We start from the raw sequence: 72,089 nt of genomic DNA, 5'->3' as shown, positions 1-72,089 counted from the left end.
GCCATATGTATGCAGAAAGAAAGCAAAATAATGATGAACTGGATAAAAAGGTACAGGCTCCTGAAATACTAACAACAGGCTTGCTCTGCAGCTCTTTTTTGTTTGTTTTGTTGCTTCCATGGCAAGACAACCACATAGGAAAGTCAAGAATGAAATGGATTTTGTCTTTGGAGCTGTGATATAAGTGGCGCTTAAGGACATTTTGCCTCAGATTTGTCCATTCCTCTTAGGTACTCTTCGTCTCTGTAAAACTATTATGAATCCAGTTCTATTCGTACTGACTTCTTTGCCTACCTGTGTCTTTTCTTGCCTTCAGAGAATCCTGCATGCAGTTTTTGGTACCTGTCCTCATTTTTTTTTTTTTTTTTTTTTACTTTGTGCTGGGGCTATCAAAAAAAAAAGACTGCCTGCCAAAATGTCACCTCTCATTTAGGGGTGCTGTTTATTTTATCTGGCTGTAGACTCTCTCCTTGTTCCCTGCCTTTCCCTAGCAAGTGAGAGAGGCAGCCCCTTCCTCTGAGCTGTATTTCACATGGGACAAATCTATCTCACACAAGCAGAAGGAAGGGATTTGTCTATGCTGTGTCTCTAATCCAGTCTAATTCAGAGCAGATGGCTCAGGGAGCTGTGCATGTGGCCACCTGCACTACCAGCCCGACTGTCCTCATGCCAGCGTTTGCTCCCATCAGCCTGGCAATCCCCACCCACCCATGCAACCCGAGGGGCAGGAGGCTCCCATGCTGCGTGCCCCTGCAGGAGTCCACAGAATCTTTTCACATGTCTGCCTCACTTAATTATTTATAATCTTCTGGAAGAAGGTAGTTAACCTTAAACCTCATTCTGTCCCTTAAAATCCGGTGACCTGGAGGGTGTGGAGGAGGGCTGCTATCCCGTTAGCGGCTTAGCGCGCAGGGGCTGGAGCCCCCAGGGACGCAGGGAGCTGCAGGTGCAGTGTGTGATGCTCAGCTGAGACACATCGAATTGGCAGTGAGAAGTTGCTATTTTCCCCTTGAACAGCTGGGTTAAGCACACCCTTGGAATAGCTGACAAAGTGTTTCCCTAGTAGGGCCTGAGAAGGGCTGCCTTCTCTAGTGGGTCTCATGGAATCTCCAGTTTAAATGTCCTGCAGCAGGCTGTCAACTCTGCCAGGTGTTGTAAAAGAAAAAGTCAACAAGCTTTATTTTGAAGGGAAAAAGGATGTGGTTTCCTTCTGAGCCAGTCTGACAAACAGGATGGAAGGTCTTAAGTTTTCAAAACTTGTGACCAAGGCTCACCGCAACCCAATCGCAAGATATTATGGTGTTAAAACAAAAAAATTTGGCATCTGAATTACATTCTGATCTTCAAATTTAGTCAAGAGGTTTTTTGCCATAGTCTGGAGGGCTAAAAACTTTTTTTCTTTTAATGGAAGCTGACAATCTGTCAAAATAATTTAAGTATATGACCTTTATGAAAGATACCAAATATAGCAGTGTCATGATAAAAATCACTGACTTTGGATCCATTCTTTGCCTTGAAGCACACAGAGTGACAGACCTCAGAATTTTCATCCCAGCAAGAGCAGTTGCAGATCCCATCATTATTTACCTAAATGAAACATATAACTCTTTTACCAAAATATTTTCAGCTAGAAATCAGCCTAATTAGTGGATGCAGACTGGATACTTATTCCGTCCCCATCAATCCAGTATCTGAATGGCTCATAAAATTAAAATATACTAAAAATTTCAAGGTCACTGTCTGTTTGAGAGAGTAGACTCTCTTTTCTATGAAGAAGTATTTTTTGAAAAAGTTTTTTTTTTTTTTTTTTTTTTTTTTTTTGTTTAATGTGATTCTGCACTTGATTTTGCATGTGATCTGTTAGTACTACAAGTTTATGGGGTGATCATGTTAAAAAGAGATAAGATTTGAAGTTGAAATCAGGGTAATTTGTGGTTTTGGTCATTAATCAGTGTAAGGTCAGCTATTCCAAAAAAATGATTGGTATTTAATACATAAATCCTTCCTGCTTCTATCCACTTAAAAGAACACATGGGCAGTATACAGGCAGGAGTATATACACATTCCCCACATAGCAGGCAGAAAGAAGAGCAGAATATCACATTAAAAGGTGTATTTGACAAAAGGATAAACTCAGTAATTAAATATTCAAATTCCAATGCACCAGGTGGGGATAAGCTTAGAAACCCAGCACCAAAGTAATACATTTATTGCTACTGAGTTAAATTTACTCTTCTGCTCCACAGTGTGGAAGGGAAGAAAATCATGGGAAGATCACATAAATCAATCCTGCACCCGTAAGTTTATAAGTTTGCTTACCCTGCCCCGTCTTGCTGTATTCTCATTTCCCTGATTCACACAAGTCTTGCAGCAAAATTCTAATCCTAATCCCTGATGCTTTTTATGTGTCCAGTCATTACAGAAAAAAGGAAACCATACCTAAAGGGGCAGGGTCTGAAATTCTTCTCCTTTGAAAAAAGCTATTCATCAGGGGGAAATGAAGCGTAGTGTATAGAGTCCCTGATTTTCAGTAAGGAATTAATAGCATAATCAGCACTAGAGACAGAGAGCTGCTTGTACAGGGTTTTTGCATCCAGCCTCTCTGCTTGGACACTCTCTCTTTCTGTAAGCTTAGCCACTTTACTTGTTTTTTTTTTTTTTTTTTTTTTTTTTGTGCGAAAAATGAAAATTCCATGTCTGTCAGTGAATTCTGCCAGAATTATTATATAGATGTGTGCATGGATGTATATATGTACAAGCTTCTCTGGACAACCTGTTTCTGTGTCTTTACTTCACAGTAAAGAATTTTTCAGGACTGTTTTTTTTTTTTTTTTTGTTTTTTTTTTTGTTTTGTTTTGGTTTTTTTTTTTTGTTTTTTTTTTCCCAGACATTTCCAAATTGCCTGTATATTTTCACAGGCTTATTGAAAGACAGGAATCAAAACCCTGCATGTACATTTTTCTTTCACAACAAACCTACAAAAAGCATATCCTAAAAGGAAAGCACTTGTTTGAAATCTCCCCTGGAAGTAATAGAATAGTTGCACTGTCAGTACCTGGATCAATGCAGACCAATGTGCTGTCTGAGCTTTCAGTTTCAAAGAGAGAATATATAGTCATGTAAACATATACCACAGATAAGATGCACAACAAATTGAAACAGAAAATTTGTATGTGTGTGAAAGAAAGGGGAAGAGAGATCAATGAAGAGGCAAGGACATGCTTCATTTCTGTCAGTTCTTACTGTAAATTTGAGGAAATCAGCTGTTGCCACCCGTGATCAGAGAACTATGTGTAAATTCAGTTTTCAGGCAGCCTCAGAATTGTGTAAAGGTCAGACAGGAATGGAAACAATGGTGCTGTGTACTTTCAGTGCCTGAGATTTGTACAGTCTGTCAGCCATTGACTGACGCGCTGCATGGAAGTCATATATGAAAACTATTGAAGAAATATATTTTCATAGAAGTCAAAAATCTTGCGCCATGTAATGGACTAAAAAAACTGAGTCTTGTTTTTTGCCTTCTTCTTATCCCCCATACATGGAGAAATTTCCACATGCTCTCCAAGGTTTTCTGCAAGACCAGCACTGCCAGGTCATTGGCACCCTGCTATTATGACAGAATTCAGCAGAATTTTAAAAATTGTAGATTATCTCCTGCAAATCTGAGTGACTTCTTCCTTCTGAGACAAGCAGAAAGTCCTAACAAAATGTGTGGAGCATGAATTCACTCAAAAAGGTATCACTGGAGTAGTATTTCTCTAAGTGCTGTAGGATGTCTGCACCTTAAAATAGGTGAAAATTTATTGAATAGGAGACCAGGTCAATACATCTAGTGATTTGGTTTTTTGTTTGTTTACTGGAGCAAATGAATGTTTGCTCTAGGTCAGCAATTTTATTTAGGCACCCTAGGCCAGATTCTTTAATTTGAATAAATTGAAAGAATTATTCAATTTGAATAATTGAAATTCAGATTATTCCCATATATACAAACTGAGAAGTGTCCCCAGTTCCTCTAACGTTTCTTCTCAATGTTTTATAAGAACTCTGCCTTTGAGGGAGAGGGCGATACAGCCAGAAAAAAAAGTGAGTGACGTAAAACTTGAATACAGACTAATTTAGATGTTTTTATAAAGTCTTGCAGACTTCTCTTCACAAACCATTAAGTCCTAATTGCCACGCTAATGTTATTTTATATTGTAAGTGCAGCTCCCAAGTCCTGATGTTATGGCACCCAGTGGAATTAAAGCAGGCACTTAGCTTTACCACCTTCTCTGCTGTAACCTTTTCAATCTGTGATTATTATTCTGTCAATGCACACTTGTTCATTATTACTTAAAGGTGTCATCCTTTCCTCCAGGAAGACACGCTGCTGTGTAAATTAGGGCCATAACTAACCTGGTTCAGTGCTGAAGCAAGCGCCTTTCTTCTGACAAGGCATGAATTAAGGGCTTCTTTCCTCCCAGGTGGAAGGAGCCTCTCTCCTACATTCCTAATAAGGGCAATGCTGAGGTGGTTTAAAAGGCTCTTTTCTGTTAAAGGGGTTTGATCTGTGATAATCTCCTATAATCTGGATACTAGGAGCAAACTGAGTATTAGGTCTGGATCGCAAATCCACTCTCAACCTTTTAAAAAATAATTTATTTATTTCAAAACTCATTTGAATACATTACCTTCCTTTTCCCTTCCATAAAGGACATTAAGGAAATGCCTTTCAAATTCGATTAACTAATATTAGTTAATCCCACTTCTGGTAATTGCATTTCTCCTTCAGGAATTTCACAACCGTTTTAAAAATTGTACAGTCTTGGGTTGCAAACTACATGCTATAACCTCACATCAGCTTCTCAGCTCATTTTCTTGCTCTGAGTGTAGATGCAGCACAGTTCAGGAAACATTATAATTTCCATTTTAACTCACCATTAAAGCTCTTAGAGTTACATTTTCCAGATAAATCATGTAATGAATTTTGTTTTGCTTCTGTTGTGTTTCCATTTGTGAATTACTTCTGATCTACCTTAATGTTAGCAAGTCTTAGACTCACTTGCAGATATTTTTGCAGAAGGAGGTTTTATTCTAGGATTTGTGATTATATTGCTAATTTCAGCTGTTACACTCCCTATACAGCTATTTGTGGTAAAACTAATGTTATCACTTCTAGTCCCTTACTGTACCAGAATAATTTTGTCTATGGCCAAGTGATGAAGAGGACATGACAAACAGCAAATATCGAGTGGAAAATACTTGTACTCATGTGGGAGTACTGTCCCCTAATACAGGCAGTGGTAGAAAGACCATTCCTCATGCAGTCATATGCATAAAAAGTAACTGACAAAGATATTTAAGAGTTGAAGACAACATGGAGTGAGAAAACCACCCCAATACCACACACATTCTGAGTCTGTCTGGATTGTCATCAACAGAGGTAGTAAAGAGAGCGTCATTCCTTCATCAGCTGCTTAGTATCAGAGAAAAAATAACAGGGGACAAAACATCCAAGGGAAATTATTATCATTGGGAAAATATCCCCCCACTCTTTTGGGAAAGACTGCTAAATAAATCCTGCTTTAAGAGATGGAGATGACAGAAAAGAAGACAAGAATTTAGACCTGTAGAACTGCTGTAACTTATACAGGTTTCTAGCACTGGAAAGGTTATACTGGGGGCTGTGAGGGAGTTTAAGATCAGATGAATTCAGATCTAGCTCTGTTCAGAATATTTGAAGTTAAAGTTTTGGGCAGAAAGCATATGTGGATAGTCATATGTCAATATGTGTCATAATGTCAATAGTTATTTCATATTTAGCTCTTATTTTCCCACTCTGGTTTCTACTAAGGGTATAAATTCCTGAAAGACTGGATATTTTTTTTTGTGAATTTTGAAAAATATATGGCATCTGTATGGGATTTCATTCTGAACAACAGTGTGGCCCATCTATATATACCACAAATAGTATGGATAATGGGAACATGCCACACAGCATTCTATATTTATGGGAATGAAGTTATATAACTACATAAAACAAATATTTACAGTAATTATCTTACTAAACATATAGAGCAGATACTCAAAAATATTCAGGAAACTATAAGATACCTGAAGGGTGGGAGATCCTCTCTTCACTAAAATCCAGGTCACCTGTCCTGGAGATTAATTCTGAAGCTCCTCACCTGGTATCATCCATATTAATGCCAGATGCAATTTAAACATGGTGACATTAATAGCAAATCTAACATATCTGACATGGTAATACGTTTTAGCTCTTTAAAAACTGGCTCACCAGTTTGATATTCTTAATGTCTATGCTTTGTATCCTGCTGGAAGCAGGATGGGACTCTTTTTAGCCTGTATTTATGGTCAATTGTTTACTCAGTGATTGTTCTGGAAAAATCACACTGAAATGGCCAGCCCCAAATTATTAATTAGGAGTGAAAATATAGCAATGTCCCCAGTATTGAACTGAGTTCATACACCCATTGAGAGAACACTAAAGGATGATAACAGATACATCTGCAGAAATTTGGGTCCTCAGTTTGTGAGTGATGAAGGATCTCAGTTCATTTGGTTGTCTTGTTAACACTGAAGAATTCAAACAACTGTAATTGTAATCATCAGTTGCAATTACAGTTGTAATTGTAAGTCAGCGCAGTCAGCAGCAAAGTTGCAGTGGAGTAACTGAGAATGGAGCATGGCCAGAAATCACATCAGCCATGTTCATTCTCCTATCATGTGCAGCTACTTCATGGCACTGCCTGGGCTGGTGTGTACAGCAGATGGAAAATAGCCTCTTGCCCAAAATAGAATGATAAATCAGTAAAGAAAGGAAACAGAGAAGGAATAAAATCTCATAAGGGGATGGGAAAGGGGGCTGGAGGGGTAGGAGAGAAGTAGAGTGATGAGGAAGGTGATGAGTCCTGGAAGGCTAGGCTAGAGATGTAAGTTCGCTCTATTTCAAATAAACTCAAGTTCTTACAGGCTGATCTAAATGGCAGAAGTGGGGTTCTCCTTCCAGACTGACTTTCTGCAGGATTCTGTAACCTAAATTCCCCAAGGAGGGAAATGCTCCTGAACCTTATTCAGATTGTGCCCTGTGGTCTTTGTAAGGGAAATACAACCCAGGTGGCTTCACTCTCAGATTCTGGTGGCCCAGACCAGCAGTAATGCTCTGTTTTGGGCACCCAGTGGGTACAGAAAACTGTAGCCCAGAAGTTGCAGCTAAAACTGCATTGCTCTCATCTGCATTCATGACTTCTAACCAGTGCTGCCCATTAGTCAACACTCAGCATATCACATGCAGCTACATTTCAATCATTTGGGTCTGTGCAGTCATTTTGGATGTGTTTGTGTAGCAGCCCAACCATACAGCAAGCTGAGGCTCTCTGGCAGCTGTTAAAAGCATTTGTACTAATGGCCTCAGGCCTGTTTGCATTTTCATGCACCTGCTGAGCTTGGAATTGGCCTCACAACTTGATTTTAAAGGTCCACAATCCCAATGGGGTTTCTTCAGTAGAAAGCCGTCATTTATGGTCTTCTTAAACAAGAAGAAAAAAAAAAAAAAGAACACCAGTTTCTTATATCAAATTGGTGCTATATTGAGTGTTTCTTCTGTGATCTCCAAATGTTATTAAACAACCTGGTAGCATGCAATGATCTCTTAGAAGATGGATCTTTTTTTTCTACAGAGGTTATTTATTATATATATATCCAGAGGTGTATTTGAAAAAAAAGAATGAGTAGCTGGTATTTTTTTCTCAAAACTAGGTAAGGAAGTCACTGTTTGAGGTGATGGAGTTTTTGTTTGTTTTTTCGGGTTTTTTGCATTATGGCCCAAAGTTTCATATTTTGTAAAGTTGCTATGTGTTTTAATGTTGTTTCTGCTTCTGTTACCTTTGGTTTGCACTTTGGTCTGCATTTAGTGACAGCGAAGCACACAGAAGGTGCACTGTATCCTTCTTGCAAATGAGTAATATTCTCATAATCTCTGCAAATAAATACTCGCCTGTCCATTTCCAAGTCCCTCAGGTGACCCAGTCACAGATGACAAGAACTATCTTGTTTCAAAGTCAGGCGTGAGAGACTCAAAGGCAGGAACTTTAAAAGAAGAGGAAACACTCAGAGCTTTTTTTTTTTTTTCCCTAATTTTAATTCTGCTGTGCTTTATTTTTCAGTGTGTGAATTTTGGAAGGAATTCTTTGCTTCTTTATGGAGAGGGGGAAAAGGATGTGCAGCCATCACAGAGTTCTCTGAAGTTTTCCTAAAGGTACTTAAAGGTACTTTCTCTGAAATAACTAGTGTTGTATCACAGGATACCAGGATAGAACGATTTATTAGACATGGAATAGCTGGATCTAACATGTTCCTACATCTCCATCTACATGCCTCCTGTCTCATCTGTGACCTCTTTGGATCCTGCTTCAGCAGCCTTTGTGTGTGACTGTTCTACTAGTGATAGCATCCAACTCCCTGCTGCAGCACTTGGAGTCTGAGGAGCACCATTTTTCTGTCCATGGCACATCACATTTATGAGCCTAATTATTTGAAGTTTCCCTTCTCTGACTCATGTTCAAAGGAAGGAAGATTAACACATCCACTCTTTGGATTTTACTTTAAGTCTCATCAAGACTCAGGGTATAAAGATAGCATTTTGTCATGCCTTTGCCTTCTCAGAGCATGCATTTCATGCCTGTAAACCAACAACATTGTCAAAGAGGAATGGCTTCCCTGAAACAACAGCCTTTTTTTCCTGTTCATACACCTATCTTGTGATTTGACACATAAATGGTATAGGTGGTGTTTAACAGCCCAGCATTAAACTAGTCTGCATTATTCATTGAAGAGGAGTATTAATACTTTTAAAATTGCTAGTCCTCCAGAAGGAACTTGAAAAGTGTCATCTAAGATACCCATTCAATTTCTCATTGCATGAAAAAAATATTATGGGTAAACTTTTGCCATAAGTTGATGCCCACCTCTGTAACTGCACAGGTAACTAAGATTTGTGGATTTAAAGTTTTTATTTTCTTCTTGTACAGGCCATTGATTTTCAGTGTTTCTTTTTCCCACCAGTTTCTCTAGCCTTGCACCTGGGCACCTCATGTGACTGAGTATAACAAGTGATCCTGCCTTCTCCCAAGAAACAAGGTAACTAACTAATGCACAACATGGTCAGAGCACATTTAAGAGCCCAAACAGGGACAGTGAATGCAGAACAGTAACTCCCTGTGGCCGCTTGCCTCCCTGCAGAACACAAGTCCTCATTGACAGGAGACTTATCTGCATCATGTGGTGGGAGCATCAGCTGAATAAATGAGCTAACAGAGGAGTTGAGCCTTCGCTGTGGCAGTAGGAAATGAGGGAACCCATTCACCACCAATTAACTTTATTTGAAGCACTGATGTCTCCCAGCTGGGATGAAGTGCAGATTATCAACTAATTTGTTTCTTATAAAGAAGAGGTTTCTGCTCTGTCTCTCTCCCTTTCTTTCACTAGTATTTAATGAAAAATGGAAATGTTCCTTTATTACCAATCTAGGAAACCTGTACATCATAAACCATACAGATAAAGAGTGCAACATGTACACATGTGCATGGGGACGTATATGCATGAATACAAATGCCTGCACTTGCTGATATATCTGTATCTGGATGTGTATTTATATCTCTGACATTTGCCATCTGTTGGAAGTGTAATACCGGGAATAAGCATCTGGCACTGTTTCGTGTAGTAGGGCCTTCTGACAGCTGATGCTAAGGAGTGCTGTACCTTTGGGGATTAAGGAGTGGTTAATTAGGACAAGGAAAACATACTACAGAACATAAAATTCCTATACTGAAAGCAAGAGTTTCAAGGCACTCTGATTTGGTTTTCATCAGACCCACAGCCTAAAACCAGCCCTAATTTAATGTTTACAGAGGGATTTGATCATCATGTTTAGGGGAATTTAAAGGTGAAATATGCAAGATATTAATAAAGTTTCTTGATAATTCCACATCCAGAATTGCCCAATTACAAACACTGAACACAGAGAGTCACTGAGAAAAGGTTCCAGAGAAACAGGCTGCAAGGGGTAGAAGGGAGCACCATATGGTGTACTGTGGGTTACCCACGGGCTAATGGGTGCAAAACATTGCGAGCAGATGTGACATTCAGGCTGTTCAAAGACTAAAATGTTTTCTTAACTATCAGGTGCAATTATTCATTGCCCTCCAGGTTAGAATGTGCTTAAATTTGTTGTATTAAAGTTGCTGCATTTATTGCACTCATTCAGAAACCTCCAAGGGCTGTCTTTTTTTATCTGTCTTTGCAACCCTTTGCTGGATGAAGAGTTGGAAATGAAACAAGCAGAATATAATTTTCTTCTCTTGCCAGGACAGATCAGTCCCATGATTTGAAATATAAAGAAGTTTAGAAAAGGAAAATCTGCCACCTTTTCAATCTCGCGTCATGTTGGGCAGAGACACCTCTCATTTCTTTGTTATGCATTGCTTTACAAATGAATTAATCCCAATCATAAGCAAGTACTGTGTGTAGTTTGGAGACATATCAAATGAGTTATCTTCCTCTAAGGAAAGTGGGAAAGTTTGCTGTTCTCTAGAGCTGGTAAACTCAGAAAGAACATTTGAAACCAGAAATATATTCCAATTCATGTAATCTGTAAAGATATAAATGTAAGGAAATACATTTAGGTAAGGTCTGCTTTGCTATGCATATGTACATACACAGGCACACACACAATTTTATTTTCATTTCATACAACTATTTGGTTCTTAGCAGACATCAAATGAAATCCACATAATCACTACTTTCAGAAATTTTCATTTTGTTATCTTACTTAATATTCTCCAGTATGATAGGATGATATTTTGGGGATTTGGGTTGGATTTTTAGCAGGCCTAACTGTGTAATTTAACAGTAGAATCATATCTTCTTTCAAGCCAATGACATACACTTTTAGGAAAAAAGCTATTATAAAACACCTCAAAAAATTAACTTACAGGAGTTACATATGCAGATGTCTTCAATTATTCCTATAGACTTCACATTAAATTCTCTAGCCCCCCCCTAATTTTTTGGACTTCTTTTTTCTGAAGGCTCCTGTTGATCTCTGTTTTTCTCCTTACTATCTGCATTACCTGACCTTTGCCCCTAAAACAGTGTTGGTGCAGCTGCACATCAGACTACCCCATATAAACTTGAGAGACACCATATAGACTTCTCAGTGTAGAAGTTCTCTCTTCTTCTCTCTTCTGAGTTGAGAGGGCTCGGCCGCTGAAACTATCTCAGCTCCTCAGTGATGAGTGAAAATATTTATTGCACCAAGTAAGGGGGCATCTATGTATCATTTCGGGAAGCACTGATGTGCAGTTGTGCTCAGAAGTGAGGCAAAAAAGAATCCCTACTATGGTGCTATGGCAGCTCTACAGAAGAATAATCAAACCCAGAGGTGCTGAGTGAGATACACAAGGAAAACAGAGGCAAGGTAGAGATTGGTCAGACTGTGTGTGGAATACCCTGGGGTCTTGGTTGCACCTTAGCAACTGGGGCGTGGATTCAGGCTGTAATCCAAACTGCAGAGCTGCCTTCAGCAGCTCTCAGAGGGATACAGAGGAAACCACAGGATAATTCCAAAGGCCTGCTCTGTTGATAGTGGAAGTAGGGCAGTGACTGGTGGCACCTGAAGGATGATCACAACCCATAAGTAACTCCAACCCTTTCTGGTGGCTGGCCACTTGCTGACTCAATGTAAGGCTCTCTGCCTCACCTCTGAGTCCCTCAATCCTTTTCCTCCCAAGTACTGTCAGCACAAAAGATAGATGCCCTGAACCTGTTTAATTTTGCTCAGTATTTGCAAATCAGCTGGTGTGGATTGAGCCTCATTCATTAAAGCTAAATGAATTAATATTATGATTAACCATAATAAATGCAGCTGCTAGAGTGTGGAATTTATTACCTTGGTTCTTTGGCAACTATCCATTATTTTAAAACTGCATCTGTTGGCTTACTTCTTTTAATTTTATATGAGAATGTGAAAAGAGTATTCATCTTTAAGTGATATATTTTGAAAATTCATGGCTGCATATGTTACTAATATTTAAGTTGAACTCAATGTCTAAATTAAAAACAACCCAGATGTCATGTTCAGAGCAAAGTAGCACATAAAAATATCCAACTGCACCACAGTGGAGCAAGGAAAAGAAAATAACTAACTCACTACAAGAAATTCTTTAAGAGTTTTCAGTGTAACATAAGTGTACATGTAATTAATGGTTAATATCAACTGCCATCTGGACAGTTGGATTATGTAGATTCTGGCACTGGAGGTGTCATTCGTCTCAGAAAGTGTGAGAAAAGCAGAGAGTTTGAAAAATGTTCCAAACAAAGTTTGACTGGATGTCTCTTGAATCTATTAATGCTGTTGGTGAGCAAGTATCTGAGCAAAAACCTACAGAAAGTCAGGTCCTAAGTCTAAAAATGCTATCTCTTCTGTCTGGGTATTTTAGGTCAGGGTTTAAAGTACTCTAGTAATATAGACCTGTATAAATGAAACAACGGAAAAAGAGGTGAAATGCTTTTTACAAGATCTTTTTTTCATGCATTCCAAAAAGGTATGTATTTCTTGATTCCTGCTTTATACCTAAAATCCTGAAGTCAAAGACAGTTTATGGGAAAGAAAAAGCAAACATCTAAATTTTAAAGATAATTAAAAAAATAATTACTTCTTAGGTTTCAAAGCAGACCAAAGAATAACAAATAAATGAAAAGCAGGGGCTTTTTTTTCGCAAGGATGTTTTTACTGTACATTTTGTAGCAAAAGAAAAAAAAAAGAGAAAGAAAATAAAGGAAAAAATATTCTGATCACAGGGATGTCATTATCTAAAACTCCAAGTAGGAAACATGACGAATACAAGATCAAGTACACAGCCATGTCACAATATATCTCTGAACCTTTTAAAAAAAATATACATAGAGTTTTTTCATGTGTTATTTTCTCCGTGCCTTGCATACTTTCTCCACCTCTTTTACAAAATCATAGTAACAATGTGCAATTTCAGAATGGTTCTCAACAGCTGATCAAACAAATAAATGGACAAATGACAGGACAGTTACAGTAGCCAGCAGAATGCTAGAAATTACAGTAAAATTGGTAAGGAAAATAAATTTTGCTGGATAGACCATGTGTATTTTCTACAACCACAGCAATGCTCACCAAAAACAAATTTGAGAATCCGTTGGCAAACCCTGAAGAGCTCCTGTTATAAGTATCTTCCTGAGGATGAGAGACAGGGGAGTAGGAGTGCACCAGACTGGGGAAGGGCTTTATGTAATGCAGGGGATACATGGGACACCCCCTCCTCTGTGATACCCAAATTTTACTCAGCTTCTGTGGCTAATTTGGAACATAACCAATCCCCTGAAATACACAAAAACTTATTTTTTCTGATGATACTGATACAGTCAAGACACGTAATGGTGGCTGTACTGACAAGGAGCTTTAGTCACAGTAGGGTGCAAGTCTGTAATTTTAGTGGAGTAAGAGCATGACTCCTACCAGAAGCCACTACTATCCATAATGTGGAGAGCTCTCAGGAGCTACTTTTGTTTCCCCTTTTTTTATCCTTTACTAGGGTATACTGATAACTATTTTCCCCATCTTTGACAGCGACATCCCTACAGATATCAATATCTGCTGCAATCTGCCTTGAGCATTGACAAGAAGAGGTTATGAAGGAGATGGAAGAAAGAGGATGATGATTTTTTTTTTAATTTGTCCCTAGATTTAATTTTTCCTAGGACAAAAAGGGATGGTATTAGAAGCAGGTTATACAGTACATCAGATATTTGAGCTTTGTACATATCCTCCTTTCCATCTGGGGAATTCGATGAGGCTGAAAACAAAACCAAAATATGCATGGAAACATACCTTGTGTTGTGGGAAAAAAAGCAACTCAAAAGCAGTAAAAAATCAAAACAGAAGAGAAATAATTAAATACCAACCAAAAGTCCATTGAACAACAAATATTGTTTTCCCAGATGTCACAGTTAAGACCATGAGATTATGCTAAACAATGTACTCTGATCTGCCTCTGTGGGTGCCCTGCCTGCACTTTTGAGAAGACTCCTTGGAATGACAACCAGATATATCCTAGCACCAGTCATATCCACAGAAGTGTATTTCTGTGGTTAAAAAAAAAAAATTAAAAAAAAAAAAAGAAAAGAAAAGAAAAAAAAGAGGTGCCATTAGAAAAAAAAAATAAAAACAAAAAGAAAGAAAGAAAGAAAGTAAAAAGAAACCTTGTAAAATTAAATTTCTGCTGTTAAAATCTTTTTTATCCTCCTTGTTTAATCTTGTGTGAAGGTTCACCAGGAGTCTGAGTAACTTTTGGAAAGCAATGCTAAATGCAACTAGCAAATTCCTTGAAACATTCACGCATGGTTTAGCTGGGGCCAGACAGGAATGGTACCATATGTGCCTATTCACATTTCATGACCCTCTTTCTCTTTTAATATTCCTGTAGCTTGCTTGCCTATCTTTTTGGCCAGTACAACAGAAAATGTTTCCTCCCCTCTCCTTCCAATTGCACGGCCCTGAAGCAAACCACACTTTATAACACATGAGGGGAGAAGAGAAAGGGGGAGACACTGATATTTACACCGTGCTTTCCATTACCCACTCTGAGCTCCCGAAAGTCCCTTTGGCCCCTGTTAGGTCATTGTCATCATACTGCAAAAGCATGCCGTTGACTGAGAGGCTCCTCTTTGTCCAAATGTTTGTTATCTTTTTTGGGTAGGTGCAACACTGAGATGTGGCAAAGTCCCCCATGTCAAAAGAATGGCTACGTTTAGTTTTGCCCTCCAGAGGCAACATGAGGAAGCTGCGGAGTTTGGACTCTGTCTGGCCCAGCAGTGGCTCTTTGTCCGAGTGGCGGGCCACCGTGGAAGTTCTGGAGTCTGTCATTTCCTCCTTTTTCTGACATTTCAGTTCCAGGGAGGCAAAAGCTCCCATTAGCCGGTCAATATTGTGTTTTGACCGGGAAGGAGGCCTCCATTTACTGGACAATGTGCCCTGTTCACTTTGGAGGCTGTAGTTGTCACAGTCACGGCTATTTGCGGAGCTGGAGGAAGAGGAGATGCTGCTCCGAGCAGACTGACAGTTAAACTCCATAAGTTCATTTCTCACCACCACTTTGGGATTGACTTGGGGCAAGACTCCATTCTGAACTGGTTGTGCTCCATTTGTCTGTGAGTAGACATTGCTGACATTTGACATCTTGCCCTGGGAATTGTTGCAGACCTTATAGCGGACCATAAGGATTACAATGAATACCAAGAGGGTCGCCACAATGATGCCTCCAATGATCAGAATCATGGTCCCACCCAGGAACTGACTGTGCATCGACTGGCACTGAGGGTAGTCTTCTTTGGTGAAGAACTGGGCGCATCCCACAATATTGGTGGCAGTAAGGGTTGTGGCCGTGTCATCCCACATTGCCAGGACGCAGAGGTCATAGCCTGTTCCAGAAACAAGGTTGGTTACAACAAAGGCCTTGTTTGTAGCTGGTATCATCCTTGAAATAAAAAAAAAAAAAAAAAAAAAAAAAAAAAAAAAAAAAAAAAAAAGGAAAAGAAAAAGAAAAAAGAATTGGTTATTCTTGACACAAATGTAAAAGAAAGAACAGAGATTAGAACAACATGATATTAACTGTTCCGAGTAGTGACAGAGGGGAGCCATAAAATTCAGAGCCATAAAATTCAATCATTCCAGCTTCCCAGCTCCTGAGGATTCAACATCTCAGCATTCAGTAACACGACGCAAGTTTTGAGGGCCAGCTCTCAACTGTGCAATAAAGGGAATAAGAAAAAGCAGACCAAACTAAACTGAGGATTCTTTTTCTCCTCACTTGCATCTGAAATATATTCAAACTTGAACAAGTAACTCAGAATAAAAGCATACAAAGAGCAGTTCTTTCTGAGTATGCAAATGACCCTTGTGCTTGCTGAGTCTCAACATGGCAGTTGTCACATCACTTCACAGGTGCCTGAACATTTACTGTCTAACATCAGCAGGTTACTTACCTTGTGAAGGCAAGGGTCTACACTCTGTTTTCTCACTGACTGAGAATAAAAGGCAGGCAATCATTTCTCTCTTTTTCTACACTCTCCCACTTACTTTCCTCATCCTCCTACTCCACACTGTGGGAAATATCTCCTAAAAATGCAGCTACCATCATCATCTTTGCCAAAAATTTATCACTGCAACCACCTTCCCTCGTGTGAGTGAAAAAGAAATACTGGCAGTGGCAGTATGGGCTGTGGAAGTGTGAGGAGAGGTAGGAAGATATAGGGATGGAGATAAGAAGGTTTCTTTAAAATAAAAAATTCTACTCATGTATAAATCCATTTCCAAAAACCAAATAGCTGGACTGAAGCTGTGCTCCAAGTTGGGACATTTATGCTGCCACAACACTTAAGCAGTCATTTGAACTCATGCAATATTAGAGCATCGCTAGCATTCAAAATTAGCAGATGGGAATGAACATGGTCTACCCCCATTTCAAACCGGTGAAAATTGCAGCACATTAGTGAAACAGAGTGGAGAATCCCAGATTTGGTGCCTGGTGGGTAGCCAAGAATAACACCAGAGAGATACCCCATGCATGTTTCTCATTACTGCCACATTACAGGCTTGGTCAAGAGAAAAAAAAGCTGAAATTAAAACAGCCCATTATGACTTAGACCTGCAGGTCTTTTGCATAAGGGAGTCCTGCAGACACTAAGAGCACACAGTGAGCTGGTGTGACTATTTCGGATGGTAAGGCCTGGGCACAGGAACGAGGCAGACTCCTTGTAGGAGCGCCAGGCTTCCTTAGCCTCACATCATTGCCCCAGCCAGCACAAACTGCTGCTCTGCAGAGCACCTTCTGTGCAGTGGGAGGGAACAGACCTGCACAGAGAAGGAGCAACGTCAAGGCACTGCAAAGATGATTTTCTGATCATCTTTGCATTTATGCATTCACGCCACTTACTCAACCCTTCAGTCTGGCCACAGGCGAGGATGTGGCTCCTCTTTAAAAAGCAAACAAACACAGAAAAAAAAATCTGTAAGGAAAAGAAATATCGGTGAGAGACACTTGGAATATAAACATCATCTGGCAGGTTTACTCAATGTTGTATTTGAAATTCTAGGCACACTTGTCATCCTAATGTAGCTGTTTGACACAGATATAGATGAGCTATTCAGAATGAGCTGAGAGGTCATAAAACAGCCCTCATGAAAGACTCCAGATACTGTTGCTAAAATGGTTCCAAAACTTGAAATGTTTGGTATCAAGCTATTTCTAATTGTCCGGCTCTCCCTGTGGCTCTGTGAATAGAGCACCTCTGCTCACAGCAGACTTCACTTTGTTGAATTGTTCAGGGACATATATGCACACACCAAAGAAGATATATGGAATAACAGAATGCTATTGATCATTAAACACTTGATTTTAAACTCTTGAATAGTTTCACCAATTGCTTCCTATCTCCTTCTGTAGCGCTATACTCCACTTTTCACCCCCACTCCCAGACCAAAACTTAAAAAAAGTCTGCAGCTGTTAAGTCATTTCGAAGTCATTTCACTGTAAAACCTCATTACAAACAAGTTGCACTGTTATGAGAAAGAGTAGTGAACCCCACAAACAGGGTCTTGGACTTGGGTCATAACCCTTGGAAAAACAGGACTGTAACACCACCTGTTAGAGTGGTTCCTTTGGCTTTGCACTGGTGAAACACAGAGATAAGAGAGACCACTCTCTCTGAGCAAGCAGCAAACACCTGGGTTTACACACTTTACAGCTTTGCACGTGTCTGGTGATCTTTGCGTGTAGGCTTTCTCACCACTTACACAACCCTTCAGTCTGACCTCAGGTAAGGATGTGGCTCTTTTTAAAAAGCAAACAAACATACAAAAATAGAAATACAGTTGTTCAGCCTCAAACACTTATGCCCAATTTCAGTGAACACTGATAGCCCAAATCATTTACAGCTTGCTTTCTTCAAACACACAAGCTTCCAAGGAAATGTAACTGCCTAGAATATTTCAAGGACTGGCAGGTGGTGAATAGCAGCAAGAAGTGTATAGCCAATCCATTTTTGAATGTACAGAAGTGAGGCCATAAGTAGTCCTAAGGCTTGGACAGGTTAACTGTGTTGAAATGTGCTATAATAAAAACCTCATCTTAGCCTTAAAAAGAAAGAGAGTAATTTCTAAATTCAATGAATCCTGGAAGCCACATCTGTAATAATATTGGGACTAATAATGTGTTTTTAAAAGATTACAGTTGTAGTCCCAATTAAGGAAAAAGCAATCAAGTCTCCATATACATCTAAAATAGAGAATTTTGGTTGTTTCTGCAAATAAACTTTAAATGCTCTTGTAAAATATTCAAATTATTCTGCTAAGGCACAGCTAAGCATAGGAATAAGCAACAATTTCAGGAGTACTAGGAGTTAAGTAATTAATTTCAGACTTAGTTTTCTATGTTACAGTGAAAGCAATCTTATTCTCTTAAACTTGCCAAATTTTAAGAGCATTTCGGCATGGCTCCATGCTTCGGTCTATCCTCCCCAAACATACTGCCAGTCAGATATGATGGATGACATCTCTTAATGCTCCCCACATCTAAAATCAATGCATACACATTTTCATTCTGGGATATTGATGACTCTTTCTTTGATTGTCCCCAGCACAGGTAGCTGCAAGATGCCACTTCAGTCTTTGCTTTGCTGCCTAAGAGGGGGTGTCTCTTCATGGCTGCTCCATGTGTGCACTGCCAATAATCATGCGCCACCGTGCCATTAACTCTGGGACTCAAGAGCACAGAGCTGCTGTAAACCTAAGAGGGGCCAGCAAAACTGTGTCTAGGCAGAGATCTTGCCTAGAACCAGTTCAGTCCACTCATCACCTAAACACAGAAAGTTGGTTTCAGATCACAAGGATCTGATGCATTAGAGATCAAAAATAGCTTTTTAAAGTTGTTAGCTTCTGGAACTCAGAAGATCCTGGTGTTCACCTGCCAGCCCTCTGATAGCAAACATACTTAACAGCTGTGGTATCTTGAAGCAACAAGCTTGATAATGTCCACCTGCTCTTCAGGGCAGGGTGACCTTGCAGAGATGCTTCTTAACACAAAAGAGGAATAAAGATCTAAATTTGATATTAGCTTTTCTTCAGGAAAAAACCAAACAAGTGACAGTTGACTAAGTGCAGGAGGAGATCAACTAACGAAAGACTTGCTTATAGATTATAGGTTATGAAAGGTTTTAATCTATCCAGTTTAAGGAGTCCTGGAGCAGTGAGGACTGGGAAAACAAACAAACACACAAATATGTCAAAGGGAAAGTGTAAATTTAGTTCTGGCTAGGTCAAGACACAATTTGAAAATCTTATGGAAATCTCACTGTCCAGACATATAAAGCACAGTAATTTCTGCCTTTCTCATTTGGTTTACCCTCTTTGGAGTAGGAGGAGCAGGCAAATCTCTATATTCCTGCCAGGATTTTGTTATCTGATTTTTAATCTAGCTTCTGAATCCTATCTGAAGGTCAAAATATCCCAAAGAAAACTATTCATATATTAACAAGGTTCTGACCTCTCCAAAAATCCTCCCTCTATAGGGAATGATATGAGGATAGGGGTCTTACAACTGACCTTCTTAATTTACAGGGAAAAGCCCCCTTCTGTCATTCTTCGGTACAAGAGCTTTAGTTACTGGAAGAGGAGGAGACCTCTGGCCAGGACTGGGGCATGGCGTAACTTTCTGAAATAGAACAACAGTAGACAGATTCTCCTTGGAGAGTTAACGTGGGATGAAGAGCTATGAAGCCATGAAGGTTTGCCGGACTTTTTCAGACAATGCATTCCCTTCAATCCATGGAGATTTGTGTCTCATTTTGTGAAAGTACCAAAATGAGTCCATGAGACACTTCGGACAAAAAGGGAAGGAGAGTGCTAGAACTCTTATTTGAAGTCAATCTTATTCTGTATCACCACTAAACTGTCCTTGTTATGTCCTTGTGGACACAACATAGAGAAAGCAAGCAAATTTGTAATTATTCCCTTTGATGTGTAGTGATTTTAAGAAAATTAGAAAATAAATTAGTTAGAAATGCAGGGGGAAAAGGTTTGCTGCAGACTTCTGTAATAATCCCAACTGCAAGTGAACACTGAAGCTTGCAGAGAGTGAACTGTGCTGAGAATTTAGGATAACTGAGTTTTATTCTTCCTTTATCAGCTTCACTGATATCAGGCTCCACTTTATCAGTAACTCTCAGTTCCTGAGAAATCATTTTGCTGTACTGTAAGGCTCCTCATTTATAAAATGGGGATAATGCCAGCAATCTCCTTTCAAAAGAGGCCTGTGTATCCTCTGAGTGTATCAGAGGAAATTAGTAGATATTGTGATTACACTGTAATATACAAATGGTTCTTTTCTTCTATGTAGCACTGGGGATTAGCAGAACTGAACTGCTGGTTAACAGTGTGGTTATGCAAAACAGACAAATTAGACAAAACCCAGATTAGGTTAATTGGCTAGGCAATTATCTTCCTTTATGCCATCAAAGGAGGAATATGATACTATCTAGTTTCAGTCTAAAACTGCTTTAATCACAGAACTTGCAGGGACCTTTCAAGACAATTCCTTTGGGAAGGCACTTGCAACTTCCAAGACTCAGTTCTATAGTAACTAGACCATTGCTTTTTTCTTTTCTTTTCTTTTCTTTTCTTTTCTTTTCTTTTCTTTTCTTTTCTTTTCTTTTCTTTTCTTTTCTTTTCTTTTCTTTTCTTTTCTTTTCTTTTCTCTTTTCTTTTCTTTTCGACTATATTCTACCTTTGCACAGTTTTTGTTTTACAGTCTGGGTCTATATACTACCTGTATACAATTTCTCCTTCTGAAATGAATGCTAGGACTTCAAAATAGGGTCATGCTAATTCATTAAATGCTGTATCAGGAAAAGGTGAAAACAAAGTTTAAAAAGCTCAGTTCCTTGGGTGTGAATTTTGTAGGTGTTGCAGACTGTACACTAATTCTGGAGCCATTGCTAATTGATCATGTCATTATGCACTATAATTTGTCATGAGGAGGGAAAAAGAAAGAGAAAGAGGGGTGCAAGGGTGAAATAGCAATTGTTTTGTAAAATTATATTAGTTAGCACGCTATTTTTCTGTATAGTAAAGCCTTACTGTGAAAATACCAGTCTCACTGTGCACACCTAAACTTCCTCTTAGATAAAGTTACTTTCACTTTAGTGCAAAATATTACTCTCAGGACTAGAAATCAGTTCAGAAAAGTTAAACACTGGAATCTGAACAATTTTCATTTTTCAGGAAAAATTTAATGCCAAGCAGTATCCTTTTTTTTCATTAATAAGTTTGTCCCCTATTTTAAGATATTTGTTGGTTTGTTTTTTCTTCCTTCAGTCCAGTTTCATATTTTTTTTTCTAGAGGAAAAAAAAAAGAAGAAAATAGTCCAGGTAATTTGCCATTGAGTGTTGTAGAAGGGTCTGAGAGAGTCCTACATTTCAGGTAGTGTCCACCTTCAATCTCAGTAGGATAGAAGTAGGCTGGTAGAGAAAGGGGAGAGGAAAAGTATCAGCGAGGGCATACTGGTGAGAGATTGACTAAAAATCATGTAAAAATTTGAAGGTCTTTCAGCAAAGCCAAGACAATTGTAAAGATAGGGAAGTGAAAAGACCTCAGATGGCGGACAAAGATTAAGAAATCAGGAGAAAAAGGCAGAAAATATCAGAGGAAGACTAGAAGGATCTAAATTGAAGTGAAAATGTCACACCTGATGTATTGCCTGGGAGCAAGAGCTTGCAATTGACAAATTTGGGCTGCAGACTAAGCATTCTTCTTGGCTGCCAACTTTTGTGATTTGCTTGAAAGTTTTATGGGATATTCTGGTGTAATTTTTTCTGGTTTTTTATCCTAGAAAGCCCCAGTTTCTGTAGTGGTGGAATAAAAATAGAATCTAAAACATTATTTAAAATTAAGTAAGCTAACAATGGAAATTAATTTCTGACCCTTCAGATTTCAAAAGAAATCCTTGAATATGTGTCTTCAGATCATCGTAAGTCCTGAGGAATTAAAAAAAACCAACCAAAGGAACAAACAAACAAACAAACAAAAAAACCAAAAAAACAGGTAAAAAAGTAGAAAGTATATTTCTATGTGAGATCTCTCTTTTGGCACATGATCCAAGATTTTTTACTTTAGAATCTGGGAAAGGCAGAGACCTATTTTGACCTGCATCTTGGAAAAATCAGTTTTATTTCTGGTGTCCTGGGAAAAGAGATCTTTTGTTAGTATTAGCAACAGGGTATAATTCCTCTGTCAGTCATGCTTACATAAGGAAATGTCAGATAATACCAGGAGGTAACCAGACTTTTGCAGTAAACACTAAATCAACCCAGCATGAATAATTTCTTGCATTTTTATTTTATTAGTTTTGGGGGGTTTTATGATATGCAATCATAATTTTGCCTTCAAATGGAGCATTTATTATTAAACACAAATCCCTGCTTGCTTTTCTGAAACTTATCTTCTCATCACTCATTCATCTAGCTGCCCTTCAGAGAATCTCTCTTGTCAAATAAAACACATAGCACATATCATTTAATTATTATTTCCTAATTTGCTTAAGTTCTTTCCTGCTCTTTTGGAAAAGTGGGGTTGGAGGTGGGGAAGAGAAGGTAGAGACAAAAGCAACTGATACGCCTGTCAGAAGATGATGAACCAGAGAGATACTGATATTAAATATATGCCTTGTGCTATAAGGGAAAGTAAAAAAAAAAAAACCAAAAAAAAAAAAAAAACCCAAACTTTAAACTATTGGCTCAGAGAATATAAAATTTTTTAATAGACTGCTGAATAATATCCCCTGGGGGTACTTTGGAGTAATTTATCAGGTGACAGAGGAAAGTGTAGGCCTCTAGGGAACATTGTTTCACAAGGCTGAGAAAGAGGAACCATGGTTCAAGGTTCCAGGGTACAATGGTCCCCTCCATTGCCATTTCTCTCTTCCATTTATAATTCTCAAAAAAATTCTTGCAAACCACAGTCAGGCTCAATGGGTGAGGCACTTGGATGAAGATCACCAGAAATGTCTTCTGATGCTTTGAATCAATGAAGGTGCTCACTTCAGCTGTTTAGGTGCAAGCTACTGCTCTGGGACAATCTCATTTTGGTTCATGTTGGTATGACAACACAAAATTACACTTTCAGGCTCCCCGATCTGTGCTATAATTTCTTTCATGTGGACACAACAGAAGCAGACATTTAGTACCCTGAGTTTTCAATTTTATCTTTGTAGGGAAAGCCTTGTCAGTACTAAAGATTAATCCAGTCACACCCAAGCTATTCAGCAGCACACAGAACACCTTTCACCTCATTATACTAACTGCCTCAGAAAAAAAATTCCTCACACTAATTCAAATCCAACTAAAACACATTTAAGCTCATTAGCGGGGTAATTGAAAGCCCACACAATATTTCTGTTAGTAAACGTGAAGCTGAAGTATTTATGGAAACAATGCAGAGGCACACTAATGAATTCACTCTGTATCCACACGTAAATGTGGAGTTAGAAAGCTCTCATCATTCACTGCAATGTTTCAAAGAGCCAGCCAGAATATTTCAGATTACTCAACAGTATGTAAAGCTAGCAACTGACAGTGGAAGCAACATATTACAACCACCCTGTTTCTAAAGATGGGGAAAGGTAAAAGTTTTCCATGAAAGGGATGTTCAAGTCATTAAGCAGAATTTGGATCCTGAGACACACTTTTCCCAGGTTTTTATAGACAAATGGCTCATACACTTGGCTGAAGTGTCATGATTATTCTCTCTGACTCAAGTAATTCAGAATTCTTTTTTGCAGTATTAGACAGTTACATCAGAAAAGGTCATGCCTCCAACCAGCAGAGGTTACCAGAAGGGAGCAACATTAGAAATAATGAGCACATTTAGAAACTCAAATGAAATTAATTTGGAAAAGGGAATCTGCTATTTTCCTGGCAGAACACAGCTGTCAGATTCAGCCATATGCTGTCCTTGAGGGTTACAAGCGGGGTTTTCCACTTATTTCGAGGCAGTGAAATCTGTGTAAATTATAATGAAGGGATCCTATAGTGGTTAACAGACATCCACCTCCTTTTTCTGTGAGAGCTCATGTGAACTGAGATGAACAGGACTCTTGGTGACTTAGTAGCAATTTTGTCCCTGCTCACAGCTCAGAGCACTTATGCCATGTTGAAACTCTCATGTGCTGTAGAAACTTGGTGTCCTACCACACAGGATAATTTTATGTCCAGAAGGTCGTGCCAGAATGACAAAAGCTCCAGGCGCTGCCTGAAGTTATGTTTGCCCATATTTTGTAATTGGCTGGCCAAAGCAAACTTCAACATGCTGTTTCAAGTTCTTCTGTCAAAAAAATCTTTGTGCACTGGTAATAGAAATGTGGAGTCAGCTAACAGCTGACAAGACTATTCTAATTATTCCAACCAAAATAAAGAATCTTGAAATGAAATGAAATGAAACGAAATGAAATGAAATTAAATGGATATCAATCTGTATGTGCATATACATATACATATACATATTATATATTGCACTGTGTAATATGTATACACTGATATATCAGTTTGTACAAAAGAGTGTCAGCATTAGTTTAATGCATAAATAATTTACGCATTATTTAAAAAGTTTAAACACATATCATTCAAGTGTTTCCCTGCCTCAGTGATTGAACTTATTGTGGATATTCTCAAGAGATAAGGAATGGTTATCTACCAGAATCTCACTTATCTCTCTTATCATGAAGGTTGAAAAAATAGTTTAATTCCCAGGGGAGAGAAAGGGAGAACTGCATTTGCCAATTCTAGAAAAATGAACTAAAGGAATATCTGCCAACTCACCAAAGACACAGACATAGCTTACCTATGTTTAGAGAACCTCTCTGGCAAACCCTCTACCCAATTAGCAAACATTGGAAATATCTTTTACTGTGTAAAAGGGATATAGAAGACTTGTTTGCTTCTTGTAAACTGAGGAAACTTTTGAAAAATATATAAGCAAAGTAATCATCAAGCTTCTAGATTCTGAGCTGGAAGAGAGAAAAAATATTTTGGAACAAAAATTTGCATGAGGCATGTACAAGGTAAAGAAAAGCAGAATGATCCAAGATGACCTTTACAGTAACATTCAGGAATTTTTTTTTCATATGCAGAATAAGAACAAGGGGTGCAAAAATCAATAATAGTCAGAAAATATTGTCTCCTAAGTGAGAAAACAAAAAAAAGAAAGCAGAAAACAAAAAAAAAAGGAAAAAGTAACATAGATATTTAATGAAGGCATTTCTTAAAGCAGAGGTCTTACATTTTGTCATTTTCTGGGTATTGCACATAAAGCAAAGGAAAAGGAAGTCTAGAAGGACTGCATAGCCTAGAAAGACATGGAGATATTGAATTTTGGAATGCTCTACTAAAGGATAGCAGACAGTTACATCCTTTCAGTTTGTGCTACCAAAACCAGCCAGAGACACCCTGCTTCTTTGAAAGCTGAGCCTGGACTGAAAGTGTACTGCATGAAGAGTGACAAAATCCTTACTGAAAAGGAAAGTAAAACCCATCCAGCAAGAAAACAAGTTTTAGTTTATAATGACCCCAGGAGAAATAAAATGAGAAGTCAGTTATAGCTTCAAATAGTAACATGATTTTATTGTCTAGAAACATGTTTTGTCATGTAGCAATATATTTCTCTGATAAAGAATCTTAGATAAGTGCCACATATTTCTGGTACATGAACAAAGTTTAGCAAAAAGTAGTCTACTATTTATTTACATTTTACCAACTCTCCACTATTAGGAGTCTAAAAGCAGACTTCCAGCAGCCTAGTAAATATCAGCAGTCCAGAATCCAGGCTGTACATCCCATTAGTGAACTCACTGGAAAGAGGAAATCTTGAGCAGTGTTATTTAGATTTTCTTCTCTTCCAGCTATCAGCTATGTACTTTGCAAATATATATTTGGCCATCCTAAAATTAGTTCTCACTTGCAGAAAGTATGCAAAATATTTTTAAGTACCAGAAAAGGAAAGAAAGCCTACTCTTTAACAAAGTTGCATATTAAATGAGTTCATAAATATAGGACTACTCAAATTTTGCATCTCCATTTTATTTAAGAGAACCCCAATTGTTCTCTTTAGGTTTGATGGTGTAACATTTAGAAGAGAGAAGAATTTCTTCTTATGTTTCAACTTCACCAATTGATTAAAATTTTACCTGGCTCCTGAGATTTACCCACTTACGGCTTAAATGTCTGAATATGGTTTTAAGATCAAATAGACTCAGACAGTGAGCAGGTGATCAAGAAGTTAATTTGTTTGCACAAAATCCCCAAATACAATAAATGGTAGGTACGCCATCAAGTCTGTTGATACAGCCACATCCAGATCTGCTAGGTTTATTATTCCTTTACCATGATTAATTGCTAGTCATAATTCCTGGAGGTTTCTGCAGGCATGGATATTTCATTGTTTACAAGGAGAACAAAAGCTTTTACTTATTATAGACATCCATATGAGGTCATTACAGACAATGAAAAGCAGCTTATGAATAATTTTACTGAAAAACTATAAATTCTGTGGAATAACGTGTAAGAGTGCTCTGTACTGTTGAAAGGGAAATGAAAGAATGGATTTTTCTTTATCTTTGCTTGAAAAACTTTCAAAGAGTAATGAAGGAAGAGACAGACAGATTGCTCTTCTTTGGAGAGCTTCAAGGGTAAAGACTGAAAAACTCAAATTCTTCATTCTGTAAAATCTTCTCTGAGCTTTCCTGCTGTAACTCCAGATCGCTTAAATAAGTAGAACATGCAAAAATTACCCTAAAAAGGAGAGTGGAATAAAATTCAAATCAAATGAACAAAGGTACTAAATGCACAATTTTCTGTGTGCTTGAAGAATACAGAATCATTAGTCACCTCTGCTATCAGACAAGGGAATGCTGTCCTCATCCTGTCAAAATGAGCAGTAGTAGAAATTTGCCAAATGTTCGTTGATATTTAGGAAGAAAAAGGTTGAGCTGAACATTGATTCATTACACCAAGCAGCATCAAAACCTCAGCGTGATCCCTTCAGAACGACTAAAAAGTCAAAAGTCAGACTCACTCCTTGAAAAGAAGCACAGTAAATACTTTTAAAAATCACTACGTAGAAATATAAGATTTCAGGCTTCTTTGGGGAGCACAGCCAGCACTGCATTGTACGGTGTATTAGTTATAGGACTCCATTTTCCCATACATATATTTGTTTTGAGTATTACCAGTATAGTAATCAGCATTTGACTCAACTGTTTTAATATCCAATGTAAACCTAAAGAGGAAACTTAAGCATGATCCTCTGTAACCACTGTATGGGCTGGGAATTTTCTTAGATCTTCAGTGATTAAAGAACAAATTATACTGCTCTTGGGAAAGCATTTTCCCTTCTTTTGTGAATAATTGGTTACCTTAGAAGTACCAGAGTGCAGCTCAGAGTGTATGAACATGAGAATAAGGAAATTTTACTCCCTTATGAAGTACTGCAAAATTGTGCTTCATTAGCAGAACTGCTGATATTGGCTTTTCTGCAGTGGGCTGGGTTAGAGGGAGTCCTAAACTTGCTTCTGTACCACTTGATACACAACTGCTGGGTCTGAGTTCATCTCTCTAAATATTGTTTCAGGCCTCTTCCTAGGTCACACCCAGACAGCGCCAATCCTGTAACATGTGGAATTAGGACAGGCAGAACCACCAGTCTGTGGCAGGACTCCTGCAAGGCACAGTGTCTGTCTTTGACATGAAGAGAGAATAAGGGTCAGATGAGCATCTTGACTGATGAGATAGCCTTTCTTACTTTCTTGCTGGGGAAGTCAGCCAACTTTGTAGATGTTTAAATTTTTTTTTTAAGAAGTTTAATTTCCTTCCTTATTTCTCTCTCACATCAAAATGACGGAAGGCCGGTCACCCACAGAAGAAATGAAGCTGCAAACCTGCTGAACAGCAGCTCTGACTGTACAGGATGGGAGGATGTAGCCTGTATCCAACTGTCTGTCAAAGGAACCCCCCCCCCCCCCCCCCGTTTCCCTCATATACCTAGTAAAAGAAGCAAAGTGGGAGTGGTCCAATAAGAGCTGTCTTTGGTCCTGAATATCTTCTTAGGACCTGCCTTTGTTTCCACAGCGGCTGGAGCCATCTCAAGCAGAACACACCCATGTTTCATCCCTTGTGCCTCTCTCCAGAGATAGTAGAGATGTAAAAAATCCTGTGCCCAAGTGTCTCAAGGGCTTTTCATTCATTTTTCATTCATTGCTTTCAAACCCAACACTTAGGGTGTAGTCCTTTCCCTGCCATGTTCTCTCTGTCTTTGCAGGTGTGTATTTGTACACACGTTCCCCCACGTCCAAGCATGAATCTTTTATTGATATTTGATATTGATGCCATTGATATTTACCCTACTGTGACAATGCCAAAAATCATTACTTTGTTGTTGGAAAGGGCTGTATTCACAGATGTAGTGGAGATAACTGTGGCACTGCAGAAACTGTGGCACTGCAGAAAACTCCTATGAGCTATTGGCTTTTACAAAACTCTCAGAATTTACTGTCTAATATGCCTCACAGACAGACTAAATTTAACTTACCTCAGATAACAGAAACTCCAGACAGAGTCAATGATTCCTCACAGTGCATGTTTTTCTCTTGCACAATAACCTGACTATAAGCTACAAGTCAAAAATGACTCTGATCCTAAATTCATGTGGCTATACACCTAATGAAGATAAAACTCTGACTCACAGTGATTAAATTTCAATGAAATATTGAAGAATGCTTAACTGACTTCAATACTTCAGCAGTAGAAAAGAATTTATTCTGTCATGACTAAAATTCATAACCACGTTTCAGAAAATGAGCAGATATTTAATGACCATGCTGGCAACATTTTGCAGTTCCACAGAAAAGGTGAATGAACAGAAAAGTTTCTATAAACACCTGCATACTTTCTCGCTCCATAGTGCAAATATATGGTAACCTGCCACAGATTTCACTCAGGTCTTTTTTCCTCATGTGCACTCTGGGTTTGTTGGCAAATACTGGCCTCTTTATTCTCTAAAGTGTCCCAGAACTTTCATAGTCATATTTCTGGTTCCACTGCTATGTGGATATTTTTTTTTTTTACCTTGCTATGGAATGAATCACTCCACCCTCCCTCCAGCACGAAGACAAATGTGACTGCTGCTCCTGAACATATGGTAGAGCCTAAAAAAAGGGTTATCTTGTAGGAGTGTATCTGTATGCATCACTTATCACACCGTCCCCAACGGAGAATTTAAGAGATGATAGCTTCTCTTTTTCTTTCTCAAACTGCTCATGTTCAGCATTTCTCTGTCTACTGCTTTCCAACACGCTCATGATTCCTCGAGAGAAGAAAGCCCACTCCCAGTACAACTGGCCTTTTACATATTGCTCAGCAAGCTTGGATTTGCTCTACTTTCAGGGACAAGTTTTATAAGGTTCAAAAGCAAACACTTTTTGTGTTCATAATTTCTGTGTGACATTATAGAACACTTTCTTGTCTCTGAAGAGAACAACCTGTAATCATATGAAGAGACAGATTTTCGAAGTTACAAATTTCTATGCTGCTCTCAGTTTGAGAAAGAAGGTGTTAGCATAATATTTTATCCCAAAGAAATCTTCTCAGATTACAAAGTCTGTCTCCCTCAAGAAGCTGTGGACATCTTCAGAGCAACCCATGTGATGACAGGAAAGGGTCATTTTTCTGTGAACATTCACTAGTGTCAGGAAAATACTTTGAGGATTTCAGAAAGCTTTAACTAGTGTTCAAAAGTATTTAACTAGAATAGTCTATAATGGAAATGTTTTCTATAACTCAAGAGACAGCTACCATGAGTTGAAGGAACAACTGGCTCCATTTTTTACTATAAGAAAGTCCTATACAGGTGGAGATGGCTCCTCCAAAGGTTCTGGCCAAAATAGATTTAAAGCTTGGTAGAGAAATGGCTGCTGTACTTGCCAACAGAAAAGTTTAAGTATATGGGTCAATATGACCATAAGAGAAAATGCAGAAAAAATGCAAAGGCATTGGCATTTCCATCTTGTTTTAAATCAGAGTAGAGTCATGGGTATGTGCACAGGGGCCTTAGTGAGCTCTCTGGTACTGACACTGCTCACCCAGTCACAAGCACACTGTGTCTTAATAAATCCTTCAGTGATGACCAGCAATTGTTTTAAGGCTGAGTTTGTGCTCACTAAACCTGGCCTAATCTGTATCACTGCACTGAGCCTGTAATTATTTCTTAAAAGAAATCTGCTCTTTCAATCTTTCACCCCTAGCCTTGCAGGCTTTGCAACACTTGAGGCCTTCACACAGACATATCAAAACCAGCACGAGGGCAACACTGATGAATGGCTGCAGGGACCACTGAGCATCCCAGACAGCAATACACCAAAAGACACATCTAGACCAAACTTCTTCCTCAATGAACCACAGCACAGAAGACAGCCTGAAAGGCAGAGGCAGTGCTCAAAATATCCTTGGATGCAACAATCCAAGGGACTGGCTAGTGAAGAGCATCCCTACAGTGAAGCAAGAAAGAAGTACACGTTTTTATATTTTTCCATCTCAGATGCAGCCTAATGTAAAGTGTCATAATATCCTCTTAGTTTAGTCAAGCACAAGTGCTTTTTTGCAAGCTGTATCTTGCTGAGATAAAATCAATTCACAAGACTTCAGTGGAACAAGATAGGAGACACTTTGTGGATCATAGCTTAATTGTTTACCCAGAGAATAAACAAGGATAGAGAAAGACTTTGATACTGCCATATGCTTTCTGCACCTGTGGACACTGCTTAAGGTTTGTCCTACCAGACTTCCAGACAACCAGCAGTCTCTGAAACAGTCAGTACCTGTGGTTTCCACCAGCCTTACTTTCAGTAACATTTAGGAAGGGCTGGTACTTGGAGACAAGTACTGGCTGAAAGCTTGACAGCCCCTGCCATGTCAGCTATAAAGGCTCTGCTTAGCTCTCAAGGAAGACAAGGCCATGTAGCATCTTTTTTTTGATACAGCCTAAAAAGATCCATATGACTGCTGTGATGTGGCTGCCAGTTAAAGTAATGAGTATTCACTCACAAAAGTTAAGGCAATTGAAACCTTAATGCATACAACTGTAGCATTAGCTTATACAGAGATGTTCAGTTTTATTGAACCTGCTGACTTCACCAGAAGACTTTGACTGACAGTTTGACTGCTTTTATGCTCTTGCCTTTGTAGGAAGGGGTGGTTCACAAATGTTAATAGCAGTATGGGTAGTCATGATCATCTAGTCTGACTTTCTGTTCAGCAGAGTTCAGCACAGGCTGGGGACTTTATCCAGGGATTCTTCCACTGATCCACAGCACTGTGGTTTACTGGACACAAGGACTTAAGGATTTCTCAGGGGATGAAAAGTTGTTGACTCTATGTCTACTTGTTCATACTACATCAAAATGTCACACCTCATTTCCACTTTGAATGTATAGGTTCTCACTCCAGCCTGAGAAAGATAAAAGAGTGGTTTACACATGTGCATAAGAAGCAAAAGCAACAAGCAAAGAACAGACTTTGAGGCAGGATGGAGACATAGTCTATTTAAATCTGTTGAGAATTATTAAAGTTCTGAAATTTACTTTTGGAAGAATCAGAGGATGGTTTGAACTTCTATACTTGCAGAGAGGAGGCAAGGTGTTGTGGAGATTTGGAATATAAAAAATAATCTCATGGGTGATGGATGGTCTGCTACTGGCCAAGATGACTTGCTAAATAGTTGATGGTTTTTTATAAAATAATTTTTATAAAATGACTGAAGGACAGACTTGAGAAAGCTCAGGTGGTCACAGACAATCTGTCCAAGGCCAGGATAAACATGAAGACAAGTATCAAGAGTGTAATTATGGGAAAATACCAAGGATAACTGGTTGAAATTGAAGGGGATACAAAGACAACATATAAAGAGGAACACCATGATATCTTATGCATAAAAGGTATTTAAAGCCAGTTCTAGATTGTCCAAAGATAGGTTGTGTTTTTGTATCCAGTCACTTCCACTTGAAACATGTCTGTGACTGTGAGGTACTTCTGTGTGTTATTATCATTATTAAAGGTGACATAGAAAAAGTCCCCTAAGATTTAGCAGCTTTTTCAGAAGGTCTCAGGACCACATGAACACAGAAGAATGTAAAACCAGTACCTTTTCAGCTGAGCATGTTAGTTTCTGCAGTACTACTCAGTTCTAAAGTGGTTCTACTATCACACATGTCGGGGAAGCCAGCACCGTTCAACCCAAGGGTTTTGTGCAGCAGATCTTTAACGCTTTCATGACAAGCCATTTTCAAAACTTCTTTTGTGTAGATGAAGCAAAGGTGACCTTTATCCTTTTCTTTTCTCCATTTAAGGCCAGCAGCAGTTCTCTAATCTACTGACAATGGCACATGATGCCCATGGAGAGTATCCCATTGTTCCCAGTGATTAATAGTTGCATTGCACTCCCCTCAGGTCATAGCTACTCAACACCTGAGAATTTCAGAATGATGGAACATCCTGGGTACAGATAAACTCATGAATCCTTCCAAGCCAACAAAAACCACCAGCTCTCTAGGAGGTTCTTCACAAGTCAGAGTATCATTTCCAGATTAACATGTGCATGTATCACAAGAGTGGGGGAATCAGATCACTGATAGGAGGTACTAGAGAAGTAGTTTAAGACTGATTATCATAATTTCTAAACGCTGTTCGTTGTTGTTCACTTTGCAGTAAGAAAATGTCAGAAAGGCAATAATTTATTGTCCACTCCATCTGTGTCTGTGGCTGGCATTTCATTTGCAGTTGTGCAGAGAGGTGCACTCTGAAGCACACAACTTACCCCAGAAACAGCAGTATAATAACATCACGAACCAGCTTCCAAAAGGGCTGCCTGTGGGAGTAGTGTACCAGTCACTTGGAGATATAGCTGCCGATTTTAGCCACCAAAAGCTTTTATTTCTGGTAGCTCTGTAGAAAAAAATTCATGCATCAAAGAGAGCTGGACTATGTTTAGGCTAACGGATTGTCAAGAAATGGCTCAGCCACAAAAGCTCAGCCTTCCTGGCTGCTTAGAGCTCCAAATCACTGTGTAGAGACAGAGTCTTGCCCCTGTCCTGGCAAGGTGAGGGGTCAGCCTTGGTGAGTCCAGCTCTTGGGTCCACCTGAGATGTGACCCCCAGAAAAGTCAGAAAAAAAAAAAAAGTGCCTCTCATCCCACTCCAGCTCGGCATGGGAGCTGGTAGGAGAAGGAAAGGCAACCCTCCTTGAGCTGCCTTCTGCAGCCATTGTCTGAACTAAATACTGGAACTTGGGGATACAGAAACCTCTCCAGGGGAGCCAGGCAGTCTGTTTGTGTAGGCTGACAACTACAATCAACTTTTTGTAAACAAAACAGAAGGCATATGAGATTGCCAAAATGCTAACTCTCTGCTACACACTGTAATTTTTGGCTGTGAAGTTTAACAGAGCTTTTCTGGATTCATAACAGAAAAGTATTTGTAGCTCGCAGAAGCTGGAGTTTATTGAAAAGAAATTTGAAATGAAGTAGTTTTGTTTGCATCTTTTGTTCTTAATAAGAGTATTCATAGGTTCAAGAAAACAAGTTAGCCTGTTCAGATATCCATTTTCAAAAACAGAACTTAGGGAGCTTGTTTTTCAGTGAAAATCTTTAAAATATTAATGGAATAGAATATTATTTCCTATATTTGTTATGCCTTCCATAATTTCAGTTTTCATTTTTGGGGAAATAGATCTACAATTTTCTGAGTTGTCCTACCTATAGACATTTAGAATTAACAACGGCCTTATTAAGAAAATCTTGAATATTTCATTGAAGTCAGTCTCTGCAAAGTTTTGGTGCTTATCCAGATCTGATTGATCTGGATAAGCAGTTAAATTTCCATAGTTTCCATAGTGAAAAATAGGACTGAAACCCACAGAAAAGTCTGTTCTGCTTCCATTCCTGGCCAGCTCTACAGCAAAAGAAAGCACCTCATTTTACCTCTGTGGTGGAGTAGAGAATATAGTGGATTTTTAGGGAACTGTGTATGTTAACCCATCCTTGGAAGCAGCTCTGAATCTCTAATCTCTGAGTCCTCCCTGAAGGTTGTTCCACTTGTGATTATCTCAACTGTAGTTACCAAGTTTGTGATAGACACATGTATAAGGAGCATCCTATATTGGTTCATGAAACTGTGTCCCATGTATATATTCATCTAGCTGTGCCCAGTAAAATATTGGTCAAGAAAAGAGGTATCTAAACATAGAGGGGTGAGAAGAAACAGCAGAAGGGTAAACAGGCAGTCAAATCATAAAACACAGGTTCAAATGATTTATCTAACATTTATCTAACATTTTTAAAGAAAAAAATCTATGACAGAAAAGTTAACAGTCATAAATCTCATAGTTCACTAGTTAGCAAAAAGTCTCACCAACCTGCAAGCTTGATAATTCTGAATTAAAAATGAAAGCAGAGAAATTTCAGTCTGGCCATGAATGAAATCACAAGGGGTAAAGAGGATCCAGTCCTGACATGAGTTCTGTTGTGACTTAACACTAGTAAGCTCTGGATTTGTAGAAAAATCCAGAGGGGAACAAAATGGAAAGAAGGACTACATGAAGCAAAATTGGGAACAGAGAACAGAAAGGGGGAATAAAGATAAAGAATATTTCCACACCCCACCTCCCCCCCACCAGATTGATCTCTTTGCCTTCATGTACCTTTCTATGTGCTCATGTCACCCTTTTCAGATTTTATCTTCCATTCTTCATTCCTCTGCCTTTAGCTAAATGTTGTGAAGATCTTTGCCTTTTTGAACTGTCATTAAAACAAGGAGTAAGAGACAGTGCTGCAGTTAAACAGCAATGTGCATCACCTGCTGAGCAGTGCTGTCACTGCCAGCAAAAACGCAAAACATCACACACTCAAAATTGGGCAAAACATCTCAGAATATATAAGAGGGCCTTTCAGTTTCACCTGTAGCAGGGAGGGTGCAGTTGGGATGGTACATTGGAAGCGGTATCTATTGCTACTGTCAGGGAAAAGCTGACAAATGTGATGACTCCCAGGGCAGAAACTTCAGCTGGAGGTTTTTAGCTCCTGCAGCTGTGACTGTGTGAGGCAGAGCTGTTTGGTTTGTGTCTAGCAGATGGACTCGTTACCTGTGCCAAACAATCCCCCCACAAAGGAGCTTGTGTAAAGTATTTTGCATTACTTGGATGTCTCCTGGATCATGTGTTCAAAGCTCCTACATGCAGTAACATTGGACGCTAGTAAATCCATGGTACACTTTGACTGTAAACTTGATCGGATATCTCAAATTAAACATAAATTTAGTATTAAAATAAGAGGTTCTGCTGGATCAATTTTTTCTTGCCTATTGTAAGAAAAATTAAAACGAAAGCTACAGGTGTGGGGATCCACAATGTTCTTCCTCTCCCTGGCACCTGTGAGGGGTGCTCTGCTCCCAGCCCTTGCTCTGCACCTCCACCATATCCTCTGCTCCTTTCCCACTCACCCACGAGTGGCTGCCTCCTCTCCCTGCACACTCCAGCCATTCCTTTGCCCCTGAAGGAGGTGACAGCAGGGACAATATGGGCTGGGAGGAGGAGCTCTGTAGTGAAGGGGGAGAGAGCAAAGTGAATGTGATGAATTTACAGAGCCTTACATCCAGGAGGAGAGTAACTCCTCAAGGGGCATGATGTATGGTGGAAATGGCACTGTCATTCCAAAAGTTGTAACATCCACAAAGAGATTGATAGCAACACTTCCACATTTCCATATGAAATGGTTTGGTTTTTTCGTTTTTTGTTTTGTTTTTTGTTTTTTTTTTTTTTTTTTTGGTTGGTGTTTTTTTTTTTTTTTTTTGGTTTTTGGTTTTTTTTTTTTCCAATAAACAAAAAAAAAACAACTATTATGGAGAATTTTCAGTCTACAGAAACAGATGTTGCAATATTGGAATTTCCCATGGGAGAGGTATTCCACTGTTTGTTCCATTTTAAACAGGGCTAGAAAATAAAACTGAGTTGATGCATGGTTTGTTTCTTCATAGCCATTGCAGAAGCAGGTGTTTGGAGGGTGTGCTAGACAGATGTTGCACATCGCTGCAATGACTGTAAGATCAATTACCGTAAATCTGGGGTTTTTAAATCAGTTTTTAAATCTGATCCTTGTTCGATGTCAAGAACAGTCAATTACATTGTGGTTCTGTCCTATTATATGCCAGATTAAGGTTTGCTTTGGCTAAACTGAGGTACTAGCTTCAAAATTTCTGCACAATAACATCTTTTGTTTGGGAACTAGTAAATGTGACCTGATTTAAAAAACAGCCTGCAGCACTTTTGAGTGTATGCCTCCCTGTCCTCAGCAAGCTTCACTGGGGTTAAGCAGAGGAGACGAAAATGGCATGAGCCAGGAAAACGCAGATCATGTCTTCAGGGACTTTAGGTAGGAGGGACTCCTGTAGGTTTCTATGGCTTCTCTTGGACTCCCTTTTCTACCTTAAAACCACAGAAAGTTTCTGAACTGGAGTCACATAAAGAGGGTAGAAAACAGGTTTTAACCTAGTGCAGACATACATGGTTTCACTAACTAATGGGCGTGAATCTCAGCAAGCACATTAACCCAGCCCTTTAATGAGGAGGTACACGGAGAAGCAACTGTCAGGAGCTGCATCAGAATGGAAGCTGTTTAAGAGCAATGAAATAAAGGATTTAGTCTGAAAAATACTCCAGCATAATTGGTTAATTAACCCACAGCCAACAAAATTACCTATGAAAGAGCCCAAACAGGGAAATATCCGTAGAAGAGCCCAAATAGGGAAAAAATAGGAAAGGTGAACCAAAAACTTATACTATATTTTAGTGAGAAAAAAAACTTACCTCTTGAAAAAACAAACAGCTAAAACCTCATATGCTTTCAATAAGCACAGTTTGTATAGCACAAGGCCTTCACCCCACGCCAACCTATAGTACCAAGGTGCAGTACTGTGCCCTGAAATGGGACTGCTGCAGTCCCTCAGGCTTTTGTTAATACTCTTCACAAGTGGGAATCCTGCTCCCAAAGCTAATTTCATCTTTCCCCTTGCAAAGAGTTCTTCACCTCATAGAAATTGCTAGTGTCCCCAGAGGAAAAAAAAAAAACCAACAAACAATTTAAACTACTAGCCATACATATACCCTTGTGTGCTCAGTGGGGGTCATACCCCAGGCAAATCATACGAGACAGACATATTTCTGCACTTTTTTTTTTTTCTAGCAAAGAGATTGCAGCATTTCTAGTGCCACTGAGAGTGCAGGAGGTTTGTCTGACACCACTCAGAGAAGACAGAGCTGTCCCTGCCCCTCTCTTCAGCCAGCAACCTGTGACAGCAGCCAGCCTGGGCTTTATGAGTCCCTGGGCTGCAGGGCCCAGGCTTTGAAGGTGACTGCAGGTGGCTATTCCTTCTTCTGCCTGCTCAGGGGCTGCTACATCATTGACTGAAACAGCAGCCAGAGGAGGCTGCAAGCACCCAGGGTTTGAGAACAGAAGCAGGGGTACTCCTGGTTTTGTTGCCTGCTCAGCTCACAAGAACATTGGGCTCCCTTTCAGGGCTAGAAGGGAAGAGGCAAAGAGAGATAGGACAGTTCCAAGCCAACTTCTTTTTTCTTCCCCTCTCCCACTGCCCAACCTTGGCAGCACTGTTAAATTCCTCCCCATGGCACTTCCAGGCTGTGAAACTCCACACTGCAGCAGAGAGAAGAGCAGGCATCAAGCTTGTGACACATCTTCACCTGAGAGTAACCAAGCTCAAACTCTCCCTCCACACACCCGAATGAGCCAGATTCAAGTTCATTTGGACACTGCTAGCTGTCCCAAGCCAGTAGTTCAAGGAGCATGGGGGCTGTGCATCTTTCTCATTCTGAACCAGCCTTCTGGAGCAGAGGCGTCCCCCACGCTCCCAGTGCCAGCAGAAGGACTGATTCATCAAGCCTGACTCTCTGAGGCAATCTGCCAGACGACAGAGCTGCTGGTGGGGTGTCTTGATGCTGTCAGCTGCCCATATGTCTATTGGGCAGCTACTGCCTGTGCAATCCCCACTCTGAGAAAAATTCCGAGCACGGTTTGGGATATCTGCATAAGAGTCAATTAGTTCCACAAACTAAGCTGATTAAATAAACAGATAATCTAAAAAATAAAAATTGGGTTGAGCAAATAGCACTTTTATTTGTTTTCTATTCAAAATGAAGTAAATTATGAGGCAATAAATATATTACAACACAGGCAAATTCAAAGTGATGGAAGAGGAAGGGGAGGGACGACAGATGGGCAAATACAGTATGAATTCACACCTAGTGCTGGCTGTCTCAAACTGTTCATCTCTGCAAATAAACTAATCTGTAAACTGGGAACAGCTGAACAAAAGAGGCTTAGGGCATAGCCTTACCTTGCTGTCTTCAGGGATTTTTAGGCCACCCTAAAGCATGGCTGTAGCCACGTAGTGGATGGACTCTTTCCCATCCAAGGATGCCAGACTAACATCTCTCTTCCTTGCCCAGCACATGTGCCTCCATCTCTGTTGTGGCACACAGGCCATTTTGCTTCCACTCTACAGTGCCCTCTGCCAAAGCCTGCTTCCTTTCTGGACAGAGTCACTTCATTGGACTCTTGACAAATATCCTAAGACCTAACATGATCATGCTGTGACTCTGAGAGGTGTGACAATAGGGCAGATCAGCCTGCTGGCTGGGCTGCTTTTCTCTGCTATGAAAATCAGAACATTTAATTTTAAATATATGCAATTCTCAATGACATTATATTTTCAAGGTTTCTTTAGATGAAAGTACTAGCCTGCTATCCTCGGTAGGACTGGATTACATTTTGCTAGGCCCTATTGCAGATTATTATGGATTACCGGGTACATGTCTGTGTTGTCCTCATATTAGACTGCAAAACAAGACACATTTGGGGGAAAGGGTGGCATGACAATGAAATAACCCATATCTTGTTTTCAAAGATATCCATTAACTCATATTTTCTTTCTTTACTAGACAAAATTTGAGCTATATTTCTCCTGTGCCCTTTTAAGAACAAAGAAAAGATAAATTACTTCCTTGTAGTACAAGCCTTCATTGAAAACCTACAACTACAGCACTCAAAAAATTACACGGAGCATGAACCTGATTTCTGCCTCACATTTTAAGTTCCTCAGCTTGTCTGAATTCTCTTCTTTCATCTTTCCCTAACCAAAGCATTAACACAAAGACTACTCACCATCAACATCCCAACTGAAACCCCAAAATAGGTTTAAATGAGAAGCAAGTGTTGCATTCAGCTTGCACTGTATCATCTGGAAAGTGACTTTTTCTCACTCTGAGTGCAAATATTTTGCTCAGAAAACCTGCCTTTTATAGGCAACTCCAGAAATAACCAGTCTTTTAAGGGCTAAAGCTAATGAAGACTTTATAATATAATTTATTTGGTCCAGTGTATGATTCTCTTTATTTTATTTAATTTTTCCAGTGCTGTGTCTTTTTCCAGTTATATATTTTTAAGTCATTTCTCTTGGAAAACAAGCTGTATCATTGCTATTATGTGTTAGGGTTAATCAGTTCCATCATTGTACAAAAAAGTGGATTTTCTTCTGAAAATAGCCTGAGCCTACAAGCAGAAAACCTGTTGTGAAAGAGAAAGGGTATAATAGGAAATTCAGAGCAAACAATTAGGTAGGCAAGTCTGCAGATATGCCAGTGAAATAAGGCACTATGTTCTGGCTGTGTTTGTAATTTTGATGTATTTTTTCCCTGTCATCCTCTTTGTCCTGTTTCATGTATTTGATAGATAAAATAGTCCTACATAACCAAATGAATATAATTGCTTTCACAACCCTCAAAACAATAGTCACAGTCAGAGCTGAACTGTTCAGCACTGGAAAGACAAGGAGAAATAGGAGCCTACTGCAGGAGGTGCAAGAGGTCCCTTCGAAGAGCCTCCTACCAAGAATCTAAAACCACATCAGTTTTGAAATGGGTAAAAAGGCTTTCCAATGACTTCAGATGTGAGCTGTATGGGGTGGGGTGTCAGAAAGCTGGGGAGGTAGGAGCTGTCAAGGCACCCTCTTTCACCTGCCTACAGCCTGGAACCTGCACGTGAGCAAGTGGGAGATCACTTGAGCAGAATGATCTCAAACTGGCATGACAAATTTTAGTAATATAGTGTTTTGGAGCACAATATGCTTTTAAGCATTTTTTCTTTTGTAACTCTGTTGCAAAACACCTGTGGATAAAAATAAACCATCCTCTCCTTCACGCAGGTATTTTTCAGCCATTAGTTTTACTATCAGTTCAACACCCTTGGAGGAGATTTCTGAGTAGTCTGAATTGGTGGTGATCCAGTTGAAATGAAGGGTGAAGTGAGGGGATGAAGAGTGAAGTGAGGGGAGGGAGAACATTCTTGGCTACAGATTTAGAAAGACTAGGAGTAGTTGTCACACTCTGTGGTTGCTGAGGTTCCTCCCAAAAGGGCCCAGATATCAATAGATGTAACCCAAAGCAAGGAAGATAGAGTGGATCTCTGACACCAAGGAGAATCCAATGGATGAGCAGTAGAGAGAAAAGGAGTACTGGAAACTTGCTACAGGCACTGCAGTGAAAATGCAGAGATCAAGTAAAGTCTCTTGGGTGGTTAAATGTGCATTACATATACAAATTATGGACATGGTAAAGATTTTCATTTAGAGATCAAATTGTTGACTCACGGGAAGCTAAATAAAAATCTTATTTCAATAGTTCATTTGTCATCAGATGTATAACTTTTTATTGCAAGAAAGGCAGTGGGGGGCAGATATTGACACTTAGGTTCAGAGCATCTGAGAGAGGAGATGTTGTGGCCAAGAACTAGCTCATCCTGAATTCCCCGCGAGTGAAAATGCTCAGGCTTATTGAGCTGAATTAATAATTGGTAACAGAGATAAAACAGGCTACCGCTGTCTTATACTGAACAACAGAATTACAGAATATTTGGAGTTAAAAGGGACCCACAAGGATTGTCAAAGTACAACTCCTGGCCATGCACAGTACTGCCTTAAGAATCACATCATGTGCCTGAGAGCATTGTCTAAAGTGATTCTAATTTCCTTTCCTCATTGTGCAACTCCCCTAGATGTGGAGTGAGATGAGAATCAGTAAATTTGCCTTCATATTCAACTCCTGAGGCTGAATTTGGGGGTAGAGCTGTCACATACAACTTCTCCACAAGCCTCAATAAACATTATTTGGCAGGAGCTAAACTTTGAAGGAAATAGGAATGCCTCCAAGCCGGCAGCATGTGCTGTCCTGCCCTGCTTGGCTCTGCTGGGGCACTGTAGAATGGCCAGTAGCAGAGCAAGTATTTTCTCATGATCCCTCACATCCATCTCACATGCTCATGTCTGGGGCATATCTCCCCTAGGCATAAGGGGCCATTTCGTATTTTGCCTTTCTGTGTCAGCAATCAAACAAAAAAATGGTGTGGGCAGCATCCACATGGTCAGGCTCTGCTCATGCTGAACTGGACTTGCTCTGACCAATGGATTCCTCATAATTTTCTGTGATTCTTACAAACACCAGGTGGATGATTGTTTGTCACAACAATCTAGGATGACTTTAGGGACATTACTGACCTGTACACCTACTTTTCTTGCATATATTATTTTTAATATATTTATTTCATATTTTATGTTTCTATTTTCCACTTCATTTTCTGGTAATACATGTAATTTTTTCTCATTTACACTACATTTTCTTTTTTATTCTTTAAATATTTCTCATATTGCAAGGGAGGGTGGGATGGTGGGGAAAAAAACAAGCAGAAACAAAAAATCAAGCAAAAAACAACCCCAAAAAACAACAGTCCCTGTACTTCCCCCAGCAAAAGAAATAAAACAAAAAACAAGACTAGATGAAAATGTTTTCAGCAGACACAAATAAAACCTCACAGTTCAAGAATACAGACATCTGTAAAGCAGGTTCTTCATTATGACTGATGCCTTGCAGCAAGTTTGCACTTGCTGAGGGTACTCCAGAAGCCAATACACGCTCCTGCTGCAAACCACTCTCAAATGATCTGAAGTAGCAAATGTCCATGCCAGACTTCCCTCTGCACTGATTATATAAATTTTGCTTCCCTTTGGACTGTGACTTCATATTTTTTATTTTAATAAATTGGCGCTCTCTACCTGTCAAATATAAAAGATTAATACATGCTGATTAACATCTTCATGTGCTGTCCTCCCTCCTAGCTGTTGTTTTATTTAATGTTTAAATCAAGGGTTGTATCCTACATAACTGGAATAGCTCAGCTCATACGCCGAGGTTAAGTCGGGAATTTTGCTCCAGGTGTGAGTCATGGAGGCAGGTCAGTGCCTAGCGAGGTTGGAGATGGGTGGAACTGAAAATTGGGTAGAATGTGGCAGACGTTTATCTGCAAATCTTTATTTGTCTGAACCCAGTGACCAAATCACAAGTAAGGACAGATGTTCGGGTCTTTCAGAATAAATGAATCCTCTGTCTTTTCCAAAGCTAACCAGTACTCTGCATTTCTAACTTTTCTCAGAGAGAAAATGACATAAACACACTTTGCTGCAGCATCAGGCTGTGGAGACAATTGGCCCTATCAGCAGCAGGAGAGGGCTTCCTCTGTTTTCAGTCTTGAGCTGGAAGATCTCCACACAGTAGGCTTTCCTTGCAAGAAGCATTAGACAATGGCTTCCTGTCTGATGCTCAGTGTGGCACTGCTGTTTGAGAGAGCCTCCTTATGTGAATTAGATATTCCTGAAGTTTGCAGCGCCTCAGTCACGAGGCACTTTCTTATTGACATGCACTTGACTAGAAGAGTGCATGGGTATATTTATACCACCATGCTGTGGGAAATTCAAGCTCAGTTAATTACTTCCTCTCTACTTTAAAGTATCCATGAGCTATTTTTTGCTCATGAAAAGGAACTGAACAATCACCTGCAGATTGCTAAACTGCAGCCAATATTTAACTGAGAGGTGACAGGATAGTGGGGATCTCTGTTCAGCCACCCTGTAAAGCACTTGCAGTAAAAGGAGCTGTGTAAATATAAATCATTGTTATATTGTTTAAGTAATCAAATCCATGGCACCATTGTTTAAATAAACTGGAGATGTGGAGCCATTTATTCATATTTTAATGTTTAGACTGCCTGCTACATAAAATATATATTTAAAAAATAAGCTTTCAGAAACATATATAATACTTTCATTCCCAGGGCTGAATTTATAAGTTAGGGAGACTATAGAGCTACAGTAATTCTTAATTTGTACAGCTGTTTTCATCACTTTTACTATGAAATACCACAAAATAAAACAGACCTAAATGTCTCATAAATCTAATGGCAGTGTCGCACTTCAGATGCACATTTTTAAATGGCTGCATCTTTGCTTTAATTCAAAACACAGCCAGAAGGCTCAGTATGACCTGGGAAGCTCTACAAAACACTTGCAGATTTATTCGCTTTTGAAAAAGTAGTGAATGTGTATATTACACCAGTGCCTGCTGGCCAAAACTGAGACTTGGTCTCCCATCATGTAGGGTGCTCTATGCATGAAAAAAACACAATCTCTCCCCAGATGCTTTACTTGAATTCAAGTGCTGCAGTTATGTAATCCTCCATCTTAATCATTCACGACTATCCCTGTTGCTGCAGACCACACAATGACTTCAAAGCAAGTCTCCCTATTTATTTATGTGGGCTCCTGGTTCCATAATATTTTCTAATGAATTTTCTTAAACCCATGAAGCAAGGTGGTGCTGTCACCCAGGTTACAGATGGGAAACTGAGGCTCAAAGATATTATTTTCTAAACATTTACATTTCATTTCAATTCCTTATTCAAAATGAATTAAGCTTACCAGTGCATATGTCACACTGATCTTGAGACTGATGCTTTTACACATCTAAAACACTTTGGAGTCCTGACTGAGAGGAGTAGCTTATATCTTTATGATAGAGGAGAGTCCAAGGACAGACATTTCTTCGTCTTCTTCCATCCCTTTCTTTATTGAACATTGGTTACTCTTTCTGCATGTTTTTCCTTCAAATAAGGAGTGTTTTTCAGTCCTGCAATTTGTAACAAGCTTCTGGTCTTGGCTAAAAATTATTTACTAGCACTGGTGTTGGTATTATGGAGAAGATGAAAGAATTTAAAGATTGCTGCATTAAAACCTGCAGAATGCAGATCCAGGACCTACTCATTAAATCACAATCAGAAACACGCACCCTGAGTGCATTGAAAGAGATAAAAACCTGCTATGAGCTTGAGCAAAGGCCCTGAGATAGCAAATACAAGGGAAGGTGAGATGGGAAAGCACACAGTGCTCCTCCAGCTAATCTTCATTATAATGGCACTGGTATATCCAAAGCCAAACTTCACGTTCTGGTACCATTTTAGCTCAGGGCAAACAGGAGCCCAGCAGACAACATTTGCCAGAATGTCCCAAAACTTGAATTTTTATCGAGCCATTGCACCCTATTGTAGTCCCCTTTGGCACCATCCTGCCAGTGGAAAATCACAGCTGGCATGGAAGGGGAAATGGGACTGGTGTCCTGTGTAATGATCAGGAGAGATGTTGATGTCAATGGCAAGGGGAGAACTTCTGCTTTCACTCTTTCACAATGAGCATGACGTTCATGAAAAATTCTTAGCAGAGAGAGCAGCAGATTTCTGTGTTTTCTGCACACATTTCTTGCTAGTGAAGTAGGATTTCTAAAAGCTGAGCACAGCTGATGTGTCTCAGTCCTGGAATACCGACTGTCTTAACGTATATTAAGTGCCCATCATTTTAGCAGCTAAGCAGTATCACGTCCCATTTAGCACATACGCAGCATTTTATGGAGCAGAGCACTGTAGAAATCCTTTTCCCTTAGGTTTTTCCACACACTCATTGCAGTGATATGCATCTGACCAATTAAAGCAAAACAGCTTTAGTTAATTAACTCTAAGGGACTGAGTGGTTCCCTGACTGGAAGTTGTAAGAACTGGTTTTGATATTATGAGTACCATTGATTAACTCTCGGATGCTGGACAATCACTTCATCTTTCTAGGCTTCATTTTTCCCTGGTGCAAAATGTAGAGAAAAAAAAAAAATGTTTTCTTTGGTGAAGTGCTTTTGAGAGCTGTGAATGAAAAGAGCTATGCATCATCAGTGAATCCTCAAAAAAGACCTGATGGGAGATTTTTTTCAAATAACACTGTCCTCACTGAGCTTCTGAAAAACTGAGCCACAACCAAATAAAGCAGCAAAGGGCCAAAACCTCACTGAGAGATGGAAGTGGGGACATGATAAAAACTTTTGGCATTGCCTAAAATCTTGACAGCAACTTTTTCTTCCAGATCAGGCTGGCAAGATAACTGGCATCTTTCTTCATTTCTGCCCATGGCACACAATTCTCACCACCCATCCAGCTCTTAGGCTGCATATCAGTGCTTTTGCATGGTTTGTTTTTTTCACCCTGGCCATCCTCCTCCCTAGAAAATTAACACATCCAACCACTTCCAACATCTGACAACCCCTGCAAACTTTTCTTTCTGTTGCAGGGATATTCCTGTTCACTTTGCCAAATTAATTTTACAATAAACATATGACTTATATATCTTTCAGAGTGTTTTTCAGCCTTACACATCTTTCAGAGTATTTTTCAGCCTTATACTGTGCTTAAGATCTTAATTACTGCTGAGCTTTTGCCAAAAGCATTTCCTTGGGAACAAAAAATTGCACTAGCACGTTTTCTTCCATTCTATTCCTAATACTTTATCATTACTTAACTTTATCTTATCCTTTCATTCTGCTTAATTCCACATAGTTGCAATTACCAAATCTAACACACTGGTTCCACTGTACTTTAGCCAGAGCAAAAGAAATAATTTTCGCTTTCTAATTGATTTATTTCAAGATATTTTTATAATTGAGGAATGGAGGTGGACAGAACTGAATTTGTTCAGATTAATTCAGTATTTGAAGAAATATGCTTTAAAAATGTTTTCTGGACTTGTTGGTCAATATTTCTGCTTTTGGCAATGAGTGAGTGAATTTGGAGTAGCTAAATTGTCACTTTATCCTTTCTGTTCTACAACTGACTCAGATAAAGGTATTGTTGACACAAAATTTTGTCCATGTCACCTAAATGTTTTGTTTTGGAGAAGCTTTAAAATTAGATTTCATTGCAGGAGAAGGGTGACAGAAAAATGACACATGAATGTTTACTACCTCTCCTTTTGCCTTCCTCATGCTAAAGAAAACCACCCTGTGGTAAAGAAGAAAATAACAAGGTTTGTTGTGGGATCTGGAGGCCAAGTACCATGACTTGATGAGTGCCTTGGCTCTACCTGCAGGCAGCAGGACAACAGAATAGCCATCAGGCAATAACACCAAACCTACCAGGAAAATCAATGCCTTTGACTATATCTTGGCCACAGTTTATTCTCAAATTAGATTCAAACCCCAAATCTCATTATATCTCTACCAGATCCAATTTTTCTCCACTGCTTCAGGATGCTTATAAAGCTGTAAGGGTTGACATGTTTTGTTCTACTTTTCCATGAGATTCTGACTTCTGCTGGTAGATCATATTCAACCAAAGTTACAGTTCAGTTCAATGAAACTTTCCAATAAAAAGGAAGGACAAGATGGTTTCTAGGGATTCATTACTAGCATGAATATGTCAATCATTCTTCCAATACAAAAGGAAAAGACAGTAGTACTGTTTTCCTGTACTGTTCCTACACATTTTTAGTCTCAAAAATTTATTGCTGCTTCATTGCAAGAGAGATTCCTGCTTTACATCATTGAAAGTCAGAGGAGTTGTAGAGCTAGGCAATCATAAGGAACATTCAGGGCTTGCTTTTGAAATTGTATCTACCTCTTCTTGCATTTAATATGGTATGAAAAACTAAGTGCTTCAAAGTTTTCAGCCATTATGGTTATGTAGAACAGATGTTAGTGAAATAAGAAACAAGCTTTTTCATATAGGTGAAAAATGTCTTGTTAGCAACTCCAAATCTTGAATCACAGAATAATTAGAGCCTGTGTTATGGATAGACAGCACAAACTTCCTCCCACATTGCTTCCTCTCTAAGTAGTGTGTTTCAATCCCACCTACAGGAGGTGAAAAGGGAAATTTCTGACTTCTAATCTTCAAGTTTTCCTTTCTTTGTTAAACCTACTAAGGAGGCTACAAACTGCAGTACTGTTTTTTCCCAAATTGAAAATTTTACTGAAAACAGCAGCTGGAAAATGAGTACTACAGAGATTTGCAATGTGTGACTTAAACAGAAAAGCAATGAACAGACCAACAGGCAAACTGACAGAGAGAATGCAAATTTATCAGATACCACTAATGCTACTGGTCACAGTGCCATCTCAGTTCCACGTCAAATCGGTAAAAAGCCAAAGAGCAAAAGACTTCTTATGATGATTTCCACCCCCTGCCATCATCAGAGGACCAAAAAAAAATGCATTTACCTGTAGATCAGGACTTCATCATCCGAGCAGTTATACTGCAGCTGATACATTTTTACCCGAGGGGCCGACTTGCTGACTGTCCACTTGACCAAAGCTGAGGTAGTGGTCACATCTGACACCAGGACAGCCCTTTCTGGTGGACCTTTTGTTTCGCCGCGATTGGACTTGGTGGAGCTGGTGATATCCGAGAGCCTGGATTTCGGTGGAGCTGCTTTTCCTGTGCCGTTGCTGAGATGGGGGAGTTGAACAATTGAGAGTTCAATTGTTGCAGTGGACTCTCCTGCAGCATTGGCTGCTATGCATGTGAAAGTTCCGTAGTCCTTGGAGGTGGTGATGTGTATATCTAAGGTGCCATTGTCATAGACAGCTGTCCTCGAGGAGTTTCCAATGAGACGGTCATCAGGGGCCACCCAGTGAATGATGGGAGTGGGATCCCCAATGGCTTTGCACTTCAGCGTGGCAGTTTGCCCTTCCAAGACCAGCAGCTTGTGAGTATGTTGTGTAATAAGAGGAGGCTCACAGACAAATTCCTCTTCCCGTACATACCAGAAGTACCTTCCCTTTAGACTTGGAGGAGAAGCACAGGTTTCCATATCGTCGTCTCTGTCAAGCCGCCTTAGCCACAGTAGCTCACAGTTGCAATGCAGTGGATTTCCCCCAAAGCTGAGGGACAGAGGTGGCGAAAATGGGGTAACAACCAAAGGAATTACTTGTGATCTGGCAAATATAGGGTCAGGGGGGAGCTTCTGAAGTCTGTTGGATGTTAGATCCAATCTGGCCAATTTCTGAAGATCTGCAAATGTCCCCTCTGTTATATAATCTATTAGGTTGTGGTCTAAACTGAGCTGGTGCAAGTTTATCATCTTTCTTATAGATTCCCAGGGAATGCTTCGGAGGTTGTTGTAAGAAAGGTCCAAGTCTTCCAATGTCAGTAAAAAATCCTCAAAGGCTTCATCAGAAATGCTGCTTAGCTGGTTGTTGTTTAAAATCAAATGCTGAAGGTTAATTAAACCTCTTAAAGTATCCTCCTCAATCTCAGGCAACCTGTTGCTGTCCAGATGTAAAGACCGAAGACTCTCCAAGTCAGTGAAAGAGTAGGGCTGTATGTAACTAATGGTGTTTCTGGACAAAGTAAGGTCAACAAGTCCAGACATATTGGCAAAATCTTGTCGGCTGATATTGATTATGAAGTTGCCCCCAAGACGGAGTTCAACAGTCCTTCGATCTATGTCCAATGGTACAAAAAGGAGACCCTTGGAGGGACACAAAGTCCCTAGTGACTCAGACAGGTTCTGACAGACACAATATTTGGGACAAGCATTGACTGTGACAGCCATTCCAAACACCAGGATGCCGCAGAGCAATTTTTCCATTGTAAATCACGCAACAGTACCTGGAAGAAAGGAAAAGAGTGAAAAGGGACATCATCAATTATGATATACTAATTATGAGTATTATGATACTTTTCTTGTGTTTTGCCTTAGGTTTAGTCACATCTAAAGGCATCATCTATCTCTTTCTTTCTTTCTTTCTTTTCTTTCTCTCTCTCTCTCTCTCTTTCTCACTTTCTTTCTTCTACCATAGATTGCAAGGCTTATTAAAAATCCTGAAAGATTTCATTTGAAATAGTGTCTGCTTCTTTGGGAGTAGAAGCTAGAATCAGTATCTATAATAATTACTTTCTGCTGCATAATAATGTGCAATTAGTTTAGAGTTGAAGCAGCTGACTTTATGGATAAAAATAACTGCATTTTTACCCTTCAGTAATGTGGTTAATAATGACCATGTAATTATCTGGCCAGTTCTGGGGCAAGTCACTTGCCCACTCATAACAAAATTAATGACAGACAGCATTAGAAGCAGAAATCACTTGTGTAATTGCCACCTGGTTTCACCCTGTGCTCAGCCAAACCGTGGAAAGGGTGATAGCATCTAGGTCCAAGGAGAGGGGATCCAGGGGAAGACAGTGCTACCTCAGGCTCCTGGAAAGCTTTCTGACAACTACATGCCCTCACACTGCAACCCCTACTGTTGTAGTGACAGTGAAGTTGTTGCCAGTCTTCATGGCCCTCCCTTGCACCCTGTCAATTCTTCCTTGCACCATTATCTCCTTTTTTTTCAATCTCTCATGCACTTTTCCAGCTTGAACTGCAAGAATGTGTCTTTGAAGGGTAAACAAAACTCATGATTGGGCTGGCTTGGAGAGACAATTGTGGCTGGGAGAAGCTGAAACCCTGCTTCAGGTTTGGGAATATTTACTTACACAGGTTTGCTGACATTCTTCCCACATGAGCAGGATATAGGGAAATTTGCTTTCTTTCTGTTTATCCCTTTCCCAGACCGTGCTATCCAACAGGACTGAAGAATGGGTAGATCATTTATTTCTAGCCTTCATTCTCCTTCTGAGGAAAGGGGCAGGTAGACGAAAAGCTATATTTTTGTAAGGGCTCTCCCAGGTGTTTTCTGCTAGCATGGTGTGCACCAGTCTCCAAGCCCCTCCCCTGTGGCACTAGCTACAGGCACAATTCAGCCTCTCATTTTGCCTCTCTTCAACATTCAATCATATAAACTTGCAGCACTGTTTGGTCTGTGCCATATCTCTTCTCAACATGCAGGTGCTCATACTCTTAGCAGTTTCTTGGCATGTGTTTTGAGTTATTAAATCCCCAGTAAGACACACCAAACACAAAACAAAAACTACCACTTCAACAATTTTTTAAGAACTCTTTAAGCAGGTCTTGCTCTAACTTCTTGTGAAAGGAATGGCATAGGTCATAGGTCTCTAAGGGCCTATGTTTGGGGCTCTGCCCGAAACTCCTCAATTCATGCCCTGGGTAAGGTGGCTTGGTGTCTCTTTGCTGGGATATGCAAGATGAGTCAGAAAGAAGGAGCTGTAGAAATGCAAGATGCTATGAATGCTGAGCTATGTAGAGTGTGTGCTTTATGGCAAGGTTTTCTGCATGGTGTGATGGTGGTAATTATATACTATTATTACTATTTCATAGCAGAGGAAATGACTGAAGCATCTGTGTTTGCTGAGCTTTACAAACAAGATGAAAGCGAGACACTTTTAGAAAGGATGGCTTGAGAAGAGTAATCTTACCTTCAATAGTAAATAAAGGGCTACTGAATAAAATGTTTGGAGATAAGCAAGTGTGTTATTGATGCAAATCTGTGGCATACATACTAAAGAGCTATAAATATCTCTTACAATATTATCAATTGGTGGTTTAGTAACAGGCAATTGGCTTTTTCAATCTTAATTATAAATGTATTATGCAGCTTTAATTTAGTGTATTACCCCACCAGCTGAAATTATAAACAAAAAGCAGTTTAAAAGGGGGAGAAATAGATATAGTTAATTAGTAATAAGCCCTTTCATAGCTTCTCCCTCATCTACATTCCCACCCTCTGAATATCTATTCAAAAATGTGAATGCACACTTACGACAGCCGTGTCTCCTTTAAGTGTCTCAATTCTCTAACCACATTTTTTCCGGATGCTGGTAAATATCACAGTGCTTTGGGGAGATGGTTGACTCTAAGCATCAGAGTAAAGAGCATTCACAGGAAAAAAAGTAAAAATGGGGGGAGGAACAGAAGTTAATTACATAAAATAGGGATTGAAGCACCAAGAGGAGGATGTGAAGCAGGAGGCCTAAATGGCAAAGCAAACCCTGATGGGGAAACCATCTGTGGATGGCTCGAAAGCACATCATCTGCCTGTGTGTGCTTGCACGTGTGCATGAAAGTCACAGAGAGTCCATGTGCTTTTGCCAGCAAGAGGGCAAATTGGCAACAGTCACTGTCATTCCAGCTATTGCATGCACTTGAAAGTACTAATGTAAATATTGTTTGTTTACAGAGGAAATTTCTGGCCTTTGTTATCATTTACTGGCATTGTTATTTCAATTTTCCAAGCCCTGAGTTTCTCTACAATGTAATCCTGAAGTGAACAGTTCACAATTCAGTGAAGGGGCTGTAAATCAAAAGGACTTCCTATAGGGCACTGGAGACAACAATGAGAGAGAAGTGGACAGGACTCCTTAAGGAGAAAGTCTGGGACTTCCATTGGGCAAACGATTTTCCTTTCTCTCTCCAGACAGACAAAGCACTTGGGCCAAAGATGAGGTAAGAAATCATAGACTAATAGAATGATAGCATGGTTTGGGTTGGAAGGGACCTTGAAGATCATCTAGTTCCAACCTACCTGCCAAGGGACACCTTTCACTAGGCCAGGCTGCTGAAAGCCCCATCCAGCCTGGACTTGAGCACTTCCAGGGATGATTCCAGGTAACACTGCAATTCTGAGCCACTACAATTATAATAATATCCTTTAAAATCTAGACCATCCCACAAAGCTATGATAATTGCTAGTTTCCAAGGAGATGGATGTATAATAAAAATAGTTTTGATTTTACTTCTGGTAATTTTCTTGTAAGACAGAAAATAAAGTGTCAAGTTTAGGGTCTGTTTTTGCTGACCAGTATGCTCACCTTGTTCACAAAGTCTCTTGTTATCTGCAACACCAAGAATTTTACAAGCTGCTAATGGCAGTCTTGTGATAAACTCACCATTCTGATTTACATTTTAAAGATATCTATCAGCCTGATAAAGCATATTTTTCACAGCAAGTCAGTAAATCTGGAAGAGTTCCTGTCTCAGCCCAAGATGAAAAATAGCCCCTTTAGTCCTCTTAGAACATGGATTGGTATGAATTAATATGTGCAAGAGCCATAAACCTTGGTGTTTTGTATTCAAATTTCCTCATAAAGATACAAATTCTGGGATTTGGCATCTCATTTCAGCAATGCCTCCAAGGCATTTTTTAATTCTATATTCATTGAACTTTGCATTTAAATTCCAATAACCTTTGCCTACCACAGTGCCAAGCGCAAGGTAACTGTCAGACAAACAACATGCAGCATAAAGGCTGGGAAAAGGGAGAGAAAGAAAAAATAAAAAAAGGAGAGATGGATGGGTAGTGGCTCTGATTCTACAGTTTCCAAGCACCTTGGAACCCAGGCTCCAGGGACTGTATATGTGAGCTAAGATACCTCCTTTCCGTTTGGTAGGTGCTGTGGAGGAACAGGGTTTTCTTTCCTGAGAGCTGCCCTTTTCCTTGTTCTTTATCTTCTCTTATCTCTGTTTTAAGTGAATTTATGTGACTAGGAAACCTACCCTCAATGCAGAGCTTGAAGGATTGCAGTGACGGGTGAAGTTTCACACCTATTTTCATAAGCAGTTTAATCAACAAGGCATAAAAGAGGATGGGACTAGGTCAGGACAAAACTTATTCCTTATTCCCTTGCATCACCAAAAATCTGTGTGGAAAGGTAGGTTTTATGTTTCCCCTGATCCATACAAGCAGTTTATGCTTCACTCACCAAGCAATTGCAATGGTCATAAGGAAAGCAAATATCTGCATCTGGATGTGTCCTCAGTAGCCCATCCAAGGAAACACAGGCTTGGTGTTACGCCACTGCTGGCTTTGTGAGCAACTGTGGAACTCTTTAGGTGTTTAAAGTCCATTTGCGCCTAGCAGCTTAGAGGCTCAAATTCAGGACAACCAACACTGCTTTTGTTGGGCTTTTTTATTTTTTGCTTGCCTAGGCTCCTGCATTCTTTGCTCATTCACCTGATCTTCATCAGGTGCACACAGACAATGCAATGGAGATTTTGGCTAGGCCTTTTAAGGAGCTAGTTCCATTGAAAAAAATTAATAGCTCTAGCACATGAACTTCCTGCTTGTCCAGCCACCTTACGTTTTACACATAAAGAGGGAACATTTACAAGAACACATTTCTCCAGGTATTTGTGGTTGTCTATACTAAACTCTACCCATACTAATGTGTCTGATACTTTTTTCACAGTAACAGAAAAGAGGGAACTCTGAGTAAAGTGTAAAAATTTTCTTGCCCTTTGTACAACTTTTTTTTTCTTGAATATTGCAGCCATAGCAAGATGGCCCTAAAAATATTTTTCACCCCCTTACTACGAGAGGTTTATTTATGTGATTTGACTCATTTGAATGCTGTTCTATTGTTTTCACATTTGCAATCAGCTGGAAGTCCCTCCTTCCTGCTCTGTGCTCCCTAGCATGGAAGCAGTTTTAGCTTGCTAGTATTTAGGAAGAGCTAGGCTAAAAGGGTGTATATGTCCCAGCAGAATTGCCTCACAGGATGGTCCTAAATGTAAGAATATTTTTTGTTAAGGTTGCAGTGCTTAAAAAACTGGTTATAACTGGATCCAGAACAGAGGTAAGGATAATGCATAAAAGCTGATTTCCAAAAGGGCTCACTCTCTGAAGGCTGATTTAATCCATTCAACTGATCCCAAGGAAATAATCAAATATTTTCTTAGACAGGGCTTTCTCATGCAGGAAGATACTGCTCTCATTCAGTCTTTCATGGGCAAAACCTGTGTCTCTATGTGTGCATTCTTGGAAAGCTTTTCTTCATTTTTCATAATGCTTTCATTATATTTTTCTGACACCAGTCATGCTATTTTTTTTTAATATTACCCAATTTTTTAATATTACCCAATTTCTTACCACTACCAAGATGGAAATAATGCATCTATCAAAAGCCCAGATTATCAATGGAGCTTTCATCTCTCCTAGTTTACTAAAGTATCTAATGTCTTTCATTAATACCAATACTTTCCATACATTTTAAAAGAACAAATCCATACGCTAATGGTCCAGCACACTTAATCTCTGCAATTAGTAACCTCTTCACATTTCAGGTTACTTAGGCAAAAAAAAACCCCTTGGATGCTTTTATGAAGTTTTAACATATAACACTTAAAAGACAATAGTAACCCCAAATCTTATCAGACAAATTTCAGAATCAGTCAAAAATTTTGTTTCTGTTTGATATAATTAACCTACTAGCAAATTTTTCTTCGGTGACCTTTTGGAAAACATGGTACAAGCTCCTTCCTAGATTCACTTTCTTGCAGTGTGTATGGAAAGGGTATTTTGAGCACTAATGTGTATGTGCTCACTGTTCTGGTTTCAGCTGGGATTGAGTTACTTTCTTCTCAGAAGAAATTCTGAGAAATGTGCATGTATATATGGATTTTAATTTTTCACAGTGGTATTGATCCAGGAGAAATATTTTATGTTTTTTAGCTTCTCTGACAAAGATGTCCCTGATGGTTGGGCAGTGTGTGTGTCTAGCAGCCTTAGTGACCCTAGAGCACTTAGATCCACAATGAACTTACATCCTAGTTCCAAAGAAATGTAGCTAGAGCTCTTAAGTAAAGAAACAAGATGTAGGTCTGTTAGAGCACTCTTCATTATTGCTAGCACTTGACTGAAATGAAGTTACCATTATAAGCCATTTGGTTTTAAGAAATGTACAAAATTAGTCAAGATTTTGAGACTCATTTTGTGAGAAAATAAAACTTAGTGAACACATTCTGTGTACTTCCAAGCACCTGCCTGTCTGGCAGTTCCCCACAATACATTTGGGACATTTTCATCACTTCAGATAAAATCTGAAGTGCAGAAGCCTCAGAATTATTTACTACTCTCACTTTTCAATAGAGAGAGTAAGTTTCATGAAAGCAGAGGTGAGACACTTGGTTAGCTTTGTTAGACTTCTGTGAAGGAAATTATGCATCATTGTGCCCACCTCATGTTTGGAATCAGAGTATCCACACAGAAGACATACATTATCAACATTATCAACATTATTAACATTTTGCCTGCTGAAAAAACTTTAACCCGAGTTCGGCCTTTTTAGACAACAGTCCACTCTGCCGTTAAGATGGTCTGAGCTGTGCAGGTTCTCCATTGTCTAACAAGTGAACTTGTTCCATAGTCATGCTATGATTCCAGGACTTGGTCAATTAGGGACACACATCCTTTGGAAACTGGACAGATATCCCTGGAAACTCTAGTTTCCATCCAAAGGGTACAGGTGCCACTACTTCTTCATGACTAATCTCTAGACCTTGTCTGATCTGGCATCATGCCACTTGAAGCACTAAAAAGCCTTCATGCACACACAGAGAACAGAACAAAAGAAATGTGTGCCTAAAAGTCCTCTTGGCAATTAGCCTAAATTACTTGTGTTGCAGAAGACGGCAATTTTTACTCTAAAATGATGACTACCTGCAATGCCAAGGTCAGTCTCATTTGTATCTGCCTTGAGGCTTACTGTTCAATTTTTAATTGCTGAGTGCTGATTGTAATAACTAAATTAATTCAGTCCTGTACATAAATCCAGTAGGCATGCTTGATTTACTCATTAATTAAATATTTTACTTTAGAAAAAAATGTACATGAAACACATGGTTTCCAAATTAAAACATTACATTTCAGAAACACTAGGAACAAGTATTTTGAATGCTTCATCTAATGCCTTTCTTAAAGTGGTCTCATGAAACCTGAACGATCTTATAAACAAGTTTTGTCACATGGCCTGATACCTGCCAGTGGGTAAAACCTCTGACCAAAATAGAAAAAAAGTATACGGCTCAATCCAGAACTTGTGAATGGCACATTATAACCTTAATAATCATAGCCAGATTTTGTTGACTAGTGTGATTTTACCTGTGAAAACAGTTCTGCCATTCTACCTTCACTGATTGGAAAGCAGAGGCTTTAGCTGCCTGATTTGTTGGCACAAAACAGTGCTTAGCAACCTGGATGATTTTTGGTAATGCACAAAATTTAAATGTGTAGGCAGTTACTTGTAAGCATACAAAAACAAGCTGAAGACAAAGAGGCCATTTAGAAAATCCAACACACCTAAGTGTGTAAACATACACACTTAGGTGTGTTGCATCAGCAACAGGTCTATCTGGGCAATTTCCTAGAGCTTTCCAGTGCAGTCACTGCACATCTGTCAGGATGGTGGTTTCCCATGACAGATACACAGGAGATGAGGAGCAGTATTTTCAACACCACTAATTATAAATGGCTTGAGCACTAACTATAAATGGCTTGGGCTGATTTGTTTTTTTTCTCCCACAGGCCATTTGAAGGTCCATTCATTTTTGATTGTTCATTTAATGCCTGTCAGCATTTATCCTATTTTAATGCTGTGTGCCAGTCTCTATCAGATTTCATCTACAAGCTCATGAGTCAGCTAAGCTGGGCCCCTCTGCTATTTTTAGCCATTCAGTTAATTTATTTATCTTGTTCTTAACAGCAATCCTACATTTTGCTTTATCAGCACAGTAGAGAAGTTACCAGTTACTCTGTTTCTTACTCATTTTGAGCACACAGAAGATGAAAAGGTGCTAAGGAGCAATTCTCTCAGAGATATTGCCTGCGGCAAGAAACATAAATGTCCATCAATAGACCCTACTGCTTTGGGCAAATACAACTGAAGGCCCCTTCTCATGGTCTGAATCCAAATTCCCCTTGGCTCTGAGCCATAACAGAAAATCCTCAGGTAACTCTTTATCTCAAGCTTACTTTAATTCTTATAAAAGTCTTTATGCATTCTTATTTCCTTCCACATCAAAGGAAGAGGAGGATAATTAGAATTGGAATTCTTCTTTATCTGGGATTGTTACTTTTTTCTATTTTTTCTTTTTTTTTTTTTTCTTTTTTTTTTTATTGACCCTTCATTCAGCCCAAGAGACAAAGTCTGTCCAATATTCTGTAGGAAGTATTCTTTATTTGGAGTGCAGACTGCAGTTTTTCTTTCATGTATGACCTACATGCAGAGAGACACTGGTAGGAAATCCAAGGCCTACAAAACTAAAGGTCTTTTGCTGATTTATTTCTCATAAATTTAATTGGGTGCACAAAGTGCTATACAAAGATCTGGAAATCCTTTGAAACATAAGCAAGGCAGGTTTGAAGTCCACATTAAAAAAAAAAAAAAAAACAAAAACAAACCATAACAAACAATCACTTTTGCTGAATGCCCTAGGAATCCTGGGGGTGTTAGCATAGGCGTTTGGTGGCAGAGGTCCCCTGTTACAGGGAATACAAGCCCAGTGCCTTGTCTCTGTGTTTGGCTCATGGGTCAGTGAGAAATTAGCAGAGTTCTGGGAAGGAAACATAAGGATCCTGCTATGCCATTGCATGACAGAACACATGGCCTCCACAGTCCCTGGGCTCTTTCAGCAGCCTGGTAAACTTTCTACTGTACTTTCTTGCTTTTCACTTTGGGTGGGACCAGATCTGTCCATTAAATTTCTCCTTCTAGCACTTCTCCCTTTTTGATTCACATACAGGAGAATAACTTACTGTTTCTCTGGAGAACTTCACATTCCCATTACCTCTAGTATAAGAAGAGCAGCTTTTTAAAGTTGTAGACTTTGTTGCACCTGGCTACACAGATACCTATTTCCAAAGAACTGTAAATGGATGGGGGAAAGAAAGGAGACTTTTTATAGCAATACCAGTACTTTCACACCAGAATCTTAATGCACTTTGAAAAACAGAAAACTTCTACCTAGTTTTAAAAGGTGAGTAAGAAGAAGCACAATCTGCCTCAAATGTCTTGCCCAAAATAATTTACCAAGTTCCTCATGGAAAACCCAACTCTCATACCTTCTCTTTCCACAATGATGTTTCCACATTTAAGGCATATCACTGCAGAATTTTTTAACACAAATCAAGTGTCATGGACAGTGTTTACCTAATTACATTAAAAGAAGAGATGCAGTGCTTTTGTCTCTGCAGAAGAAATCTGGCTTTAACATTAACTCCTGGATTACTTCATCATGTCTTGCTATGTATGTAACCTTGGATGAGTTTCAATTAACCTCTCTTTCTCCTCTGTAAGATAATTAGAAGTACTGACTTCTGCTAATCAGTTGTTTGCGAAGTATCTGGAAACTGTGTGTGCATGTAAGAACAGTTTATGGAGCAGTCTGTTGTCATGGCACAGGAAGGGAGATTGTGGATAAGAGGCATCTTGTGCAGTGTTTTCTCTAGCTCAACCATTGGTTCTTTGTCATGCCAAGAGTGGCAGTCAGCAGAGGCAGTGGCAGTGTGTGTCTGTGTGTGGCTGAAGTGACTTTGTCCCCATGCCCCATTTGCTGCCCAGAGTGCCTGCAGAACAGAATCTCCTGAAAGACACTTTGCCTCCTTTCCTGATATCTCTCATTCTTCTTCTCCAATGGCTTAACCCTAGCTCAGAGGCTCACCTGTCACCAGTAGGAAGCTCATATATAGTGGAGTAGGTTTCAAAATTTCCTGACTGTGAAGAAATCTTGACTAGTACAAATGAGTACATTGGGAAACAGCACCAGGAAAGAAAACAGAAAAGAAATAAAAAGCATCCCTAATCTATTATTTTATAAATAACAACAGTGCAAGTACATAATGGTATTTCAGTCTTGCTAATGAGATTGAAGGCTTTTTCCCTTTCCAAAAGGCAATAGAGCTGGTGAAGGGTCTGGAGCACAAATCTTATGAGGAGTGGCTGAGAGAAATGGGGTTGTTTCATCTGGAAAAAAAGGAGGCTCAGGGGGACCTTATTGTTCTCTACAACTACCTAAAAGGAGGCAGGTGGGAGATGATCTCATCTCTCAGGCATCAAGCAGTAGAACAATGAAATTTCCTCCAGTTGTACTAGAACAGGTTTAGATTGAATATAAGAAAAATCTCTTCACCAAAAGGTTTATCAAGCACTAGAAATTGTTGCTCAGGTGAAGTGGTTAAGGCACCATCCCTGAAGGTACTTAAAAGACATGTAGATGTGTCCCTTAGAGACAGGGTTTAGTGGTTGGACTCAGTGATCTTAAAGCCCTTTTCAAATCCAAAAAAATTTATGATTTCATGAGTGTGCTGTTTGAATCATAGAATGGTTTGGACTGGAAAGGACCTTAAACATCATCTGGTTCTAGTCCCCCCTTCAGGGACACCTTTCACTAGACCAGGTTGCTTGAACCACCAACAAACCTGGTGTTGAACAACTCCTGGGATGGGGCATCTACAACTTCCCTGGACAACTTGTTCCAGTATCTCACCACCCTCCCAGGAGATAACTTTTTCCTAATATCCAATCTAAATCTACTATCTTTCAGCCTGAAGCCATTCCTCCTTGTCCTGTTACTACACTTTCTGAGGAAGAGTCCCTCTCTGGCTTCCCTACAGGCCTCCTTCAGATACTGTGAGATTTCAGTGCAACCCTTTCCTCTCCAGGGAACAGACCCAACTCTTTGTCTTCATCAGGGAGGTGCTCCAGTGCTTTTAACAACTTCATGGCCCTCCTCTGCACTTGCTCCAATAGTTCTACATCCTTCCTATGCTGGGAGCACAGAACTGTATGCAGTACTCTAGGAGCTGTCTCACAGGAACAGAGTAAAGGGGTAAAACCACTTTCCTGGCCTTGCTGACCATGCTGTTTTGGATGCAGCCCAGGATATGATTGGCTTTCTGTACTGCACAGTGCCAGCTCATGTTGAGCTGCTCATCAAACTCCATCTGGTCTGCAGAGACCTTGTTCCAGGAAAGATGGAAAGTCTTTCAGGTTAGTCTGGAGGAAGGTGAGTAGAAAGCAAGATGAAGAAAGCTGATTTTCTACTACACTTGCTATGTTTATTTATGAGGAAACAAAAGTCTTCAATCCCCAGGGTTCTCTGTGCAGCACCTTTCACTGGCACTAAGTCAGCAAAAAAAAAGAACAAGTCTCTTAAAATTAAAATGAAGGGAAAACATGTGATAAAATAAAATATATAAGACTCCAATATTTCAAATATGTATTCTGCTTCACTTTGCAGTTTCTGCTCACCGACTATGCTCAGAATGAGTCTTATCAGATAAGAGCAGCCAGCTGCTATATGCTGCATTTAAATTTATATTGCCAACAACAGGCTCCATTACCCAAGGATTTTCTTGTTGCATTCCTAATACTGTCTTTCTGCATGCTTTATTTCTCATTTCCTTGTGTACTCTTTACTTTCTAGTGTGTACCAGCATATCCTGGTATTTGTTTCACACATTTTGGGTTTTTTTACTTAGTCTGTCTTTGACTAGTTTTCCTTTTTTGTGCCTCTAAACTCTTTCTGCTTCTCATATACCATGACTGAAGCTGCTGTCTTACACACTCTTTGCTGTTTTTTTCTTGCTTTCTGCTGCATCCCACCCCACCCCCCCCTCCTTCATTCCCTAATCATTTGATCACTGCAGTTCTTTGATGTGTGAGGCTTCCAGTTCAGTCCCAATTTAATTATGTTTTTCAGAAGACTGACCTCTCTGGTCCCAATTTGTTCAAGAAATTTCCTTCATTGATCCAAGGCCAGATCCCTTTACTGCCTGTTCTAAGCTAGATTCCTGATATTAGAAACAGATGTGTATTAGCACTTAAGGTCAGTTTGCATATATCAGCAGTTAATTGCACTGATTTATTTGTAGTAGATACAACATACTCTTCCCTGCCCTTAGGTCTACACGCATTAACACAAAATCAGGGAGAAATAATTAGATGTATTCTCATACTACAGCCGATGCACTTTCTTCAGTGTTTATAAGAATACTCAAAGAATAGATTGCATTTGTCAGTAAATTGCAACACATCCCAAAGGTTACATATTTATTTTCTGTTGGGCTATTATGGAAACAATGTCCAAAATTATTAGAGTTTCCCTTCTTAAATTCTCCACCTATCATCTACTGTTCAGGAAATAATCAGAAAGATGGTTCAAGCTTTGAGGTGGAAAGCCAAATCAATATTTTCCAGAAAGAATAAGAGTCCTGTAGAACAATTACAAAGCAAAATACACTGTCTGGATGGTACCCAGAGTGTATGGAAGCTAACTATGTCTGTAAAATAGCAGTCTGACATGCATGAAAATCTCCCCAATATTAGCAAACAAGCATCTGCTTCCTTCAGCAGTGCAGTAAAATCTTCCTATCAGTAGCAAAAATTGTTATGGAAAACTGAAATACAACTTCCTTCCAGGGAGGGAAAACTGCAATGTTTCAGCCAGGAGAAGTGGGGAAAAGTGATGATTGCTGCTGTTCATTGCTTCCACAGGGTCTGCAGTCAGAGGAGACCCTAGTGAAGGGTGCAGAGCACAGTAAGGGCACTGAGCCACTGAGCTGTATGTCCAGCAGGAACAAGGAGTGGCAAAGGTCTTTCTGCATTAGACTGATCTAATTAAATACAGCTCTGTGCTTGACAGGATCTACAAATGCCTCAATCCACTTTGGCCGGTGGTACCCGAGGATGATGTCACATCTAAGTAGACCAGCATGAACACATTACCCTCACTTGCTGCCAAAAACTACCAGCCTGAATAAGATCAGCACAAAGGTTACACGATCTGACTGAGAAGTGTCAGGGAATCTGAGCCTCCGGATAAAACCAGAGCTGCTTCAGGCCCACAGCGCTCCCTCCCCAAAGCAGGAAGCTCAGACTGGGATGACATATCTGCTATTGTGAAAGAAGTGGTGTTGGCCTCCTGGATGAGGTACTGGCCTTTAATGTGAGAGATGCTGAAATTCAGAGTGATCTTGACAGTCTCTTGTTCCTCACCATGATTGTCATGAGATGTTGCTTTTTGTGTAGATGAATTTTTTTTTTTAAATGAGTTTTTCAGTCTAAATATAGGAGAAAATCTCCATCTTCTCCCTTATGTTACTTGCATACATATAATCACGAGGTATGAGAAAACGCAGAAATTCTTCTCAGGAGATGGATGTTCATATAAAAGAAGAGATTAAAATAATCAGATAATAATAATTCAGAAAGAAATAAAAATTAAATCTTTTATTATCACAGTCCACAGTGATCTTCCGGCATATGTTTAAATGACTAAGGAACACATCTCTTACCTCAACCAAGCAACACACAGAGAAGCACCTTTCAGTCTCAGAAATATTTTATAATAACCAATCTGATTTCCTGGATGAAATTTATCTGCCCAACACACACTCAACTAATTTTCTCACTTGTGAGTCTGCTCACAGCAAGGTCTGCAAACACATGCACATCCTTGTAACACTGCTCAGAATGGGAAGGAAGTGTCCATCCTGCAGGAATTACTTTCTGCTCGGAATTTTCCCACTTATGCTGCTTTATGCCTGCTGACTTATGGAAGGTATATTGTATATCTGAATTCTGGAGACTGATCTCTCCTTTTTCTGAACTAGATTCTAAAGTCTCCATTTTATAACCTGTGGGAGGTTTGCCCAAGTGAAATATGAGTAAGGATTTCAAGACTTGGACCTCTGAGTCATAAACCCCTTGAAAAAGCCACCAAAAAATGACAAAATACCCCTTTCCAATGTACTGGAAGCTGTATTACAAGGACATCTCAGTTCTTCTTATACAGAGGTACTCAGTGGTACCTCCTGACAATAAAAATAAGAATGATGAAGACAACATCTGTGGAAGGTCCTCTGCAGGGTGTCATTTCCAGGATAGCAGAGAGTGTTTGATGCTTCTTTGCTCAAAAAAGCATAAAATCTTTGATTTTGCTGAAGAGCTCTAAACAAACACAACAGTTTAACCTCCTCTGAAAGTATTTCTTGATTTCATTCAGATAATCTTGTTTACTTTATCTTTTTTCAATAGCTTGTTTTTTTCTTGGATCTCTGACATGCACTGGAGTATACTCATGCTTCCTTTCCTATTCATCAATGGTAAGAGTGCACTGTGGGTGTGCCAGATGCCCAGGAGTCTCTCATTTCCTTGGTAATAGCAAAGTGTTACCAATCCACAGCAAATAAAAGTAAAATGTAATGCAGGCACTGAGATAAGGGTTAGGATGCTTGATTTCCTTTCCTGGTAATTTAGTCTGTAATCTCTGTTCAGATGTTATCCCACTCTATGCTTTATTTTCATCAGTAACTGAAGAGGCAAATTATGTTGCCCAGTAGAGAGTACCGAGAGTCAAAACATAATGTTATATTTAAGGATTTAATAACACATTGGGTCCTAGAAAAAAGACAGCACAATAGGAAGTGCTAAATACCTGTCAGCAACCACGTAGTTGATTCAGCTGCAAGCCACGTTTGTGCTGGTGAGCACCACAAGCACAGAGCAGCAGCAGGCAGCAGGCACAGCAATTGGTGCCCAGAGTGAGACCAGAGACTTCCCTGGAGGCTCTCCAATGGTGCTGACACATAGCAGGGAACAGTCTCCAGAACACCCTGGAGGAACTATCCCCAGTACATCAAAGACCTCCCTTCGGACCAACCTCCTGAGGGAGAATGCATCCTTGCATATTTGAGACCTCTTGGTGTGACTGGGGCTTTGCCCACAGGCTGCCAAAGTGTCTGTGTCATCATGTGATGTGGCTGTGACAAAGTCAGCACACTGCACAGCTCCAGAAACTGTAAGAAACAACTGGATCTTCTCAGGACTCTGCAGGTACAACTGAAAACCCCAGCTCCTGATGGGGCTGATGAAGGGCCAGCCACCTGGAAAACAGCTTTGTGAAAATGACATCTGAAACGTGCCTTTGTGGCAAAGAACAACAACAGCCTTCAGGCAAAGTGTTGCCAGCAGCTGAGGGAGGCGTTCCTTCTCCTGTACTCAGCACTGGTGAGAGAATTCTGGACTGGTGGGTCCAGTCATGACCTCCCCAGGGCAAAAGACATAAGGCCATACTGGAGTGAGCTCAGAGAAGTGCCACAAAGGTGGTTAAAGGGCTGGACCCACTCTATCACAAAGAAAGACTGAGACAGCTGGGACTGCTCAACCTTGAGAAGGCTCAGGGGGAATCTTACCAGTATCTACAAATACTTGATGAGGGAGAATAAAGAAGATGGAGCTAGAGTCTTCTCGGTTGCATTCAGTGACAGGACAAGAGGAAATAGACAAAATTGAAATGCAATCAATTCCATTTCAACACAAGAAAATTCTTTTTTTACCATGAAGGCAGTTAAATACCAGAATGGGTTTTCCAGAGATGTCAAGGAGTTCCCATCCTATGTTCAAATCCTGCCTGAACACAGTCCTGGCCAATCTGTCCTAGCTGACCTTGCTTTGAGCAGGCAGGTGGACTAAATGATCTCCCAAGGTGTTTTCAAACTCAACTATTCTGTGGTGTAAATAGGCTGTGTATTTTTATGTTACTTATCTATAGGGCACTCTTGATCTCAGTGCAGAGGCAAAACAGCTTCTGCCCTTGTATTGTACATCACCTCTCTTGCAACTTTGAACATAATACAGACAAGTAACCAGTGAGTTCTACAATAATGGACTCTCTTCATAAGGAAACTAATTTCTACTGAAGATGATTCTGTCAAACCAGCTCTTATTATGGCAAATACCTCACTCCAGAACGCAAGTTAATGATTTCCTTCATCCATCACACTTTGTAGTCCTGGCTCAGGTACCAGGCATTGCTGAGAACCACCAGCATTCATGGATCAATATTCCATACACAAACAGGGTCAGATTGCACTGGTTGATAAATTATGGTAAACTCATTGCCAGAAATCAATTCTTTGTTAAAATGACTGAGAATGATTGGAACTGAATTTTGCTTAGGGAAGCAAAGGTCTTAGACTCCCCCTTTCATTATTGCCCACTTAAATCAACTGAAATAACTGTTTTTTAACTTTTGGGTTCTGTTTTCAGCCACTTTAGGTAAATAGTGGATGCAGCTGAAGTCATCACTTGTTCCTATGACTGTCAGAGGAGTGGGGTGCAAAGAGGGGATGGATGAGGTGCATGAAGGAAAGCAGATTTGTGCTCATCACTCTATGGGAAGAAACTGAGAACCCAGATAAAATAGGATTAGTTATGGCATATAAACAAAGGAAGGGTCCCAGTTCCATCTCTCTGCTTGTCCTTTCCATGTTTCCTGACTTGATGGTTCAGTGCATGTGGTTCATTACAGCAATGAACCTGAACATGCAAATTTTCTCTGGTGAAAGGTGAGGACTAGAGATCAACTGGAATTGTGCATTTTAATGTCTTTCCAAAAAAAAAAAAAAAGTTTTCATATAATATGTCTATGAATACAATTTAAGGGATTCAAACCTGTAAAAAACCCCTCCATCCTCAGAGGTTTATATGCATGTTTGTCATCAAGCAAAGAGCCTTGGAACACAGAAATTGTGTTCCTTGACACAAACAAGGTCAGAAAACAGTTTGAACCATATAATATGGAAATATTTCCCTCAAGTATCGTATCTTCCATTCGACCACACCTCACACTGAGGAATATGGTGAGACCCTGCTTTGAAAATGATAGAGTACAGCCACAGGGAAAACCTGCAAACAGAAAGGCACAGCCTAAATCAGTGATGGAGCTTGTAGGAATACCTGTGAATTGCTTTACTGCTCCCCAGTACATGAGGACCTGATAACAAAGCAAGTTTTATTGCTACCTGTGGAACTGGGTACATCATCGCTGCAGTGACATACAAGCCCAAAATATTGGCAGCATGTTTCATCTCAAATACAGAAAGTTTGTATCTCTGTGTCAAATAGAGCCAAAATAATCCCTCTGTCAAATTGTTCATAACCTGACAACCACTGCTGTATTGGTGAAGTATGAAAGAAATATAATTTCTCTTGATAAAGTGTCTATTGATGAGAAGCCTTCAGTTTCTAGGATTTTACCACCCTCAAAATCCAGTAAATGTGTGAGTTACTCCTTTACCAGCATGAGTCAGGAAGCAGCTGGGAAACTGCTTTGCATATGATGCAATGTCCTGAAATAATATGAACATCTCAAGGTTGGAATATACTCACACAGTGCAGCTGCTTATCAAAATGCAAGCAAATGATTAATCAAAGCACAAAGAGCTGGGGAAAAATGCAACAGGTCCCTTATCTTTTCAGGCACTTAATTCACTATTTCCCAGCATTTCCAAACCACTATGCTTGAATTGGTTCCTTGTAAGAAATTACAATTTCTGCGAGAAATTGCTGGCATGAGGAGAATATTCTTTAATGACACTTTAATGACAGGTCTGATTTTACAGGCTGCTGTCCAACCTCTTTGTACAGAAATGATCTAAATAAGAGGTTGGATGAAGTAAACATGGGAGAAAAAAATGTCAAGGACTGAGGACTTGATCCTAGTTATACCTCAACAGCAGATGTGCTGGAGTCAATTAAAGCCTTCAGCATTTAATTCTTGTTTATCGTTTCACATTTAAAATAACTAGCAAAAAAAAAAAAAAATTGCTTCCATCAGTTTAGAAAAATTTGATCATCAGAATTAAGGTAAAATCAGCTTCTCCATCTGAGTATCCCATTCATACATAATTTTAAAGAGTTTTTCATTCCTGTAGTGCGAAAGGAAATTTAGTGCAAAATTTAACTATGGGACTTGAATAGGTTGGTTAAATTGGTCACAAATTGATAAAGCATGGAAAAATGATACAAGAATTGTTATTTTTCCTGCAAGGTTTTCACCTTCTTATAACAATAATTGTTTAAGATTATACAACTTTAAGAATTCCATTTCAGGATATTCCTTATTAGGAATCCTGGAGTGATGAGGTATGTATTTGGCCTTTCATAGCCTTTCTTTTGTAAAATTTTGGAAATGTAAAAATTTCCAAAATGTAAAATCCATGGAAATTTCCATGGATGGAAATGGAAAGAAAGGCAGGAGACTGGAGATTACTGACAGTGGCACGACTTCATGCCCAGGGCTTCATGCTTGCCATCTTGTTCCACCCTGGCTGCTGAAAACTGCAGTCAGTGCACGTTCTCCTAAGGAGGCAGCATATCATTGATACATAGTCCTTAAATGCTTTACAGGGTATTAATTTCACAGATGGATCCATGGAAGCTTTAATAGGACTTTTTTTAATCTTTTTTTTTAGGAGGACAGATTGGAATAAAAAACAAAACAAAACAAAATGAAATATATATAGCAATGACTAACTGTCTACAAATAGTTGAAACATCTGACTGTTAAAGATGAAAAAGAATTGTTTAACACATTGCAGAAGTATATAAATCATCAGAATTTAGTGTGTATGAAACAGCTGAAGATGAAAAGGAAAGATGATCTTGTCATGCACAGGCAATTAAATTCACAGCTTTGTCGCAGAAAACTGGTATTTGTCCTTTGGAAACTCTCTTAATATTTTTCCATGTGAGTTCTCTGTCCTTACAATGAAATCAAAGACTTTCACTCCTCATTGTTTTTCTGTCCTGTCCACACCTTTGAAAGCAATTTGGGCCAAAATTGTTTATTTCAATGCATTCACATAATATAAGCAAATTATATACCAAATTGCTTTGGGGGCCTCTCAGCACTGCCCTAATTAAATAATTATACTTGCACAAAAAGTGCCTTATAAATGTTAAATGTCATATTCTACCTAGTCTAATTATATTATGTACCTAGTGCTATAATGTATAATAAATTACTGTTTTCAAAGGCTAATTTAACCCAAATATCAGCAGTCTCATTAAAAGCAAAGGCTGCAATTTCAAAGAATCTTAGTGGTTTAGGAACTGCAGACATATTTAAAAAAAAATAGCACCTACAGGCTTTGGGTATCAGGCCCTTTGGGAATCTTACTTTTGAGTAACTAAATAATCTCTGAAGTTTTTATAATGTTATGAAAGAATGTTAAGGACTTCTGAAATTTTGAACCCAGAAGTCTTATCTGTGAAAAGTCTCCCAGGAAATCAATGGAAGTCACATTGTTAAAAAAAATTATTTAAATTATCTGGACAAAGCACTCAAACTTTGTCTCAAAGAAAATCCTAGAGCAATGAATACAGACCCCATGCTAAAAGAAGTATAGACCTCTTTAAGCTAACAGGTCTTCTTTTGATCTCTCTCTTCAGTTAGTATTTTGAAGAGAATGATTTTTTTCCTAATGGCAAAACTAATAGAAGAAACCTTTCTTCAGCACAGCCTTGCACTCACTCTTTTAATACACTGGAGAGTAAAGTTCCTTTTTAATATACTCTACACTCTCACACACATATCAAATAATATGTCAAAAGATAAGAAAGGAAAGCAAAGAACTTGGGTGACATTTGTTGACATTTCCAACACGGAGGAAACAAACAAGTTACGCCATGGTTGAATGTTAAAAAGGCCGTGGAGAGTGAGCTTCCTCTCATCAATATGGCCCTTGGGGCATTTTTAACTCAGCCTGATATTGTGTTCCCTAGTAGGAGATATTCCTGCAACACAGGAAGACAGGGAAGGCTCCTCTAAGCTCTCTGAAGACCTCAATAAAAAGGTCACCAGATCTTTTATTTTTTATTTACATTTTTAAAAGATCAACATCACTTTTAAAAGAAAATAATCAGGATGCTCAGCCTGAATCTAAACTAATCTTCAGCTCCAAACAGAAATGAAAATCAAAATACAAGTGGTTTCATTTTTTATTTAAAATTTAAAAAGCAGTTGAAAGTTCTTTTTCTTCTTTCCTTTTCTGAAATCATGTTAAAATCCCTTTAGAGTGCAACCGAGAAACATCAAAAACCTTAATGTGGCCTGAGGGTGGCTTACTACAAAGCCATGTGCTAATAATACCTCACATTTATAGCTCTTTTCAGCCAGAACTGGATCCCCAGGCTGTGCAGATACTGTGTATGCAGGAATAATAATTTTGAGCCCCCTTGCTGACATGTGGCTCTCTCCATGGGGGCTCAACACCCAGCCCCCAGTGCTCCATACTTTGGAGGTGGGGGCACCCTGTGTTGTGGAGACTCTACAGAGAGCCTCAGTAGAGCAAAAAGCAAGCAGATGAGCTGGAACTCGCTAGAAAATAGACACTGTGGGACCTACCCTTGCAGAAGGTGTCTTGGGCTCACTGAAGAAACAGACACTGCTGCAGCAGGTGCCCTGGAGCCTTTCGGAGGCTCTGGTTAAAACCAGGAATGCACAGTGGTTTCCTGCTGCCATCCTGACAGCACTCCTGGTGTGCTATCCCTCTTCCTGCAAGGCTTTCCATATGAGGAGAAGCAACCCTCTGACTAGATCTGATCAATGGTCTCAAAACCACAGCACAAGCCACACAGCTCATAAGGAAAATCAAAACTCCATTTTTCTTGTAACTAATCTCATGCTTCCATTATTTTAGCTTTGCAGAACACCAGTTCATCAGATGGGAAAATTTGATATGATGAAATCTATTAATAAACCACCAGGATTACTCTGAATTCATGTTTATCTCTTGATAAGTTTTGAAATTATATTAACTTAATGCATGGTATTTTACAGGTGTCTGTTTCACTGTACTGGAGAGTGAAAAGGTGACATACTAATTTATCTCAGATAAAAGACAAACACATTTTCTCTATGCATGGGAATCTGCCCTTGTACCCATGTCCAAATACTGAACTATTCCTCAATGATACACATCAGCATGACCATATTAAAATTCAACAGAGCAGAGCTCATTTACATGTAATGTGTCTCTTTTTAGATCTTTACTACAATGGTAATAAAATAATTATTAATAACAATCCCAGCTCTCATTATTTAGTGGCACTAATCATAGAATATCTCAAAGAATTTGTAAGCTATTTGCACATGGAGTTGCACCCACTGTTATGTATACACATAGAAGAATCTCATCAGTTAATAAATTTTCTTTTGTATATCTCATAGGTCCAAAATCAAATACTGATTTAATCCTGCCAGTTCTACTCCCTACACTGTCATGTTATGTCTTTTCCAGTATTCATCCATCATAACAATCTGTGGGTTTAAGATCATAGAAGCATGTCCTTTTTCAGACACTCTGTAAATAATATCACTACCACTGGTACTGTTTTAATTCAATTGTTCCTCATTTAACACTCTGCTATGGATTATGCATATTTTTAATTTGCTCACTTTTATATTCAGTAAACACAGTCCATAGCTTTATGTTTTGGATACTAAAAAAATAGTAGAATTTAAACTGCAGAAAAAAATTGTCAATCATTCCTTCCCGTCATCTTCTGATTAAGCTGGAATATTGGCACTCATCTATAGCTCTAGTGGCATTTACATTTTTAATGAAGTAGCTTATTTGCTGAACAATACCCTTCCCCTTGCAGTTGTTCTATGGATTATGCCTAATTTTATGAATCCTGTCTGTGCCAGATTTCACAGAGGTTTATTCCATTTCTTCTGTTCTTTTCTGTGTATGTGCATAACCTGAATTTACCAGTCCTTTCCCTCAACAGGTATAAATCCCTGCCTACTGACTCTCCACCTCATAATTCAGTCTGAAATTGAGCCTTATGCAAAGTACAAGGAAACTTTCCCCTAATGAAGGCAGCCAACTTACAGCTGAGTGATGTGGAGAAAATAGGGCATGACTGTCACTCACAATTAAAGCTATTTACCACCGTCTCTATCACTGCACAGCAGAAAACCCTGCAAAGCCTCTCTCTTAGGTGGGGCCAGCTAAGTCTGTAACTCTCTGTAAGCACTTGATGACAAAATGCACCCAAGAGACAAACTGCTGCCAGGTGTGGTTTCTACAGTTACTTTGATCAATTCTATTTGATATGGGCTTCCATGTCCCTAAGCCACCAAGCATAAAAGCACATAATCTCGGATATGGCTTTATAGCTTTTAAAAGAAAGGAGGACAAGGTAAATACAGAGGTATAAGATGTAGCTGAGTCCTCTTGAGCCTGCCGTCACTGCAAGACTTTGCTGGATTATTTCAGGTCCTGGCAGCTGCCTCTGACATGGACAGGGACACATTTCTAGTAGTAATGGCGGGAGACAGAAGAACTCACTGTCCTCACCCCAGACAAAGTGGATGCTGTCAGTGTTTATCAGTATGTCAGGACCAGCATTGCTCTACAATATTGCTGAGTCTGACAGAGGGGCAGATACCAGTCCCACAGCAGGGTCTCATTGTATCTATCACCTCTCCATAGTTCTTAACTCCAACATACAAGATACCTGTCTAAAACACATCATCTCCTCAGCTTCCCATCTTCCCATCTCTTCTTTCCTCCTGTGATGGGCCTCCAACTGTGTTTCTTTTTGTCCCCTGGGTTCAATATTTGCGTCAGTCCTTTTTAATATCTTTATCAATGATCTGCATGAGGGGATCAAGTGCTCCCTCAGTCAGTCTGTCAGTCAGTCAGTCAGACAACACCAGGTTGGGTGGCATTGTTGAGGGAAGACAGAAAGTTTTGCAGAGGAAAGCAGGCAGGCTGGATCAATGGGCCAAGGCCAACTGCATGAAGTTCAACAAGGCCAAGTGCTGGATCCTCCCTCTAGAAGGGAGGGAAATTGACTGTAATGCCACTTGCTTGAGAAAGAGTGGCTGGGAAGCTGCCAGCAGAAAAGGACTTTCAAGAGCAACTGAACAGGAGCCAGTGTGGCCAAAAACGCCAATGACATCCTAGTCTATATCAGAAACACTGTGGCCAGCAGGACCATGGCAGTGTTCATCCCTTACACTCAGCACTGGTGAGGCCACACCTCAAGTGCTGTGGCCAGTTTTGGATGTTTCACTAAAAGAAGAGCACTGAGGGGTTGGAGCATGTCCAGAGAAGAGCAACGGAGCTGGTGAAGGGTCTGGAGCACCAGTGCTATGAGGAGAAGCTGGGGGAGCTG

General features: G+C 39.5%; 1 protein-coding gene across 1 annotated transcript; it reads right to left on the bottom strand.

The window, feature by feature from the left end:
- Window positions 1-14,644: 14,644 nt before the first annotated feature.
- LRFN2 (leucine rich repeat and fibronectin type III domain containing 2) lies at window positions 14,645-49,029 on the bottom strand. The gene is made up of 2 exons (XM_041477200.1): window positions 47,657-49,029; window positions 14,645-15,563 (listed from the first exon to the last, which is right to left on the bottom strand). The coding sequence occupies exons 1-2, from the start codon at window positions 49,027-49,029 to the stop codon at window positions 14,645-14,647; spliced, it is 2,292 nt and encodes a 763-aa protein (XP_041333134.1).
- Between the last annotated feature and the right edge of the window lie 23,060 nt (window positions 49,030-72,089).

Source organism: Pyrgilauda ruficollis, unplaced genomic scaffold (genome assembly GCF_017590135.1).
Source record: "Pyrgilauda ruficollis isolate IOZ18807 unplaced genomic scaffold, ASM1759013v1 scaffold4, whole genome shotgun sequence".
In the NCBI taxonomy this organism is placed as follows: Eukaryota; Metazoa; Chordata; class Aves; order Passeriformes; family Passeridae; genus Pyrgilauda; species Pyrgilauda ruficollis.
This window is presented reverse-complemented; position numbering and strand designations above follow the sequence as displayed.

What these genes read in the sequence shown, in the direction of transcription:
- LRFN2 (XM_041477200.1), bottom strand. Translation starts at nt 49,029, where the DNA reads ATGGAAAAATTGCTCTGCGGCATCCTGGTGTTTGGAATGGCTGTCACA. An exon ending in GATGAAGTCCTGATCTACAG is followed by an intron (nt 15,564 to 47,656) that starts GTAAATGCATTT and finishes TTTTATTTCAAG; the next exon opens with GATGATACCAGCTACAAACA.